Source organism: Sander vitreus, chromosome 16 (assembly GCF_031162955.1).
Source record: "Sander vitreus isolate 19-12246 chromosome 16, sanVit1, whole genome shotgun sequence".
NCBI lineage: Eukaryota > Metazoa > Chordata > Actinopteri > Perciformes > Percidae > Sander > Sander vitreus.
Window position 1 is genome coordinate 7,875,017 of NC_135870.1, and position 72,089 is coordinate 7,947,105.

At 40.9% G+C, this 72,089-nt stretch overlaps 1 protein-coding gene across 2 annotated transcripts; it reads left to right on the plus strand.

The window, feature by feature from the left end:
* Positions 1-2,917: 2,917 nt before the first annotated feature.
* olfm1b (olfactomedin 1b) lies at positions 2,918-21,647 on the plus strand. Of its 2 annotated transcripts, none has more exons than XM_078272089.1 (6): positions 2,918-3,390; positions 9,351-9,500; positions 10,287-10,442; positions 13,108-13,327; positions 16,856-16,962; positions 19,470-21,647. In XM_078272089.1, the coding sequence occupies exons 1-6, from the start codon at positions 3,325-3,327 to the stop codon at positions 20,142-20,144; spliced, it is 1,374 nt and encodes a 457-aa protein (XP_078128215.1). In that variant the 5' UTR covers positions 2,918-3,324; the 3' UTR covers positions 20,145-21,647. The 2 variants fall into 2 exon arrangements, with proteins under 2 accessions (XP_078128215.1, XP_078128213.1); XM_078272087.1 differs by lacking the exon at positions 2,918-3,390 and adding an exon at positions 7,415-7,975.
* Positions 21,648-72,089: the final 50,442 nt, after the last annotated feature.

Consider the following 72,089-nt stretch of genomic DNA (forward strand, 5'->3'; position numbering starts at 1 on the left):
TGAATCTTAATAAAATTGAGAACACATTTTGGGAAGTTTATCAATTTTTCTGTGAAACTTGGATAACCATGCCAGAACACAGCTTTTTAGTTAATTCTGCAAGCACAAAAATAAGCAAAGAAAGTGTGAGAGTGCATGTGGTTAGGTAAGGGTGTTCAATCAGTCTCAGTCACCTCACAAATCCAATGCAACTTGACAGAGCATTAATGCAGCACATGCATTTTACTCAGAGTGACTTCCCCTCCAATGCACCTGCAAAAAAAGGCATTTTACATACATCTGCATGCAAACAAGACAATCAAGCAATTTGTATTCAGAGCTCAACGGTTAGAAAATAAATCTTGAGGAGAAATATCCATACGAGCGTCAACATTAAATCAGCATCCCTGTTCAGCTTTGCTCAGTTTGAACAGCTTTTTCACTGAATTCTTCCAAATCACAGTGGTGCTGCTTCATCATATCCTATTTCCGGTGTTGATCACTTGTTCACCACTGTCCTCATCAAAATCCTCTGTGTGCTGGCATGAGAAGACTAGGAAGTGAGGAGACCCATTATCTTGTCCTTACTTCACACGTACATGCACAGAATACTAAAACCTGTCACCATATTGGATTTGTATTTTTTGCAAAAACTGCAAGGCAAAAATATGGGAGGACACGCAAATTAGGAGATGGGTGTCTTCTCTCACACGCAGTAAACACCCAAAGACAGACACACACGCACAGTCCCTCTCCTGTTCCTGCAGTCCTTCTTTGCAATACCAAAACAGCTTATCAGACACGATCAAAGGTTCTGCTTTGCTTCATGGTGGTATCCACTGTGGTTTCATGCTACAGAGGCAAACTTTAATATCGGCCAAAGTGCCAGTGAGAGGTGTCTCCTGCTGTCCAGTGTGTGGGCTGTGTACCACCACGCAGGGAAGGGCTCCTGCCGACAAACAAATGTTCCTCTTTATGTCGGTAGCATTCCACTTTCATTACTCACAGATCTCCTTCCCCTATCCCATAATCAAATCCTCACTGAGTGAGCTGAAACAACTGCTACTTGCACTTCTACTAGCACTGCTTGTAGCAAGCGAACACACATGCATTTGTGCACGTACACACATGCCTGATGGAAAGCATCATGTGAGTTGCAAACACAATCAGAGGTACAAGAAGCAGGTGCTGTGCACTTTATCTGAAAATCATTATCCAACTCTTAGACCCTAAACCTCTTCTCAGTTTGACCTTGTATCGTTCCGTTCAGGTGCAGAGACCGGCCAAAACTGCTAACAGACAAATGAGAGTCCACATTGAAGAATACAGATATGAACTTGCCCTGGTTCCATTACCAAGGTGATGTATGCATCTTAGTGCCACCAAAAGAGCATGAATGAGAGTCTATCTACAGGCCACTGAGCTATTAGTGTATAATGTGGTTCAGGCAGTCGCAGGCAGGCAGAAGCAGAGCTGCTTCAGAGCCACTTTGCAACCCAATTAAGAGCCTATTGTTGACATTCACAGTGGTACGGTACTGCCCTCACAAAGTGCCGAAGTATCAGAGTAGTTTTCAACATGGCTCCAGGCCTAAAGCATACTGATAATCTGACACAGACCGACTAGATCTATGAAGGGACCAGAAATAAAGTCATTTTTGTTAACCATAACACTTTGAATTTAAGGCCCCCACATGTGTTTTCTCTTCTTCTGGTTGATGAGACCTTTGCCCATGGTGGAAGGTGAGCTATTATGGGAATTACATGAGGTCACCGGACTCCAATGAGAGGGATAAAGATGCAATTCGTCCCGCCCCTTACAAATGCAACACAGTTAACAGGAGGGTCAGGGAGATGTCAATCAATTCTGTACATGCCCACACCAATGACCCACACAGTCCTGAAGAAGACTAATCGGGCCAAAATAATTGAAATCCTCATCCTAAGAACTTTAAACCCTGTGCCTAAAGTAACACATTCAAGTACCAGAACCTTTTGAGTATTTTGCTACTTTACTTTATACTTCTACTTCTCTACATTTTAGATAGGAATACTTTTAACTCCATAATAATTGTTTGGCGGATATAGTTACTAGTTACTTTGAAGATACATTTTACATTCAAAACATATGATTAACTACTTAAATATGATGCAATGTTATACACTGATGTCTCCAACAGTATAGTTCAAATTTGCTTCAACTGAACCATGCTTAATGCTTACATAGTGCATCAGTAATAATAATCAATAATCCCACATCCAAGAATAATATAACAGGGGTATTCTGTCGCTACTATTACTACTAACACTACTTTTACTTTTGATACTTTAAGTACATTTTGTTGTTAATACTTGTGTCACAAAATTGTACTTTTACTTAAGTAGGAGCAGAACACGTTTTGTGCTTCTACTTATGTAAAATTATGAATGCATGACTTTTAACTGTAATGTAGTGTTTCAATAGAGTTACTGCTACTTTGAAGATCTCAATACCACAACTAGCCCACCGCTTTTAGCACTTTGTCAAACTAATACAAGCACTAAAAATAACAACATTGGACAAGGGGAAATGTATTTATTTTTTTAATTGGAAAAATCATTTTGGAGTGGAATAGGCTACTCTTTCATTTTTGTCCTGAAATGTCAGCCTCCACTGGCATGCATGTAGGCCTACAATAGTCAGTTAGACAGATTAACGGTTGTTTCCGTTTCCTTCACTCAGCTGTTGAAAATAAATATCAAATCCAAACCAGTGGAGATGTTAATTGGGCAACCAAGTTTTGTTTTATGATAGAACTAAGAGCAAATCATCTTGGGGGGAAAAAAAATCCCTCCTGCCCGCTTGCAAATTTAAATCTCCCTCTCTTGGCGAATCAACTTCCGTTTTCAGCACCATGTACAGCGCCGTCACTCTCATTTTTTTTCATCGACAGCTTTTATACGGCAGCTTGAGGCGGGGAGGTAAACTTTTGGCAATATCGGAGTAAAGCTTTATAGCAGTGTGTATACGGCAGTGTTTGCGCGTCTTCAACCCAATGTTCATCACAGTCCGTCGCAGCGAGAAATAAGTGCGACCACGGAGAGCGAAGGGGAGAGGCACCGAAGATAGGCTCCCGATATGAAATGAATATGCACGGAGACGATTCCGTGAAACAGATCTCTCGCTTTCTGCCACTGGGTTGCTGAGGGATAAAATAATACGAAGGAGGGGGGGAAAAAAGAAAGGAGAATCGAGCGACTTGCAGCGCAAAAGAGAGCCGGGGAGGAAAGGACTGCTGTGCGGGTGGACGCGAAGGGAGTCGATCTGCATGTGAGACCGCTGGTCCACACACACCGGAGGCAAGAGATGCAGCCTGCGAGCAAGCTCCTGACTCTGATTCTCCTCATCTTCATGGGCACAGAACTCACCCAAGTAGGTTTTTAACGCCATTTTCCACATCCTGTAGGTATCAAAAGCTAATAAACCAGCGGTTAATTGGCTTCAGATTCATAGAGAGATTACCCGGTTACCTCGCATTAAGGAGCCCCCGTGAATTAGCCCTCTACCCTCGTTTAAAGAGATTAACGGGTGGGATTACATGATGTGAATACATTGTACTTGACGGGCGCGGATAGATCCAGCAGAGCCCTAATTCCACACCGGGATGACAAAGCGGCTAGATAAAGGGGGAATTATTGCATGATCTGTCAATTTTCCTCATTAGCAAATGGTCAGATTAACCAACTGCCAACAGCCTATTCTGATACAATATGTTGCCTGTAGCTGTCTCGTAAAAGGCCATTGTTGAATTGTGGGCTGCTGCTCTTAAATCAGGTCTCCACAATCAAATGCAGTGTCTCAAAGAAGGTGTTTTGAGCATGCTCAATGACCACAGTGTGACTTAGTGTTGCCTATGTAGGGGGGGGGGGAGAACATTTAGTCCAGCAATGTAAAGCCACCCAGTACAGCAGTAGTAAACTAAATGTAATGGTCAATAAAATGCATCTCTGGAACTAGTAACGACTTCCTGATATCTAAAAGGGCATTTGCAGCAATACATATAATAGTTACTGTTGCGTTAAACTATAGCCTTTATAAATTCTCACAGACAGTATCATGGTGGGGGGAGAGAGTGAGGGAGTGTGTGCGTGTGATTTATTTATTACCAGGCACTACCACCACTGGATTGTAGAATTTGATGAGTTAATTGCCCTTGCTTGAACAGAGAGTCATATTTTATGGGCTTCACTCTTGTGTGAAACCAATTGTCATTAGTAATTGGAGACAACAAAAACAAAAAATCCTATGTGCCACAGAGGTACTATCAATAAATGAATCTCTGTTCCCAGTGTATCTGTAATATACTCTACTCCAAGTGACAAACTCAATACAATATGCTGGAAGTATATTGCTGTAAACCCTACTATGAGAACAATATTGATGTGATATTGCCTTGACACAAATATGCCAGCAATTGCTTAGAGCAAATTTTATGAGAAACGTCAGTGTGCAGTGAGCGGAACATTTTTCACTCAGAGCAACAGCATTCATGTGGAATTACAAACTGGTCATTACTGGTTGTGATTTTATCTCCCTACGTTGAAGCATCAAATGTAGGCCTGTAATCTGAACTGGACATAGAGTGCAGCGGCAGAGTGCAAAGAAAATGCTGACACAATGGAACAATGGGGCTATTTGCTCTGATTGATGGAAGCCATCAGTCAGAGGAGGGAGGAAAAGCGAGCGTGTTTCACTTTGGGTTTTCATGACAGTCGGGTTTGGGTCCTGTACGGTGCGGTGCGGGTCAGAGGCCCATGTTACAGTGACAGTGTTTCTTTGATGGTCTGAGAGTGTGTGTCATCTGTTTGAAGGTAAGTCGATACAAGTCCACAGCCTCGCCTCTCCGCTCCCTTCCATGAGAACAGAAACACAGGGGACACTGACAGGCTCTATTTATACAGCCCCTGCTATTGAAACTTACATTTCACTGTAGGAAGGCCAGGCCTCTCCACATCTCATCTCCGTTTGAAGATATAAAAAGTGAGAGGTGTATCCAGAGAGAGAAAGATGGAGAGCTTTTTATTGCCAGATTACTCATGAGAAGAAACAACAACAAAAAAGAGCCATCCGGGGAGTATGGCCCCGACCTTTGATGCTGAACAATGACGCTCTCTTAATGACCACATTAACCAGTGTGGGGGCAGCCGCGGATCTTTTCTTAACATCTGGCCGAGGAAGCAATGAGGCACCTGATTAGTAGCACGCTCCCCTTTTTAATTCCGCCCTCGTTTGTTCACCTCCAGCCCCTCCGCTGAAGGATGTGGCTTCTGCTTAGTGTTCACACAGAGAAGAATAGTAAGCAGCCAGAGCGGCATCTGTTCCTCACCTAGTGGCTCCCCCATGGCTTCAGGCCCACATCCTAAAGCATCTCACAGACACCTGACAACACAGATGGCGTTACTATAGCCACCACTCTGACACCATGCAACCCACATACCATAGCTCATCATGCAAGGGATTGCTGTAAGCACATTAAAAAGATAAGCTAAAAACAACCAAATATACTTTGCCAACTCGTCCACATCTCAAGCTGAAAGTATAAGGGATCCAGCAAGGGAACATTTTGAAATGGTTTAGGATTTTTAATGTATGAAACCAGACGAATCAGTCAGTTTTTATGTGAGAAACTAAGACGTGGTTGAGCTGAACTGAAATACGCGTGCTGTGATTGGCAGCTTGGGCTGAAGCTATTCATTATTCAGTATGGTTGGTGGAGCGACAGAGCAAGTGGCAAGTGGCCGGTATTGTAAGGTGAAAATAACTTTGAAGGCACACCACAAGCTACAATCTCTTAAAGCTACCATATAATTTGATCAACAGCCCTCTTACACAATCTTATTTATGCAGGGCAACTATATCAGACTGCATAAACAATCATTGTGCGAGTGTTGCTTTTATTATGTTTGCACATTTGAGATCTTGTATACAGAATTCTAAATCAGTCCTTCTGCACCAAGTGTTGTATTGCATGCTTAAGAGTGGTTTTAATTGACAAATCTCTCTATAAATCACTCAATGAATAGTATGATTGATTGATTTTTCTTTCATTGAGTCAAGTGTCTTTTATCAGTGGACCTGTGGTCTTCCTCCTGAGGCTGGGTCATTTGTCTCAACTCCATTAAAAACCAATTGGATCCACACCTGTGAAGCTTAGAAAAATAACTGTACCGTTTTGAAAGCTATGTCAATAGAGGCTGCTGCGTTGCACTGAACTGCACCATATTACACAGGACTAGACTGGACTCTGGACAGCAGTGCACAGCGGTGAGCTGACCCCCGCCGATGCTTTTCACAGTAATCTGTGGAGCCAGGACTATCGTGAGCTCTCACCTCAAAAGGTCATATGGAAGTGAGATAGATAAGAGAGACAAGAGAGAGAGGGGGGCGGGGGAGGGGGGGGTGTGTGGAGTGCAGAGTTTCCCTCCATCTTTCAGTTTACCAGAGAAATGCATTATGAAGCTGACAGAAATAGCTGTGGACACAGAGTCACTCTGGGGACGTCATGTATGATGCAGTGCTGCAATTTTAGGCCATCATCTGGAGCATTAGCCTTCGGGCATGTTGATGACAAATGAATTATTTGTCATTTCTCAGAGTTATCATTCTAAAGAAAAATATGCAACATGCAACATTTAACTGCATTTTCAAACGCTCACACACACTGTCTTGAGTCTAAAAACCATGCATTAAGTGCGTAAACATGACATTTACGTCATCTAAAGTCAATAGAAATCGACAAGTTGGCCTATCTTTTAAAAAAAAAAAAAAAAAAAGTTTTGTTTGGATTGTTTAAATGTTTGCATAATTGTCTTGCATGCTTCCTCGCATTTTATAAGCGCTTCCCTTTTGATTTCAGCAACGCCAAAATCTGCTACACGATGGCGCCAGAGTCACACAAATTAAAATCTTCCCCCTCTGTTTGAGCTCCAAGCACCCAGTAACCTAACCCATCAATAAAACATACCCTGAGTCCTCACACCCTCTCTCATTGAAATGCGACATTCTGCACAAGAGTTTCGTGTGCATTTTGACATGTGGTCTGTGCAGGCACACATTACATCGATTGATTTAGTTTGAATGAGCTTTACCATGCATGATGCTCGTTTCTATGATAGACAGCCTTCTGTCCTTTTGGCGGGGCAGTGGAGAAAGAAATGTCACTGTCCGCCATAAAAAAAAAAAAATCCCTCCAAATTAGTGTCGGCCGACCGCAGCCTCACTGCTCATTGCCATTCCCTCTGGGGACAGTCAGTGTCGGGCAGCTATAGGCGAATCACGCGCATTGCCAGTTATTACCATGAACGGACCCCAACCTGGCTGACATCATTGCGTCTGGCGATATAGATAGATCCGTAGTACCTCCTCTTTTCTCCTCTCATCCATTTGGAGCAGCCTGTGTGTAGTCAGTGGCACTTAATCACAGAGCGCACCGAGGCAGGAGGCGGACCGTCGGGCGTGAACGAAATAGTAACGGTGAACCGGAGAGGCAGCAGTGTGCGGGACAACGCAGACACAGGAGCTATCCAGAGGACGTTTCGGGTTTTCCCTCCTGTATCTTCCACTAGGAAGCAAGTAGTGCAGTTTTATCTCCGTGCCGACTCTTCCGTTTAGGTCGTCTCACCGCGTCCGACTTGTGCTATGTTGGAGATGTCCAAAAAAAGACCAGCCGAGCCGGAGTCCCGGGTAAAACAGCAAGCCGCACTGGGCAACATGACTCACCTCCCTTGTTTCTCACCGGAGTCTGTAGAATGAAGACGGCTTACAAAAATAAAAAATAAAAATAAAAAAGTCCAAGCAGCGCGCAAAGATGTCGGTGCCTTTGCTGAAGATCGGCGTCGTGCTCAGCACCATGGCGATGATTACCAACTGGATGTCGCAGACCCTCCCCTCACTGGTGGGGCTCAATACTACTAAGCTCACGGCGGCACAGGGAGGGTACCCAGACCGGAGTACAGGAGTAAGTGCGCAAGTTTTGCATATTTCCTGCGGCTGGTTGGGTTTTTTTTTTTTTTTGCTGAATGAATGTTGCAATTAAATTCCAATTCAAAGACTTGCATGTGCGCTTTGGTTCATAATTAAGAGGATACATTCTGTCAACGTGATGCACTTTCAAGGCGCATGAAAAAGTAAGAAAGACCTGGAGAGGCATCGTAGATGTCTTCCTCCTCCGTTTGATGTTGCTCCAGATGTCACTGGGCTGCTGTCCCTTTCCATACGAGTAGCCTGCTCTAAGTGGAAAGTTATCGGTCGCTTCATTCTTTTTTTCTCTGGTTTTGATTTAAATGATAGATCCATGGTGGAGAGAATTAGGCGAGTAACATTACAAATTCCAGGGGTCCTCGTTCTTCCTTTCATAGTCTGTGTGAATGAGAGAGGCGTTCAAAGCCAAGGTACTGTTAGAGAGGCAAGATAAAGCGTTTCTTTGTTTCTCTGGCAGGCTCCTGGCAGATACCGAGCTGTCTCTGTGCCAGGATAATAATGTGAGCGCTCTGTCAAGTGGAGGTTTTGCACTGGAATTTAGAACTATATGTTGAAGGCAAATACATAGATACATAGTGAGAAAAGAAGAAAAAAAGTCGTGAAGTGATATTTACTCAGTTATCCTATATGTGATATGTTTGTTTCATGGTTTTAAGAAGATTGAAGCATTTTTACATGACTTATGAGATGTGATTTGATTTAATCTGCTAATTTTTGATATCAAGGCAGGTGCTTGATAGGGATTGTCTTTGTCTTGTCAGCACATCCTTTGGTAGAAAGCAGTGCAGCTGACTGTCAGCCGCTGGGGTTGCTCCTTTTGGATTCTGTGAAGTCACTCCTTCTCACTAATTGACTCAATCAGCAGATCTGTCCAGTGATTTTTCGTTATCGCTGATGCAGTGATGAATATCTTTTTCAAAGTCACTCACTCTGTCTTATCTGATCAGCAGGTTACTCTCTCTCGGAAAGAACTCTTTCTGACGTCACACTTTACACTCAGAGCTTCCACACACCCAGTTCAGCCGTCTTGATTGGCTGCATTTTCTCTTTGTGTGGCTTTAGAATATACTGTATGATGGTGCAAAACGGGTGGAGCCTGGTGGTTTGTGGTGTCCAGATGGTGATGAATACAATGCAGCTTTAGCATCACACAGGCAGAATACACTTAATGGGCAAATAGCAGCAAAGTGACCTTTGTAATTTCATAGACACGCACGAGGATGTGTTTTCGTGGTACCCTTTAGCCTTTTTCTGTTTTAGTCTGAGCTTTTTTTCCTGTTTCTGCTTCCATCTGCTCCAGCATCACCATTCAATTGCCTTTCTTCTCTATGTATCCACTCTTTTGTCCTCAGGTGTTGCCAGCGAACCCAGAGGAATCGTGGCAGGTGTACAGTTCAGCCCAGGATAGTGAGGGGAGGTGTGTCTGCACTGTGGTGGCGCCCCAGCAGTCCATGTGTTCACGGGATGCCCGCACCAAACAACTGAGGCAGCTGTTAGAGAAGGTAATTATCGCTTAACTCCTTAACTTATGACCATAGCAATCAAAGTCATACAATACCCAGAGTGACCACCTTTACTTATTTCACCGACAGTACTTCACACACAAAGACATGTGACACACAACGACACAGACACAGACACACACACACACACACACACACACACACACACACACACACACACACACACACACACACACTCTCTTACCCATGTTTGTGGTCTGCCTTTTGGACAAGAATAGGAATCATGCTCTAATGAGCTCCCTGGAAACCCAACAGGCAACATGGGAGGCAGCTATACACTCGCTCTCTGAGAGGTTGTACTGCACACATCCACTTGTAATGATGCAACCCGGCTCAATACTGACTGGAAGCTAAGGCTAACCCATTTACACAAAAGGAACATTTAAGCAGATCTTTTCTATCCATAAATTAAGTGAATCCCCACATATCTATGTAGAGTAGCTAATCCACACAAAAATACAGACATCAACAGATTTCCCCTGAATTAGTAGAAGATGTGCCAAGTTTCTGGAGTCTATGGACCATAGACCATTGGAGAAACCAAATGTCTCAACAGTATAGATTCTACACCCTCACCATGTGTCTGAGGCCCCTGACTAGTTGGCCTGATGTCAGAATTTGTGAGTCAAGAAAGCCAAGCCAAAACAACATATTGACAGTCTGTTGCGTTGTTTTTCTGCATCTCATGCTCATTGCTCAAATTAGACTGTAAGATATAGAGATAGATTTCATGACTCAATCCAATGTCTCCATATGGCACCTCAGGTCCAGAACATGACCCAGTCCATCCAGGTCCTGGACCAGCGAACCCAGAGAGACCTGCAGTATGTGGAGAAGATGGAGGTCCAGCTCCGTGGCCTGGAGACCAAGTTCAGGCAGGTGGAGGAGAACCACAAGCAGAACATCGCCAAGCAATACAAGGTACGGAGCCAGATCTCCAGCCATTGACCCAACCGCCATTCTGTCGTAGCTGCTCAGTAGCTCATTATACGCAGCCTTACCCATTTTGTGTTTGTGTGTTTCTCACTGTGGAGATGTTGGAGTATTGACTAAACCACCATACTCGCATAACAAGAAATCCATAATGCATGCATAATCAAAGAAGTTCAGTAATTAGATACAAAAACTGAGCTGCATGAATTCATATCCTTATTTAACACCAACTTACTTTATAAATCCATGTGCTGTAATCCTAAATCATCTTGGAAATAAGGAGATTAGAAAATGTTATGTTTATCGCACTGAGCAGATAATGGGGAAATGTTGTACCACCAAGATATCTGCACATGGGACACACATCCTTAATCTAATCGGATTAAACAGTAGACACTAAATCCTTTTGCTTCTTAAAGAATTTAGTGTCAAATCAAAATGGAATAAAGCTATTTAGAATAACTATTTTGCAGGTAGGGTGGGGTATCATTTGAAGTATTTCAAAACTAGTGCTGATATGCCTCAGTTTCTCTACCGATACACAATTTATACTTCCTTTAAAATCTTTTTTTTTCATTATCGATATGCAGATTATTGTTGTATAGTTCACTGATTAACTGTTTGGCCTATAAAATAGTGAAAAGCCCAAAGTGACGTCAGCAAATGACTTGGTTTATCCGACCAACAATCCAAGACAGAGAAAAGAAGTAAATCTCCACAAATAAGATAGCCTGACAAGCCAGACCCACATCAAGATGTTGGGTCTGGGAACTCACCACTGGCAGGGCTCAATCCGAGGGGCGGGATAAACGGTTGTCTTTCAAATTCCCTCTGCACTCAATAGGATAGCGCTACAACCAACCAGAGCAACGCTAGTTGATAGATTAAACATTTGCCGTATCCGGTCGGCAAAACTCCGAACAGATCTTCCTTTTTTAAGAATGTGCTTCAGTGCTTAACTCCAAGTCTTCCAGAGTCGCGGCTAAAGCCGATCCGAAAGACCGCTGTTCGCCAGCAGCAGCAGCCATCTTCTTTGTTTTCAAGTAGCAGGGAATTCACGCAGAACCGTCGCAACTCTGCCGTCCTTATGTTAAGCCCGCCCACCGACTCTATACACAATGTGATTGGCCTGACCAGAATTTGTTTTTTCCAGCTCGAAAGCCAACGGAGAGTTGTTAGACTGACCCTGGCTGCAAATTACATTTGCTGCCGCTAGGGTGCGTCTAGATTTCTAGGCCACAAATAAGCAGCTGAAGTTGAGGAATTTTGGCCATTTTTCTTGAGAAATTACTCAAACGATCATCCAATGTTCAAAATAGTTGACAATTATTTGGCTCCCGATTGACTAATTGCATAATCGACCTAATCATTTCAGCTCGCCATTCAACAAAATAAGTTAAGTCAAGTGCTAAATGTTGTCTTAACACAAGCAGCCATACAAGAACTTTCAAAGTCAAAGAATGACTAAATAAGATTATGAATTTCACATAGAAACACATTTCGGGGAGTACCAAAAAAGCATTGAAGTTTGATACCCCTCCCTATTTGCAGTTACTCACACAAATGGATTGTTTCAGTTTACATGTATTCTTACGTTTAGCACGCTTCAGTGTTTGCGTCATCTTACCTGCACCAATACATTTGTGTGATCCTGTCACCGATGCATGCTCAAAAACTTCATTCAACCAACCAACGCCACATTCAGTGCATGTGTGCAATCTTCTGTAACATGTCTAAGTGCATAAGTGTGTGTGTGCGTTTGTTTGTGTGTCTTGTCAGCTAGGTTAGCAAGCTCTAGCCCCTGTCAACAGTTTGTCATTTTCTTGCTTGCAGGGCTAACTTTAAGACATGTAAAGAGAGCCACAGAGAAGAAGAGGCAGGTCAATTCCAGATTCCCCTGAACTGGGCCACAGTACTGAGAGAATTTGGGCGTCAAAGAATTAATTTACCTTTAGCACCATTAAGACTAAGAAACCCCACCCTTCTCCCAAACCAACCCACTACTGATCTCTTCCTGCATGTTACTGCTGTCAAAGTTTTCCATTTAAAAGCTTTTTTAATCGTAAATACATTTATTATTATTATTATTATTATTATTATTATTATTATTATTATTATTATTATTATCATTAATTGCTGTTTTTAATTTTATTTTATTTTGGCTTTTGTCTATGCATATTTGGTTACTCAACAAATCTATACGTAAAACTATAGACGTAAAATTCGAGACACTTTGTTGTGTGTGACATGTATAAGCATGTAACCCTTAATACGATGTTGCATTTTAAACGATGATGACCAATAAAGAGCTTTCCCAATTGTTGTCGGTGTACCGAGGGCTTGCTTATTAACGGCTGGTCACTGCCGGGGACGGAGCCACCTGCTCTGCCCGTCCAGCGGGCGGAGAATATTTTCCGGGTTTGTTTGCTCAGACACACACCTGCACAGACAAAACACGGCTGTTCACACACAAACACTGAACACAGACACAAACAGGGGGGTCATCATCATGTCAGTGAAGAGGCAGGTTAGAGTGAGAGTAGTCAGGTTCAGACAGGTGTTTTTTTTTCTTTCTTTTCTTTCCTTTTTCTTTTATGGACAGTCTCCTTTTGTCGCGCATGACACTCAACCGAGCTTATTCTAATCCTTTCAGGCCATAAAAGCGAAAATGGAGGATATTAGACCGTTGATACCAGTGTTGGAGGAGTACAAAGCCGATGCCAAATTGGTATTGCAGTTTAAGGAGGAGGTCCAGAATCTGACGTCAGTTCTAAGCGAACTTCAGGAGGAGATGGGGGCCTATGACTACGAGGAGCTCCACAACAGAGTGTCAAATCTTGAGGAGAGACTCCGAGCATGCATGCAAAAATTAGGTAGGCACAGAAAGTTGTTGGCACACACTTTGCTTCAAACGTGCATGCACAAACACTCCCACTGACATGAAGTATGTTGTGAGTGGCCAGAAAGAGAACCTCAGGCATATTCACACGATTCACAACATCACAGGAACATTATGTGTGGCTGAGACACTCTTAACACTCAAATGCATATCACACAATCTTATTCTTATAACACAATCGCCATTTACACTTTATGGTTGTATTCTGTACATGCTCGCCCTCTAACTTACTTTGCTATTGGTATACTGTTACATTTTCAAAGTAAACCATTAGTGGAGTCCATGAGATGGCTACACATGTAATCATAGAACTGAAGTTGCATCCACGTAACTTCTGTACTTTTTAATGCAAATAAACCATTGGACGGTTGTCAGAAAATCAACAACAATTCTAAGTCATTAATAACTCAATCAGCCATATATTTTCTGGGTTCCATCCCTTTAAATTGAGGATGTGCTGCTTTTCTGTTTTATGTAATTGGAAATTGAATATTTTGGGATTTTTGACTGTTAATCGGACAAAACAAACAATTTGAAGACGCCACTCTGAGTTCTGAAAAATTGTCACAGACGTGTTTCACTATTTAATGATATTTTATAGAATAAATGAATAAATTGAAAGATTAATTGATGGCAGTCCTACAAGGCCAACCTTTAAACTTTGTATTTTTTTGGACACTTACACAAATGTCGTTGTAATACACTACAGCAAAATTTGCAAACCCGCATGAATCTATGTTAGCGTCCCACAAAACTGGCTTCATTTGATGAAATAGATGGGGGATGTTTAAAAACATGATTAGGCATGAGGTGTTTTGCATGGTTTCACAGGTACACACACACACACACACACACACACACACACACACACACACACACTAATGGTTATCATACAGAGGAAGAGAGCTGCAGACAGCAAGTTCCCATCACAGTCTTATCTTTGCTTTTAGCCCCTGTCTCATTCTCTTCACACCTCTGTCACAGCCCACAGTGCTAATAGATGCGCACCCACACAACAGTGACTAAGATATATTACAAGAGCAGAGACACTTACACATCGCACATCACGGGTATATTGTGTCCCTGTTTCAAATTATTCACAGTGCAAACTGACAGAGAGAAATTGGGAAAAACTTTTGGTTACAAAGCCGACTGTTCGTTTTGGACAGTAGTCGAGACACAGTGATTGTATTTAAATTGAGGATTTAGAGTACACAAAGCAGACACCCAATCTCAGCTCCCCAGTTACTTTCTCTTTATCTATGCACAGTTCATTTTTCTTTTCTTTTTTTTACATCTGCTGTCACTACCTACCAAACTGGAGAAGAAGTCTTGTCCTTGTTTCCGCTTTCAGTTCAATAAACATGCCGCTGCTCACATTTGTGGTCAGCCTGCCAAAGATAGGAGAGCAAAGAACTACGGGAGTTACGTTGTGTGTGTGTGTGTGTGTGTGTGTGTGTGTGTGTGTGTGTGTGTGTGTGTGTGTGTGTGTGTATATGTGTGTGTGTGTGTGTGTGTGTGTGTGTGTGTGTGTGTGTGTGTGTGTGTGTGTGATCAGATGAGATAAAGGCGAGGTCACCCAGCGAGGGACTGGCTCAGGCAGAACAGAGGGTGGCTATTCCTTTTATCTTCACATGATTGCAGAGGCACTCATGCATAGTGCACACAAACACACTCCACTACACTCCCGTTATTAAGATTAAACCTGTGAAGGTCACTATTAGCATCAAAAAAGCATGACAAATTAGCATCAGCAGATCAACAACGTGTGTGTGTGTGTGTGTGTGTCGGGGGGGGGAGATAAAGTGAAGGCGAGCAGGGAAAGTGAAAGAGTAACTAGGGTCCCTGCAGAGCTGTCCTTCAAATTGTTTTGTGCCGGAGAGACTAACAGACCGGCGGCTGCTGGGACACAATGGCCATCGATCAAGGGGCCATGCCAGCTTGCTGGGCAATAATCAAATAAATAAATCACCCTGTGTCGTGCCCCAGCAACGTGGTGGCACAGTGAGCTTCAGGCAGATCCAGTCCCTTCACACCGAAACACTGATGAATGGAGCCGGAAAGTCATACCGGCACATAAACCCCTCTGCCACCTGTCCTGCATCCGTTTTTCTCACCTTCCATTTTCTCCGTCGAGAATAAATTTACTGATAACTTTGGTGAGTACAATGTTATCATAACTGTTACACCCAGAACTACAAAACTAACGCCCACATTGAAATAAACCAAAATGATCCTTTAAAAACAAATATTCCTATCTAAATCCTGGGTAAAGGCTGATGCGGTTTCTGTTATATCGGCTGTAGTTACCATCAGTTTTTCAACTGCTCTGCTTCGGCCCTGGCAAATTCAGGTCAAAAGGGGATTAGACCCTGTGTGCATCTCCAGAATGCAGATCCATCAGTGGGCTCTCCTGCAGCCTGCAACAGTAGTGTGATCTAAAGATAGAGGGCGTGATTAGAGAAAAGAAATAAATAAATCAATGCCCAATGTATTACTGCAGTCTCTAATCCCACTGAGGGTTACATAAAGGACTCAACCCCCACTAGAAATAGTAGATGCTGCTCAAGTGACCATGTGTTTGTCTCCCAGCCCGCAGCTGAGGTGTGATGCCCACACATACTCGAAGCGCGACATATGTCGCAGACACACAAACAAATATGCAACATTTTCATTATGTAAGAGGAAGAAATTTGACCAGATGAGACGATGGAGTGTGACAGATAACTGAATGAGACTAGCCGAGGAAATGTAAATCAAATGTGTATTGTGTGACTTTAAAGAGAAATGACATTTCACAGCAATTAAGAGCAAGAGGGATGATACAAAGAAAGAGGGATGATGAGTGTTATAGTGAGGGGTTAATGGATGCAACACCTCACCGAGAAGGATGTTAATGAAACCTAAAATGAGCCATCGTCACAGTCCCACTCTTTAAATTAGCATGTCAGAACGACTCATTACATCCATACATACATAAAATTAACTCGTCAAAATCTTCTAATTGACTTTTGTCTTGAAATACCGCCTATTTCTGAATGAGTGGATGTGCTGCAGTGGTGTTGTGATGGGTTGTTATTTGGAAAAACCATGTCTAATTTCTTCATTAGAAAGGGTACATTAGTCAGGGAGGGACACATTAAGAAATTTACATTAACACCTCTTTCAACACTAATTAACACTACAGCAGCTTATGAGCAGCACACTGCAGCAGAATACACACTCCCTTTCCTATTCCCTCTTTCTCTCACTTTCTCACACATCCACACAGAGATAGTAAAACAGGCATTAGCACATGTGAACTGAGTAACAAGCACCTCGTGTGAAGTATATCATGCATAGAGAGAGAGGCAACAAGCCATCGACATCCCTCAATCTTCAGGCAAACCCATTTGGATTTAAAGTAAATGAAAGTGAATCCCTCGTAATAGATTTTTAATTAGTCTAAATACCCGAATGGGTGTTGCTCTAGATGTTCCCGTCTCACTGCTTTCCTTTGCAGCATGTGGCAAGCTGACGGGCATCAGTGATCCCATCACCATCAAGACGTCTGGATCCAGGTTCGGTTCCTGGATGACCGACCCTCTGGCTCCTGAAGGAGATACACGGGTATGTACCGCTGCATACAGTCACACAATGGATGGGAGTCATCTGACTTGTCAGTACCATAAGCTGTTATGGAATCAGCTTAAATCATAATTTTACCAATTTGAGTCCAAGCTTGAGGTTTGGTTTCTTTTTGCTAAATAAAAAAAAAAAATGTTTTATATAAAATCATCAAACAGGTTTTGAAATGAAATCGTTTTGGGGTACTGAACCTTTGGTATCCTATCCGCACTACTTGTGGAAAATGTAAAAACCAAACCAAACCAAAATGTAAAGCCAGTCCTAGTCTTAAAGCTATGAAATTCCCCTCAGCTGTACGGAACATTTTACTGTCTTTCAGCTCATACTTTTGGCTCTACAGCCCACACCCTACCCTGCATCAAAGAACAGACAAAGTTAGCGACTGGCTGATAAACATTTAGAGACTAAAGAGACAGATATTTCCTTAAGGAGTTAGTGGAGATCAGACCTGAGCTGCAGGTAGAAGGAGAGTGAATGTTACTTTAATCAGGCGGCCAGAAGCATTATTCCAAATGAATGCTTAATTTTGCTCCATGTTTGCTAGCTGATAAATAGGAAACTGTTTGCTTACATGTTATAAATAAATATCCGCTTTGTAAAGTGATATATATATATATATATATATATATATATATATATATATATATATATATATATCTATATATATATATATATATATATATATATAGATATATATATATATATCTATATATATATATATCCATCCATCCATCTTCATCCGCTTATCCGGGGTCGGGTCGCGAGGGTAGCAGGTATAGTATATATGTCGATGTTATATGATCCTCTAGGTTTTACAATGCTGTAATTTCTAGATCAGATTTAACATTGTTTGTGATTTCTGATTCATTATACGTAAGTGTTTTTACAAAACAGCATTCAGACTTTTTTTTTAACTTTCAAAATTTGAATTTATCTTATCTTATCTGAGCCTGCAGGTGCATGCTCAAATGAAAACAGAAATGTTTAGTTTTTTTCAGCCTAGCACGTTCAGTGATGTTTAACATACTTTGATCATAGTTAAAATCATTTGTGAGATACAAATTGTCACGTAATAATTGCAATACATAAACCTAGTTTTTCCTCTGTCCTTGCCACACATAAAACACAAACAAAAAAAAAACATACAATTGCATTGCAACAATTTTGATCGATTAATTATTATTAATTATAATTTTGTAAGCAAAGATTCACTGGTTTTACCTTCTTCAATGCCTTGGTCGAACAACACAAGCAAGTTGAGAAATTTGAGATGGGGAAATTGATAATAATGATCCTAATACAATCCCACTGGCTGTAAACATGTAATGCTGATGTACCTGCAACACAAACAGTTTGCCAGACCTTAAGGTAAGAGTTGGCCTTGATCATAGGTCAAGGTCAACTCTCGCTGTGAAATGTATTTAACGGTCTGTGTTAATTGGTTACTGTCCTTTTATCAGCTGACTGCATCTGATTTCCCTCTGACTGTGCGGAGTGGGGCTTCTGTTGGCTCAATAAATGGGTTTGCTTTCATTAGTAAAAAACATTAAAAATTAAAGGCCAGGGATACATCTATGTGGTATGAACAGGAAGTTTGCCAGCGGACAAGGAGCTGGCAATGAATACAGTTTATTTGTCGGCTACATGCTCTTTGTGCACCCGCTTTATGAGACACATTTATAAGAGACATAACTCTCATTACCACATGGGAGGAAAGGGGATACAGAAGAAGAACCTGCAGCAAACAGTACAGTAGCTGTGTAAATCTGCAGTTTGCTTCCTTAAGGGTAATTGTCATGACAACACAGGCTGTATAATGTATATTTTAAAAAAAAAAAAATCCTCAGCAGCAAGGGTTACTGCTGACGGAACGTTTTTGTGTGGAAACTAATACATTTTGAACAGAACACAAAAGGTGTGCTGTGTTATCAAAGCGTAGAGAAAGAAGAATGATTGTAATTGATGGGAGCAGACAGTTCTGCTCCATTTCTTTTTATCTCGAGGTTTCCATACCTTGGCTTTTTTTTTCTTCTGTGCCCTTGGAGACCTGCTTCTTTAGTATGAATCATTTTAAAGTCAATTACAGCAACTCATGGAAGCAGGTAGGGGAAGGGCTTCAGGTGTCTCAGTCCCTCGGAGACTCAGGAAGTGTTTGAGCCTCTAGCAGCTCCGGAGTAAGAGCTCTCTGCCCACCACCGCAGGGGCCAACAGGAAGCAGGGTCGAAGCAGCTGAGACAGGCCTTTTCATCTGGAATGATGGGCATTATCCCTGCGGGGCCCAGCTCATGCTACCCTGCAGCTGTCATGATGACTTGTTTGTATTCAGAAGCTGCTGGACCTCAGCTTTGTCTGCTCCTTGAGGAAGTCTCAGCGCTAACATAATTGGGATGCTTGTTGAGGGTGTGATTTGATTTATTCTGTGTGTGATCTGCATAAAAGACTGTTTGATGCAAATACATTTTTTTTCTCCTCCTTGTCATGATGTTTAGGTCTGGTACATGGATGGTTACCACAACAACCGCTTTGTGCGGGAGTACAAGTCGATGCAGGACTTCATGACGTCAGACAACTTCACGTCCCACCGGCTGCCCCACCCGTGGTCAGGAACAGGTCAGGTGGTCTACAACGGCTCCATCTACTTCAACAAGTTCCAGAGCCACGTCATCATCAAGTTCGACTTCCGCACCTCTTCCATCAGCAAGTCCCGGCAGCTCGACTACGCCGGCTTCAACAATGCGTATCACTACGCCTGGGGCGGCCACTCCGACATCGACCTGATGGTGGACGAGGGAGGCCTGTGGGCCGTCTATGCCACCAACCAGAACGCCGGCAACATTGTCCTCAGCAAGCTGAACCCCAACACGCTGCAGATCATCAAGAGCTGGACCACCAACCACCCCAAAAGGAGTGCCGGCGAGTCTTTTATGATCTGCGGCACGCTCTACGTCACAAACGGCTACTCAGGAGGCACTAAGGTGTACTACGCCTACTCCACCAACTCCTCTACTTACGAGTACATCGACATTGCCTTCCAGAATAAGTACTCGCATATCTCCATGCTGGACTACAACCCGCGTGACCGAGCCCTCTATGCCTGGAACAATGGCCACCAGGTCCTCTACAATGTCACATTGTTCCACGTTATCCGCTCAGAAGAGCTGTAACCACGGAAAATGGATTACATACATAAATACATATTGTCTGTGTAGAGATCTCCCTATATAGCCTACAAGAATATATCTGCGAAAGAAAAAAAAGACTCTATGGCAAGATCATTCTATTTATAATATGAAATAACTTTTACTGAGAGACTGCATCAGCAGTGAATGCAACTTGGATTGAATGTGCATATACATGACACTGAAAACTAAATCGAAAATTGAAGGGTTTCATTCCAAAATGTGATATATTTGTAACAGAAAAGAAATGCTTTATCAGTTAATATCACAATATCACAGGTGATTGTTAATAAAACAGAACTGTTTTGTAAATAAAAGGTCTTAATATAACTAATAGTTACCCATATTAGACTTTATTTTAATAGTTGCCATCATTTTGTTGGAGGTATTTTATTTTGGAATGAAACTCTTTCATTGTTTGCAGCATAGAAAATGATTGTAAAAGTAGACTAATATATCAGATAAAAAAAAAAAAAAAAATACAAAAAATAACAGATGCCAAAAATAAAAAAAGAACTCATCACGCCTTTTTTATATCATGGCTATATCGTGTGGCTCCATTTCTTCTGTAGAAATCCTCCCGGCTGAACTTTTCTTTTGGTCAATGGGGGTCCTGAAATGAAGACTGTTGGTAATAAACTGCTGGATCCCCAGGCCCCATGGACAGACAGAAAAGTGGGGGGTCAGTCTAGTCAGAAGACTTGATAGCCTAATGGGTGCGGTCAGTCATATCGTTTTTATCAAGTACAGTAGCAAATCAAAAGTCTGTAGAGAAACAACAATAACGACATCCACTAAAAGACCTGAAGGCACTGACTGTTGACAGCGCTGTTGTTTGAGATGATTTTCCTGTTAGTGACTTTGTGTGAAAAAGGCTTTCTTTGCATGAGTGTTTTCTATCACTCCTGGCTGCTTTTCTGAATGTCTTTTGCTGTATACTATATAAAAAAAGGAGGGAGGGATGGGGAACAAGGTAGAATACCTTTGGGATTTGAGGATATGCAAAGATTTTTTTTTCCTGCCACCCTTTCTAATTAGTTTTTTTTTCTTTTTCTTCTTTTTCTTTTTCTTTGCAATCATTTTCTTTCTCAAATGTTCTTGTATCACTGTAACTGTTGGCACCGGTTTTGCCTCTGTGTATTTGTTTATTTGGACTGCGTGGGATGAATCTATCTAGCACACATCTCTCCGAAGGAAGAGAAAGAAAAAAAAACCCAGAATGTATCGAGTATTGTATCCTGGGAACCTGGTCCTCCGATCTTCAGTTCATATCATGCGACTGTAGTAGGGAGTTTTGTTTCTTTTTTTTATAGAGGATAATCCTGTCCTATGTCATGTTCCTCCTCCCCCGCTAGTGAAGAATAATGCTGTATAAATGTATACCCTTGCAGAGGACAAAAGCTTTTCACTCTTTTTGTGCTTTGCTGGACGTGTTGTATCTGAGATGAGATAGTTAATGATTCGTGTCAATAAAACAGAGAAATCTGACGCTTGGATTGTTGCCTTCAAAAGCTACAAGCCGCCATGTTACGGTACACTTAGTGCATGGAGATTATTTTTTATATCTAAACTAATGCTCTTAATTCTTGCCTTTTGGGTTCTCCTTCATTACGAATGAGAGGTCACTTTGTTCGTTTGTTGACTTGTGGGAAAAGATTAAGCATTTACAGACAGAAAGTCTTAAGGCAGCTACACACCGGGCCGATAATCGGCTGTTGAACAGTCTGGCGAGGTCGGTGACTCGAGTCTGTTAGGTGTGTTCCGTGCAGTCGTCCGTCCGAGGGGCTGTCGGCCTTCATTTTCTCGTGGAGACTGATCAGTCCAACTGCCTTTTCTGCCAACGGTCGGCCGTCTGGTTGGTGTGTAACTGCCTTTAAAGCGAGGCTACGTAGCATTTCCAAAGAAGAAATAACACATTCTTCCTTTTACTAATCAGAAGTTGAATTCATACTACATACTTTAGGCCCTGGGTCTACCAGACGTAGTGGTTAAGGGAAAAACTCAGGAGCAGCACAGCTCATTTCACGCAATTGAGGAAATAATTTACGCAGGCAGTACAGTTTAACCACGGTGTGTTATCATGTCGTGCTGTCCCAACTCTCTGAAATTCCTGTCTTCTGAAGGTTTATTTAAACTCATGCTGGAGGCGTTAAGTTTAGCTGAACCATCAATGTAACCAAAGATATTGCAGGCGCCTAAAACACAGATGCTTAAGCCTAGTTCAGCCTATCTCTCTCTCTGGGAAGTATGCAAAAGTGTCCGGTCATGAAACAAAACATTTCCTTATCATGCAGCTGCCTAGATTCCCTGAATCTATGGAGGCACAAAGTTGAAGTACTCCTCTGCCTGGAGAGGTTATGAGTTTATGTTGGACAATGACTTGAATGAGACTGTCTAGACCAGTGGCTCTCAACCTGGGGTTCGGGGACCCCTCAGGGGGGCGGCAAAGATCACAGGGGGTGCGCAAGTCTTTATCTGGTTTGAGGTTGAGGTAAAAAAAAAATATTTGCACATGTTGAACAAATTATGTAATACACTAGAATATATAATGTATACAAAAGTCTGTATAAAAACGATATATTTTTGTTCTCGCTTAAAATTGTAGGCAGGCTACTTAGTAGGCCAAACCTCCAGGACCTCTTAACCTGTGGCCCTTGCTGTCATCAGGTCAGCTGCTAGCTGCTATCATCCTCGTTTTTCCTGCCGCCACAGAATCACTATTTTATGAATGAAACGTAGAGGAGAAACGTAAAAGCGCTGATAACCCCTCTGTATCAAAAAAGAAAGTAAGGCTCTATCTCGGCGCCAAGGAAAAAAAGGTTGGGAACCACTGGTCTAGACTTACATAGCATGAGTTTGTAAGCTGGAAATTCCACCACAGTTTTGAAAGTCCTTCCCTCCCTTTACAATATGCCACACTGCCAAATGGTGACTTTTCATGGTTGCCAAAAAAACATTTCCCACCAATATTCTCCCTTGAGAAGACAAGCAGCAAAGCCACTCTCTGGACACACATACCCTCCGTTCCCCAGTTTTTGTTTGAAATAAAATTTTGAGAAGTATCTGTTCTGTAGTTTATACTGCCGTTCAGAGGTGGAGAAATCAGAGTTTTTATTCTGGCAGGATTTAGGTGCCATTTTGGCCTAGTAAGAGTGCACCTGTTGGTCTATTCTGTTGCCCCAGCGACCTGGGTCAGTCCTGTAGGGGTCTGACATGTCTCTTACCGGCGTGTTTCCTCTTGTTATCGGCACCACTCCTTCTCTTTCCTTTACCTCGCACACAGTCCAAGGGGTCGAGGTCTCCTCCAGCTGCCTTCTCCACTTCTCCTCCCCCATCCTCCACAGCAGCAGACGTAGTAGGCGGTTTATTTCACTAGGCAGCACGGAGACTTGGTGATCTGCTTGTCGCTGCTGATCGAAAATGCTGCTTGTAGGCTTAGTAGAAATGTCTAAACTTTATTCTGTTTAATTCTTTTTTGTTTCTACAGCTAAATTGAATGGCTAGCCCACTATCCTGAAAGCCCGCTCACCATGCTACAGCTACCTGATTTGTGCTTTGAAGAATTACAAAACGCAGATGTATTTTTGTTTCTACGCTTACAGCCTGCGGCATTGTGGGACCAAGCTGGACCGGACCCTGGCCTGATATTGTTCATGGTGGCGGTGCAAATTTATAATATTATAACCTCGTCTCGTGAGGCCCTGGTACTCGGTCGGAGGCCCGTGGATTAGGGCACCATTGCTCGGGGGTTTTCTGCTACAGCCTTATTTGGTCTAGTATGACCAGTAGCTTATAGTGGCTAATTCATTAGAAGTTACACAGGCTCTCTTTAAGGTTTTATAAATACATAAATCATCTGAGCTTGTAAAGTTGTGAAGCTATTACGGTTTTACAGTATTATTTTTTATTTGCTTCTATCACCTAAATAATCACTAGATAACAAATACCTTTAGATGATTTGGTTGTATTAGGTTATTGGTTGCTAAACAATTTGAAATCTCAAGGATTTTATCTGTCATCATCTAACAACTGAAAAAAAACAACTATTTGTGTTTGTGTTTGTGATGTCTTCTTTTTAAGGCAAAACTGTCCACTTTTTGCTCACTTAACAATTTATCTTCGTCTTTGTTCTTTTGTCTGTTTCACTTACCCCCACCACCGCCCTTTTTTCCCCCTCCAGCCAGTCTCTTTCCCGCTCTTTGTTGCTCCCACTCCCTCACTGCCTCTTAGTCCTCTGATGTTTCAATCGATGAATAAATGATTGTTTCTATTTTCACTCCGAGTGCTTGGCCAACACAAGCTGCTTTCCTCCCCAGAAAGAGTTCGAGATAGGATTTGGGAGACAGATAGACACACAGAGAGAAACATGTTTGGCGGAAGGTCTCGCAGCGTATGACACAATGAGCTGTCAGTCAGGAGCTGAATATATTTGCATCTTTAAGCTGTGATTGGCGCATCAAGAGACATCACAGCACTCCCTATAGTCCCAGTATTCCCACCCCCAACACACACATACACCTGAGAACCTGACAGATTATTTCATCATTTTAAACGCTGGTTCTCTCTTTTCGTTTCTGCATCACTGTCTTGTTTACTCCAGACCTAAAATAGGTGCACTAGGCTAATTATCTTGTGCATTCTTGCCCTCTAAATGCCTCGACTACTGCTGCAGCACTTCTAGGAGTAAAGGACGGACACAGTGAGAGGTTTCACCTTGCTGTAGGGTGCATCATTGCCCCAAGGACAAAACCACTTATCAGTGATAAAAGCTTAGTGTGTATGTGCCAACAGTAGTGTTGCTAAAGTGTTGCATAGCACTGCAATTTGCACTTTATATTGCTGCAAAAATTGTGATGGCATGTCACAATTGTAGACTTTTTCTGACACCATATTACATACTGTACCTTTGAAACTTGTCTATATCAACGACGTTTAATTTACGGGATTGCTCCGGTGCTGCCTGAGGTTCTGCCGGATGTCCGTCACCTTACGCTTTCTTTGTGGGCATTCTAAATTCCGGTCGATTTATTAAGACTATAGTCAATTGCTCCTCAGATCTCCGCAGGGTAAATCAAGACAGCTAGCTAGACTATCTGAGTTTTCTCTTGCACAACTAAAACAACTTTCGAACATACACATGTTCCATTAAAACAAGTTCCTTCCCTAAAGCTGACACAATCTGCTAATTGATATTCAACTTAAAGCTATAGTGCCTACTTTCTATCTCCCCCATGAGGAATTCTAAGTAATGACAACCACACTGTCAGCGCATCCACATGACGCAAGCCTTCGGTGATCGTGGACCACCCCCAGTCCTCCTCCACGCAGTTGTTTGTAGCCAAGGAGGACACAGAGGATTAAACAAACATGATGGCTCAGAAGAGGTAATTATTTTCTGTTTTCTGCGTGAGAGAGTTTTGTTGAGATGATACACTTAATTAGCTTTGTATCAATGCATTTGGCAATGGCTTGAATGTAACGGACGTTCATTAATATAAAATAGTTGCACACTATTGCTTTAACATAATTCATTTGTGCTGCTGCCTTTGTGTGTGTGTGTGTGTGTGTGTGTGTGTAGTTTTGAGGGGGGGATTATTTCTTTCAGCATAATCCTTGTTGCTACTCAGATTTCTTAAAATCTCTGAGCACAGCCTTTTTTGCTAAATCTAATTTTGTCTGACAGAATGAATGCCCACAAAAGTACCTTTTGATTTAACACCTCTGACCATCTGAAAGAATACTGACCACTATGAGCTTCACCTTTTATGCATGCACGTAGGCACACACATGGATGCAAATACCTGCATGTTTTTTGCCAGATCAGATTAAATAAAGATTTAATTAATGAGAGTTCACACTTTGAACCAGCTGTCTTTGACCTAAATGGTTTATTCAGAGATCCAGCTGTAATTACTACAGATCACATCCTGCATTTATATGTTGGTACCAAGCACTTGACTTGAAAGGTCAGACAATCCGCAAATTGCTAAATTGTAATGATACTCTTGCAATATTACAACTGTAGTGGTAATCTGTCCACAAAAAATGCCACTACAGGGATTTTGAAGCCATTTCCAACTCTTGCTGTTGCAAAAAATGAGGTCCTCCATCGTCGTGTGATTAATTCTTTATTGTATAAATGTATTTAAAAACACATACAAAAGACTGACTTGAAAGATTAAAAACGAACAGACGAGATCTAAAAACCATCACTATGACACAGCTGAGGTTGAAAAACTGTGTGCCTTCCTAGACTAGATTCCCTTACTGGCTCCCCTGTGATTCCCTTACTACCCTGGCTGGTTAGCACATACACACAGGTGCGCAGGTGATGTAACGAACAAACCATTCAAACAAACCTACCACCCACACACACTATACACTATACACACATCCAAATTGGCAACAACTATCCCTTGCTTTCTGTTATTTTGAACCAGAAGTTGCAGACACACTTGGCTTGGTTCCCCCCTTATGTTCTGCAATCCACAAAATAGTTAAGATTTCATATAAGATTTAAAAACGTAATGAATCCTTTACAGTCAAGATAACCAATGCGGTAATACCATTTCCACGGCCTAGGACCCACCCAGCACTCAAGCAATTACTGTGAGCCCTTTGAAATTTAATGCAAGGTGACACATACTGACAGTTTCTCAAACACACTCCTTTTACTGTTTTATTACACATTTTCCATTCAGATTCATCACATTAGCAGTGGAACAAAACTGAAATAAAGCCTAGGTCTCAAGTTTTCATTGTAGCTGGGAGCAATCTCCGAACTAAATCTATTACAAGCCCGGTGTGGTTTGGAATAACAGCCAATAATAGATCAATAGAACCATAAAGAATAGGACTGAGGGAGAAAAACAACAACAATAAAGACAATTCATTTTAATTATGGTGCAATAAAAAGAACTCAGATGTCCCGTGTGTGATTCTCAATGCACTGGTTTCATTTACAATTGTGTCCTTGTCAGCAATTCAACACCTGCTCTGTAACAAAATGTATTCTTGATTAATTTTCACAAAGGTGTGTGCATGCAAACACATACTAACCCATGCAAACACATACTATACAACTGTGTGAACCACATATAGACATATTTTTATTAATATGTATATTTTAATATTTACACCTGCATTTACTGTCTTCTCTCCCACTTGGGGGAAACAAGCTGAAAACACAACACTGATATTTTATCATCTAAGCTAATACGGCCAACTTGTTAGCAAACAGTTACTTATTTGCACATCCAGCAGACGCACAGCTAAATAAATATTCATTTGTAGTAATGTTCCAGGCCATGTGACAAATGTAAATTAAATTTTCACTCTCCTTTCCCATTTTCAGGAGCTCCACCAACTCCTAAGGGAAATATTTGGCTCTTTAGCGTCTAAATGCTTCAATGTTACAGTAAGTAGTTGCTAACTTAGTCTGCCGGCTGTTTGATGCTGTGCAGGTAGAGTAACGTGTTTGTTTAGAGCTTTATTGCTGAAAACAGCTTCATGCTGCAACTGGAAATTACCTATGAGAGCCATGAAACTGAACCACAACAGTAAAGTTGTGGTTCAAACCAAAACACTTGGCTGAAAAACACTACAACACTCCATGGAGCTAAAGGTGACTGCAGACTCAAGTGATAACTTGTGAGTTCATTACTACTAGTGACCCCTTACAAGTAGTTTGATCCATTGTTAATGTAGCACCCTGCTAAATTTGTTTACATATTGTTCTTTTATGTATTTCTGTTAACAAAAATATATGGGCTGGTTCAATTATCCCTGGTATATAATAACGTTTGCATAAACATAGAGAAATACATAGTTTGGTAAGATTCTGAAATGTCCTCTGTTATAAGTAGCCCATGAACCTCTCAGGTGCTTTTTCTTCTGTATTGGGTGTGGCCAGGTGTCAATTTTGTTACTAGCCAATCAGTGCCAATCAGAGAGGAGTCTTGTAACCTACCGTTCTTTTGAGGGGGGCGGGACTTAACGGAACGGGAATAGATTGAAAGCGAGAGAAGCGGAAAACCGTCCGAGTAACACTAAGAGTAACGCTAAGACCTGGTTATAAGCAAGGGGGTAAGCTTCGCTTCCGAGCTCGAATCTCCTATGGCGCCATTTTGATGCTACAAAGCGATCACCCGATCTTAGCATTCCATTGACTGCCATTCATTTTGACGTCACTTTGACAGCGAATAACTTTACATCTGAAGCATTTAAAGACTTTATTTGTCCATTGTTTATTTCTAAAGAAACACGACAATGTATGAAAGGCTCCATTACCTTGTACCTCATGTTATGGCTCCGTAGCAGACGTTTTTGTAAAAAATAGGCTAACGATTGTGTCATAACCACGTGACTTACTGTCGCATAGCAGAGGAATTACCGTATAGTACAGGAGAAGCTCGCAGGCAGTTTGGACTTACATTAGCTTTTAAGTTTAATTACTAATGTTAACTAGCATTTTATCCATCCATCCATCTTCATCCGCTTATCCGGGGTCGGGTCGCGGGGGTAGCAGCTCCAGCAGGGGACCCCAAACTTTTTCCACATTAAGCCACATTAACCAGCTCCGACTGGGGGATCCCGAGGCGTTCCCAGGCCAGGTTAGAGATATAATCCCTCCACCTAGTCCTGGGTCTCCCCCGAGGCCTCCTCCCAGCTGGACGTGCCTGGAACACCTCCCTAGGGAGGCGCCCAGGGGGCATCCTTACCAGATGCCCGAACCACCTCAACTGGCTCCTTTCGACGCAAAGGAGCAGCGGCTCTAGTCCGAGCTCCTCACGGATAACTGAGCTTCTCACCCTATCTCTAAGGGAGACGCCAGCTACCCTCCTGAGGAAACCCATTTCGGCCGCTTGTACCCTGGATCTTGTTCTTTCGGTCATGACTAGCATTTTAGTTAGCAATAATTAGCCTGTGTCCATGTTATCTCCTTACATATACCTACGCTCTCCGTCTCTGCAAGATTGGGAATGATTGAGATTTCTCTTGGCACAGCTACCAGAAGACTTACAACTTTCAAACACGTTGCTCACGTCACATTTACGTTGTCTCTCTCAGTTGGAGGCTGCTCAGTAACGCTCAGCGCTCACCGGAAAAGTGATTCTAATATCCTTCACTGGTCTCCGTCCAGAGCAACGGGATCTGTTGGTCCATTCTTATATACAGTCTATGGTTATAAGTTAAGTACATTGGTTAAATTACTGTTCATTAACGTTAAGACCGGGGGCGTGGTAAAACCAGTGTGTAACCCTACTGAAACGTGAGAGGAAACTGTGTTTCGGAACTGTTTCAATCGTTAATGGTGATTCTACTCAAGTGGCGTTAACGCCATAGCCACGTGTGGACTGTTGCTACCTACCATCACCCTCGCGAGCTGGGCAAAGAGACCCACTTTGCCACCAAGTTTCTGAGTGAGTATGGACATTGAAAACTAATGATATGGACATTTATACTTAAGCTTTAGTAAGCTCATTAGTGTTTGTGAATTTCTGGATAGTGTAACGTTAAGTCGGATGGCAGAAGAGCCTGTGTTTTGCACCTAAACAGAGACTCAGGACAGGTTTCTTCATCGTACAGCTTCCCGCTGGACAGAGGGTTTGAAAAGACTGCTAACAAAAGCTTTCTGAGTTACCGAGGAACAGTGAGTACAGACAATATTCTCCTTGAGGATTTCAAATGCGCGCCAATGTTGTGGTACCACAAACTTGAGTATTAAAAACCCCAAGCGGGTTTTTGTTTTATTTCTTTTGGGTCAAAAGGACATTTTCAACAGTTAAAGATGCAGTAGGTAAAACTTATAAAACTAACTTTCTGTCATATTTGCTGAAACTGACCCTATGTTCCAGTAGAACTACATTAAGTGTGTGATTTGCAAAAATCCACCGCTCCCTGTTCAGATTCACCAATCAGGGCCAAGGGGGGGGGGGGCTAACTGCGTGTCAATCACTGCTCAGGCACACACATTAATTCTCCCTCGTGGGGGACGGGCCTTAGGAGACCGTTTAACACCTTTAAATTGCCTGATTCTGGAATAAACATTTTCTTGTATGACATTCATATTCATATCAATGTGGTTTAATGTGTATTCGGGTGTGATAGTGATGTGATTTTTTTTTTTTTATGTGTTAAATAAGAGTTTTTTTAAGATTTTATTTATAAAAGTTTATTATTTATTATTTATAAGAGTTATCTCGAGACACTTTACAGATAGAGTAGGTCTAGACCACACTCTATAATTTACAAAGCCCCAACAATTCCAGTAATTCCTCCAAGAGCAAGCATTAGCAGTGGCTAATGCGACAGTGGAGAGGAAAAACTCCCTTTTAGGAAAAAACCTCGGCAGACCCAGGCTCTTGGTAGGCGGTGTCTGACAATGCCGGTTGGGGATGTGATGAACAGTGGCAATAATAGTCACAAGATAATGGAACAGTGACTACAAAGGTTGTACAGGATGTAGCATGGCGCAGCAGAGCATGGGTGGACGTAGCAGGACGCAGCCGGACACTGCAGGGCATCGCAAAGCATAGAACCACAGTGACAGCTGCAACCAAGATCTTGGTGCCACCCTAATCCAAGGGAATATTCTAGGCGAAAAAAGAAACATAACGACTCCGGGGAGTAAACTCCCCAGAGCTAGGTTAGTAACAAGCATTTCTGGGACAAGGATGCACACAAATGGAAACAAATGGAAAGAGAGAGGAGAGAGCAGCTCAGTGTGTCACAGGAAGGAAAGAACTTCCCCGGCAGTCTAGAACTATAACAGCATAACTAAGAGAGACAGGTTAAGGAGAGGAGACTGGTCAGGCTAGAACTCTCCCCAACCGGCTTAGTTATAGTGGCTAAGAATGAATGCAGGGCTCAACGCTAACTTTTTAAAGTGGTTGCCGGCTTGGCAACCAGGCATCAGCTTTTGGTTGCCATACTGATAATACGGTTGCCATGTTTTAAACTGCCAGTTTGGAGCAATTAATTTCTTATGTAACTATGCCACACATTTCAATAATGAAACGGTGAGATAATGGCTTGCAATATAATTTCCCATCCCTCTCAAATAGGGTTGCAACGGATCACAAAACTCATGGATCGGATCGCTGTTTTGAGTCACGGATCGGATAGACTTTCGGATCAGTACAAAAAAGGGGGGAATTTAAATTATAAAAAATGTGAAAACAATAACTTTTAACAATAATTACTTCTTTCACTAGTAAACTGCTGTTAACAGACAAACAAATGAGAAAAGGGTATTTTACAATAACTTTGCACCACGAGGTTTACCAGTTTACCAGTAAACGCAACATTTAGTCCCGTCTGTTTTGTTTTTCCGACAACAGCAGTAACTATAGTGCTAGTTTGTGTCTTTTAGCACATAGCTTTAGTGGCAGACGGTTGTACGTGCCACTATTGGAATCCTCTACAGTGAAATACAGTCACACTTTTACACCGTTTAACTGTCAGCATTTTAACAGTGTTTAATCCAGTTACTACTGTAGCTAATGGTAGGCTAACGTTACCTGCTGTGTAATGTATTATTAGTGTTTACTAGCGTGACATGCAGCGATGCTTCTCTTACCTTTTAACATCTGTTTTGGAGCTTTAGAGAGCAGCGCAGACATTTAGGTGGCCCTGTAATGAGGCACCGAAATCCGCTGCTATTCCGTCCAGTAGATTCTGCACCGGTGCCATATTAGCATCAGATTTTAACATGCGCCGTTAACGTGAATAGAAAATTGCGTTGCCTGTATCTTTTCACGGCAAACACGTGTGTGTGGAAAGCGGTTGCACAGCAGCTGAAATGTTGTGTTGCGCACGAAAATAGCTAGTGTTTAAACTTTTAACCAAATAAAATATTAACTTCTTTTGAAATAAGATTTTCCAGTTTTCTAAGTTTTGATTTGTTTTAATATATTAAAAAAAACACATATTGAACAGGTGGTTGACAAAGGGGGCAACCAGAGGCCACAAAACGGTTGCCAATTGACTAAATCTGGTTACCAAGGGCAACCGTTACTGTCGACCCCTATAATGCATGGGAATTTTATGCTCACAATAACAGTGTAGCTATATAATAAGCTAACTAGGTCTCTCTGCACCCTAGTCAGAGTCACATGCCCAAATTTGTTTGCTACTGTAAACCAGGGTATTTCCTGCATAAAGAAAGTTTTGGCGCCCCCCAAAAAGGTTTTAGCCAGCGGCAAAGGAAAATCACAAGCGCCAAAACGCCAACAGCCAGCCTCCCTATCATCCACAGCCACTATATTTTTAGCGGCTGGCGCTAATTGAACAGAGAGACTCTGCTGAGCCCCGTTCACGTAACCGTAAATCGATTCGTATTCGAATCGCGATTCAAGCTCTACCGATTCAAAATCGATTCATATTTTTAAAAAAAAGTTTTATTGTATGTCTACTGCAATCACATGATAGATAGATAGATAGATAGATAGATAGATAGATAGATAGATAGATAGATAGATAGATAGATAGATAGATAGATACTTTATTGATCCCCAAGGTGAAATTCAAGGTCCAGTAGCTTACAGACATCACACACAACATACACATACATCATAACAGGATGTTAAAATAACAAATAACAAACAAATCCACATGAATAATATGGACAATAAAAGATACTGAATAAACTAAATAAAACATGAATGTACAGGGAGTGTGTGGAGGGATGTACAGTTGTATTCAGAATAATAGCAGTGTCTTTAAAAAAGTGAATAATGATCAAAATCCTTAGAATATCTTTTAATTCCACAATATCAATGCATTGGGAACACTGCACATTCAATTCCAAATCAAAACATGACCAAAATTGATCAAGTTTGTGTTATACCTTTATAGAAAGTGAAGAAAAAGGAATATTAGGCTGTTCTTTACAAACTCAAACATTTACTGTATAAACTGAAAAGTGTCTGAAGGGTTTGCTTTACTTTGAATCACTGCGCTAATATTTAGTTGGATAACCATTATTTCTGAGAACTGCTTCACATCTGTGTTGCATGGAGTCGAACAACTTCTGGCACCTGTGAACAGGTATTCCAGCCCAGGACGATTGAACTACATTCCACAATTCCTCTGCATTACTGGGTTTTGCCTCAGAAACAGCATTTTTGATGTCACCCCACAAGTTTTCTATGGGATTGAAGTCTGGGGATTGGGCTGGCCACTCCATAACGTCAATCTTTGCTCGCTTACTGGTGTGTTTTGGGTCATTGTCTTGTTGAAAGACCCATTTCAAAGGCATTTCGTCTTCAGCACAGTATGAGAAACATCCCCATAACATGATTTTTGCACCACCATGCTTTATTGTCTTCACAGTGTACTGTGGCTTGAATTCAGTGCATGGGGTTCGTCGGACAAACTGTCTGCGGCCCCTAGACCCAAAAAGAACAATTTTCAGTACACTGAATGTTGCCCCATTTCTCTTTTGGCCAGTCAATGTGTCCTTTGGCAAATTTCAACCTATTCAGTACATGTCTTTTTTTCAGCAATGGGACTTCTAGCTGATAGCTTTGCTTCACGTAGCCTTCTTCTGATTGTAACAGTACTCACAGGTAACTTTAAGTCTTCTTTGATTTTCCTGGAGCTGATTATTGGTTGAGCCTTTGCCATTTTGGCCATTCTTCGATCCATTCGAATGGTAGTTGACCGTTTTTTTCCTAAGTCGTTTAGGCTTTGGATGCCATTTCAAGGCATTTGAAATCATTTTGGCTGAGCAGCCTATAATTTTCTGCACTTCTTTATATGTTTTCCCCTCTCCAATCAACTTTTTAATCAAAGTCTGCTGTTCCTCAGAGCAATGTCTGGAATGACCCATTTTGCTGAGTATTTCAGTGTGAAATGCACTATAACCAGCATGCACAACATGCACAACACTAATTGAACACAACACTGCTATTATTTTTAACATGTCCCTTTCAATTACAGATTCAATTACACAGAATGAGCAGCATGCATGTCATGACTGTTGGGTCTGTTGGTTTTCTATGACTCTACAACACTTACTAGTAAATTATTTGCCATGTAGAAATATCACTTCTACCAAAAAATTTGATTTATGAGGTTAGTAATGTTGGACTGCTATTATTTTGAACACAACTGTGTGTACATACATAAATGGGAAAAGTAACTACATTTATATACTGTGAATCGTTTTTTTAATGGAGAATCGTTTTTTAATCGAAAATCGATATTGAATTGAATCGTGAGCCTAAAAATCGGAATCAAATCGTGACATTTTCCAATTTATTAATTGATAGAATGTAGGCTATCTCAAAATAAATAACATTTTGTATCCATAACACTATTGTGTTATTGTAACAATGATCTACAACAGTATAACAGCAGTTACCTTATGTAAGTCACTCCTACATTTTTCAATTTAAGAGCAAAAAGGACTCTGAACAAAGTTACCATAAAGCTTTGTTCATATTAAGTAAACAAACTGGACTTTGGGGTCAAAAGCCCCCTTACTGCATTATATCTTTAGATTTTTAATTGTTACCTACCATCAGAATTTGAGTTAGAGTTTTCCTTGACATAAATAAAGATATTTTTTACCATAAATCGGTGCTTACAAATGTATCATAATGCAGAAAATTAAGTCTTTGGCGCACAAAATTTCCTGGGGGAGGAACCCCAGACCCCCTGCTTAATATGTCCCCCCAAAGGCCCATTCTGAGTCAGGAAAAACCCTGCTGTAGACACATCCTACTTTTACAGTTTAGTACCCCTCAGCAATTCATCTCCCATGCAACGGATCTATCAGATTTAAAGGGGCACATGATAATCTGTAACCAATTAGAATTAGAGTAAGTGACATTAATATACTTAAAAATGTATTATAGCAGCTTTAATCAGGACCTCAATCTTTCCTGGGCTGCTTTAAATTTCTCTTACATGGCCATTAAAATGCTGATTTTTCTATACTAAGCTGCCCGGAGTTGTTACAGTGAATATTTTGCAGATATGTAGGCCTACGGTATAATTATTTTCTAATTATGTTTATAGATCAATTTAATCTGTGCAGCGTTATATTTCTTACAAAACAGATTAGCTAATGCAAATAAGTTGTAGATGAATGTATTTTTTCAGGAAGCAAGGTTGACAATCCTTACCTAGGTCAAGTTCTTTGAAGTATAACAGTTCATAAAGAAGAACTAGCAAAGTCTGTAATTTCTGACCTGTTAAAATTACACTTTTCACATTTTGTTGCAGCGTTATGCTAAAATCTATTTCAATTTATTTTTCCCTCATCAATCTACACTCAATTAAAAAAGAAAAAAACTGAAATATCACATTGACGAGTATGCAGACCCTTTGACACATTTAAAATTTAGCTCCGATGCATCCCATTTCTCTTGATAATTCTTTAGATGCTTCTACACCTTGAATAGGTCCGACCTCAAGACTGGGCTGAAGGTTTATCTTCCGACAGGGCAATGACCCTGAAAACCCAGCCAAGACGATGTAGGAGTGGCTTAGGGACAACTCTGTAAATGTCCTGGAGTGGCCCAGCCAGAGCTTGGACTTGAACCCAATCGAACACACTGACTAGACCTGAAAATGGCTGTCCACCGATTGTCTCCATCCAATCTGATCCAGGTGTGCAAAGACCAAGAAGACTCAAGGTTCTAATTGCTGCCTTGAACTATGTGCTGAGTTGAGGGTCTGTCAATGTGATATTTAAGTCTTTCAGTTTCTTTTTAATAAAGTTGCACAACATTTTGAAATTCAGTTTTGCCTTGCCATTATGATGGGTGTGGGGGGAAATTAAACAAATTTAGCATATGGATGTAACATAAAATGTGAAAAAGGTGAAGGGGTCTGAATACTTTGTGAATGCTCTGTATGCTCAGCACTTGAACAGAAACTACTCCTACAAATCCTTTATTTATTTATTTTTTTTAGATCGGACTCTTCTAGAACTACCCTGGGAATCCAGAGTTCTCGCAAAAGCACAATTTGAATTTGCTCTGCGAGTCACTCTGGCATTGAGTAATGATGCTCATTAACTATGCCCTTGTAGCCGAGGTGCACCAATCACATCGGTGTATCTGATATAGGCGGGCCAGAGGCAAGCTAAACAGATGACGACAGTTCCACGGCTGCCCGTACACTGTGTTGGGCGTGAGTATACCCGCACCTTGAGGGCTCACTGAGAACTAATGAGCAAATCACCATTTCTATACCCCAGTCAAAAGGCTTTGGGCAATGTGTTTGTGTATTTATGGGTGCATAATATCTGTGTGTCTATGCGAATGTCGTCTTATGCTCAAGTACTCTGGTATGTAACTACCCATAACAGTGCCCCATCACGCATTCACTTGCTTTCACACTTAAGTGGCCACATGTAGCAATGACCGTTGTGCTGCACACAGCATTTCAATATGGGTGGTCTTTTGCCAAGGGTCAAGCCTTATGTGTGTTTGTGTGTTCATGTGTACTTGCTGCACATATATGTGTATTTGTGTGTGGTTGTGTATTACTAACAAGCTGTGGTGACAAAATGTGTGCCATCTGTGCACACGGGAGATTTCACACTCTTGTTCATGTTTGCGTTGTGCCAGTATTCTCATCGGGGACACTGGCCAATCATCACAGGGAAGCAAAGAGCAACAAGCTCCAGCCTGTTAGCCAGTCACATGTTCACCACACTGATTTTTAATAATATATGTTCTCCACATGGGGAAAACGTGTTAGTGCCTAATACTTGTTTGTGTTAGATTTTATTGAAGTCCATGGGACATTTTATATTTCAAGCCTGAAAAAGTTCTATTGGTTAAACAGTGGGTGTTTTTTCAGCTTAGGAAATCAAGAAAAGTGTATAAACATCTTACGTAAGTAGATGAGGTGTCATTCAGATGCTTTTTTAACAAAATCTGTGACAGTGACTGAAATTTTTAGATTAAGATCTTCAATGACTTTTAAGTTAGTATTTGGTGAGGCATTTTTAGTCCACGCTTCCAGGTGATTTAAGGACAAGCTGAGAACAATGAATTATTCAGTATCGGCTGCTCACCTGGAATGAAACCAAGGGGACAAAATCAAAATGATGTGGATGATTGAAATTAAAGAGCGATACTGACAAAGAACAATCTCACTTCCTAACTTGTTTCAAACTATCAGAGACTCGCATATTTTCAAAATCACCACCTGCCACTTACAAGGGACTTCAAATGGAGCCACAGATTCCTGCACCTGTGGAGAGACTCATTACAGCAGTGCAGGTTTTTGTGTCTTCCCTGATTTGTGACTGTCTGGTGACTCCACCGTAAGATGCCAAATCACGATTACTTTAATACCGTAAGGGCCTGCTCACATAGAAAGCCTAGCTATTGTCGAATATCTTCAATTTAGAAACTAATTTGGTGCTTCATCCATTTTACTTGGCTGCTGTTCTGCAGGAGTCCTGTCATTGCTGCCTGATTACTCCATTTCACCTGACACCACAAGTCTCGACAGAAGCAGTTGGAACAGCATTTGATGTAACTGGATCAATATCTCCAGGCAATTTGCTCCCTTTGCACCATCAACGCATAATTATATGCCTAACCTCTCCACCTCAATCACATGTACAGTGTCTGACTTGCACTCTGAAGGTTGCATCACACGCATAAACACCACGTGCCACTCTTTCCCATGTCTCGTGGAATTGTAATGGTGTTGCTTGTGTCTGTCGCTGACTCCCCGCTACATTTTTATCTCTTGCTGTCTCTGCCTCACTCATCAAGAATGCAAATTGGGAGTGACAGAGCAATCGTGAATTCCATCACAGAGAGACAGCTTGGCCAAGATCTGTGGGAGAAGAGTGTTGGTGATTGAACTCTTTGGTAGTTTTGTTTGCATGTTTGATGATGAATGTCATCTATTAATCTCTATAAACTCAGGGGTATAAATCTCGGATTAGCCTCAAAATCATTGCAAACGTCAATCCTTATTCTAACATTATGATACAAAATGCACAGTAAATCATCCCTAAATTAGACATCCAGACCAGTGCAGGTTATCTACTGATGCCTGAACATCAATCATCACTGACTACGTTTACATGCACATAATATTCCGGTTTTGCCCTTGTTCTGAAATAGATGATATTCCGACTAAGCTGTTTACATGGCTAATGAAAGTGAATATTCCTCTAATATTCCCGTTTATATGTAGCCGTGCAAAATACGTTTTTTCTTTAAGGTTACCAGTGGTGGTGGACTTGTTCAACCCGCTTCTTGAAAAGGTTGCCGTAGCGATGTGAGCGTATATTCAAAAACCTGTTGATATCCAAGTCTTTGATAATGTTTAGAAGTAACTGTTTCTCCTTATCGGGTCTGCAGCCTTGCAAATTGTTGGCTGGTTGATTTGTGTACAGCAACCATAGCAACTCACAGAGCTGACCATAAGCCGAGACTGAGACTGATGGAGACGCATATTCCGAATGCGCTGTATACATGTCCAAAGAATGCCTATAATACCGGAAAATCCCACGTTTTAATCGGAAAATGCTTAATTTGGAAAAAGGCCTTATTTGGAATATCCAACCGGAATATGCTGTTCACATGACCTCTATTGAATTCGGAATATTGTCATATTCGGAATAATAGTGGAATGTTGGTGTGTATGTAAATGTCGTCACTGACTGATGGCTAATCCTAAACCAATTTCATAATTCCAGTCTAAATCCCACTGATCCCTGTATGTACGTCTGTGCAAACGCACATGCATAAATTGGGGCACCCACATGTACATATGCGTGTTGCGTTTAGAGATACTGTGATTTTTACAGTTTCAAAACCCTGCAACATCCACACACTGCTCAATGCAGCCCCATGCAGCTTACCCACCCCCATCTCTCTGCCCACAGGTGCACTGAGGCAGAGAGCAGAATGGAGCAGAGCGGTGACAGTGACATCCATCGCATGCAATGAATAATCAATGAACACCATCTGGTGCATACAACAGGGGAGCACAGCTCCAATCGCTTACTCCACGATGGCTCGCTCTCCCTCTGTCCAACACACTGTCTCTCACTCTTTCATCGTTTCTCTCACCTTCCCTTTCCCACTTTTCCCACACATATATTACCACTACACAGCAACTGTCTCGCATTCTCTCATCGTCTCTCCGTCTTTTTCTCCATCTATGTCGCTATGCCCCGTTCTGCCCCATCACCACTCCCCATGCTCCTCAAGTGGCCTCTGTGACAGGCTAGTCATGGTATCCCTCATTCTAATTCAGTGGTACAATTCCTAGGCAGCTAATAAGGTGACCTGTTGCCCTTTAAAGGACATCCGCCTTTATGATTTATAGTAACTGAAGAGCTTATTAGAGTGGTCTAAAAGTACTGTAAAAGCATTTCAATATATATAATATATATATATATATATATAATCTAAAGGACAAGCGGTTTAGGAAAACTATTTCTTACTGAGAATTTACAAAGGTCTGACTACAAGAGTTATCTTTTTAGCCTTTATCCCCCTTTTCTTCATTGTATGGCTTCAGAAATTAAGCAATAATACCGGTACTACTAGCCTTTAGTGACCTGGTAGACTTGCATTTTACATTTGCATCAAATTATCTCTAACTTCAGACTTATGTGTAGCTGCTGTATCCAGAGTAACTGTATGAGCAGGTCTATAACTCCTTTCTGGCTTGGCACTCTATTTAGCCCCCTGTATTTCATCCAGAACTGCTGTCTTGACTTGCTGTCAGCTTCCCTAAACGCTCCAAAGTCCCCCATCACTTCCATTTTCTCTCTGTGGAAGCCTCTATCAAAACTATCAAAAAATTCCTTAGACCTCAAAATCTGGCACATACAGCCCATATCGTCAAGCTTACTAATGTCTAAAGAATTTTACGGTTTATAAATGGCACAATGTGCTGTCATAACAATAAAACAACATGGGAATCATTTGTTTAAGCCGAAACGGAAAATTAAAAGGACTTTCTCTAGATGAGCATATTCAAATTTAAAAACAATTAAATGGCTGCTTCATGAGGTCCAAAGTCTTGTTATACCAAATAACAGACAATGTCCAATTGATTATTTATTTGCAAACAAATTATGGCTCATACTTACAGTGTGCAAAACACTTGTTGTAGAGCGTGTTTTTTTGCAGTAAAGAGGGCTTTGCATTGCAGAAAATACTCAGTTCTCTAGGGTGTGAAAAGACTGTCACCGCCATGGTCCAGGAAATATAGCATCGGATGTCATTTTGGTAAATTTCATTAAGTTTAAAGGACAATTCCGGCGCAAAATGAACCTAGGGGTTAATAACATATGTGTACCAAATGTTCTCTGGCATATGTTTTCATGCTAATCGAATACGTCTCTAGCTTTTAACAAGCTACCGCAAAACTGGTGGTTACCTGCTAACGCTAGCTTTCGGGGTACTTGGTAAATCACTATTTTCTACCAATGACAAGGCTCAAAATAGCACCACACTTAAATGGTAGCATAACGAGGGTCCCTAAATGCAAACCGAAGCATTGAGAACTTTCTAAGTGTACAGACAGTTTATTAAAAAATAGAGATTATAAAGACAGTAGCATTCGTGTTTACATTCGGCCGCCATCTTGGAAAACAGTCATGAGCAGTCGAACCACGAACGCCGTGCAACCAGTGACCAGTAACATAGCTCAAACACAGCGTGTGCGTGTTTTAATCTTTATTTTTGTAAAATAGAAACCTATAAACATGTCTGCTTATTTGGTAAGTGATCCAGCCTCCCCGTCAGCTGTAGCTATGGACACTCAAGATTTCATCTAAGTTCTTATTTTGTAGCACAAGGTGTTCTACAAGAGCCATTTAAATTTGTTAAGGCTCTTGTTTGTTCAAGAAAGGCTACAACGCTGGAGATAAGAAAAGGGGAATTAGGGTTGGCTAGAGATATCAGACCAGTTGGAATGACCAGTCTACCAAATTGAAAGATGTGTAATATGTGGGAAGGCAAGCAAACGTTCCTTTAGCCCCAGGGCTGAAGGAACAACTCTGCCAGCTTCCGGAGAGTGCACTGAGGATTGTATGAAATCTCATCAAGTCAGCATGCACATAAAATGCTTTCATTTCATCCTGGTACAGAACAGGTGTGAAGTTAATTTGCATTATAAAAAAGCTGTTTTTGGCTTGTTAATGAAGAGAGGGGAGATTTGGGGTGGAAAACTGCAGCGCAAATTAGATCTGTCATGTTTGATGTAAATGCTGTAGAACTTGCAGTGCTTCGCCTTGGCAGGGCTCCAGACTAACTTTTTTCACTAGGAGCACAGTGGCCCCCAACTGAAAATGTTAGGGACGCAACCAGAAAATGTAGGGGCACACACCGTAAATCAACATGCTAACCAAATATTCACATTTCTACTAATTTCCACTGTATTACTAATAAATACTTTGATAATAGATGCAGAAATTACAATGTGCTGTTTCAAATTCAGTGTCACTTTTGAAGATGCAACATAGAAGGTTAACCGACAGCACCATATATATATATACATACCAGCTGTAGTCTACAATTACAATGAATTCAACTTAAAATTAAACATGCATTGTTTAGGCTACTACTGAACCAATATTGGTACCGATACCTGAAATTCGGTTCCGTTTTTTTGGTACTTTCCCTCTATAATTACAAAACAATTATTTCAGTTGTAAAAATCAAACCTATTTATCCTATGTACTTAGAACATTGTTATTTTATTAATTAAACAAAATCCTCCTCCTCCCAAACCCATCCCTACAACCTATTAAATTGAATAATTATTCATTTCTTACTCACTATAACTTTTATTCTTGTATTTGTATATTCCTTTTTAGCCTGTTTTGTTTTCATGACCGTTTTTAATTGCTCTTTAATGTTTCATGTAAAGCACTTTGAATTGCCTTGTTGCTGAAAGGTGCTGTAGAAATAAAGTTGCCTTGCCTTGCAACCTCAGCCTGTCAGTCAGTCCCCAGGGCACAGAAACCACTGTTGTGCCTGCTCGTCTCAGAGGAAGTGTAATGTCAACAGCACCGTGACCGCTTTCGGCTCGCCATTAATATCATATCACAGTGCGTGTGTGTGCGAGTGTGTGTTTGTGTCAGAGCTCCGCTCTCTGTCAATTTTCAGAGAGGACAGATAAGCTTGAGCTTACGCGTTCTCAGGTACCGAAATTTCATCGTTTAACATGTAAAAAAGGGGGCAAATTTACTGGTCGCACACTCTCAAATTTTGGTCACAAAATGCGTCGCAGTCTGGAGCCCTGCTTGGCGTTATTTAGTCACTTATTGAGAGCAGTAGGCTAGATGGAGCCGGTTACCTCCAGGATCTGGGCTAAGCTAGGCTAGTGGGGGCGTCAGAGTTACGACAACCCCTCCCCTCCTTAAAAATTAAATTGCCTTTCTCTATATATCCTAATATTTTACACTCCAATGATCCCTCTCTGCATAATGTTCCACCCCAAATCCTTCACCAGTAAAAACATCAGATACAGGAAGCCAAATGCTATCAACATGTAATTGTTTGCTCTAGGTGTATTCCATTATTCAATGTGTCCTCGTTTTCTTCACTGCCTCCTTCTTTCTTTCGTGACCCAGGCACTGACTAAGCACTAAGCATCTTGCTGAAAACAAAAAACGTTATCTCCCTTGTAGCAGGATTACAGTAGACGCTGTGTTGTACCCAAATACAAGCTGCTATGCTCAAATCTGTGTAAAGGTGACACATGAATGAAAAGCTTTTTTTTCTCACAGTAATTGAGCAGGGTTGGCATAGGCACTAAGATTATAGGCTAAACAATATGGCTAAAATGCAGACCTATACAGAAGCTTAAGTTAGGTGCTCCTACTCCTATAAGTATAAGATTTAGAAGACAGTAATGTAGAAATATTTATTTACTATTGTCTTTGTTGCAGCTCAGTTGGCTACAGCTCTTTAAGTTTGGCCTGTAAACTCGGTCTGTTACTGATACAGAGTCAGATGATGATGACAGAAGGAAGCAATTATTCAATCTTTGTACAAATGTTATGAGATAGGAAAAAGATTGCCAGCAACGGTCACAATGCAATAGCTGGATTATGCAATAATCATAAATTCTGTGACGACAAAGTTCCCTTAATATGATGGGCTGGCCAACATAGATCAAAGGAGATCACTTTTGCTGTAACCAAATTCATTGTCACAAACTTTTTGAATGCTAGTTAACACAATTCATTACCTGTATTTTTGCACTGACGTTCTATTGTGATTCAACCATTTACATATTTTTTGTTTATTTTTGGGGCATTTTTAGGCCTTTATTGACAGGACAGCTGAAGAAATGAAAGAAGAGAGAGAGGGGGAATGACATGCAGCAAAGGGCCGCAGGTCTGAGTCGAACCCAGGCCCGCTGTGTTGAGGAGTAAACCTCTATATATGGGCGCCCGCTCTACCAACTGAACAATCCGGGCGCCCCGATTTACATATTTTGACTTAACCCTCTTAGCCCTAAAGTATTTTTGACAACCTCTGGTCCGTCTGGTTTTATTTTCTAAAAATACTTGTAAAACATCAATCCTGTTGTCCAGTCCCCTCCTTTTCATCCTTTACATCCTGCCACTCACTGTTTGCGTATATCATACGCAAACATAGGTCTTCACTTCCACTGCTACATACGCCGATGATGTCCAGATCTACATTTCTACCAAATCCATCACCACAGCTACATCCTCCACCCTGACCAACTGCCTCAGCAATATTCAAACCTGGATGCAAACCAACTTTCTCCAACTCAACTACAATAAATCCAACTTGATGCTCATCGGCCCAAAATCCCTCACAAAGAACACCCATAACTTCGGTCTCACTGTCAACAACTCCACCCAGTCTCCATCCCCACACATCTGTAACCTGGGAGTCATCTTTGACAGCAACCTTACTTTTCAAAACTACATCAACCAAATAACTAGAACTGCCTTCTTTCACCTCAAAAACATTGCCTGTCTCCGCCCATCTCTCACCTTCTCTGCTGCCGAAACTTTGATTCACACCTTCATCACTTCCAGAATTGACTACTGCAACAGCATCCTCTATGGTTCACCTGCAGAAGCCTTAAATAAACTCCAATACATCCAAAACTCTGCTGCCCGTCTTCTCACCCACACCCGTTCCTGTGATCACATCACTCCCGTCCTTCAGAACCTCCACTGGCTCCCTGTTTCCCAAAGCGTCCAGTTTAAAGTCCTCCTCCTCACCCACTAAGCCCTCCATAACCAGGCTCCTTCCTACCTCACAGACCTGCTCAACCGCCACAATCCTCCCCGTAACCTCTGCTCCTCTGACACAAACCTCCTCTCCCCACCACTCAGGACCAAGCCTGGGGTGACAGAGCTTTCACCATTGCAGCTCCCTCCCTCTGGAACTCCCTACCCATACACATACGTGACTGTACTGACCTGGACACATTCAAAACACTAATCAAAACACACCTCTTCAGATTTGCTTTCCACATACAATGGTCTTACATTTCTCACCTCATAGTTACTGGTTTTATTGTTTTTAATTGTTTTTAATATGCTTGTTTTATGTGTTGGTTGTATTGCTTATCTGTTTTTAATGTGCTATATGTGCTGGTTTCACTGTAAAGTATCTTTGAGTACCATGTCAAGCGCTATATAAATAAAATCTATTATTGTTATTATTTTTGTACAAAGTGGAATGTGGAGACATTGATACAGTATGCTACCACTGAAGATGTTGCACCGATAGATATAGTAGGTACTGCAGTGGGAGGCATAAAGCAACTACTGTGCTTGAAGTCCTAAATACAGGTGGCCTGTGGTGTAGTGTGCTCACTGCTATAAAGAAAACAAAAAAGAAAATGTAGCCTTGGGGGCAAATCAATAACACTAGAGGAAACAAAATCACAAAGTGAGTTGTAGTGGTGATGATAAAATCGAATGATCTAACACTTTTTATTCAATGATTTAAACAACTGTGGACTCTCATAAGTGTGTTGTATAGGGCATGTTAATATTTCTAATACAAATTACATTAAGGATTCAGCTGTACAGGCGTCTCAAATTCAAAGAAACACTGGAAAGGCAGAGAATCACAAGTGAGCGTGGAGAGCTACAAACTGATGAGGGAAAATTGAGTAAACCCTCAGAGGATTTGCACAGGAAATGAGCTGACGGGATGTACTATAACTGACGTTTGGCTGCTTTTTGATTAGTTCCCACTTTTCATAAATGCTATAGTGCAAATTTAATTCTAGAAGAGCGATGGCTTTCGGTTTTCATGAACACCAGCACATGGGTGTTATTTGGTACGCTTTTAGCACTGTATTTTCCCATTTTCATCCTAACACCTATAATCAGTGATATGCATTTGCCCTTCTCTTGTGCTCTGTGGGGAACTGGGGAGTCCTATCTCAAAGAAAAGTGAATTAATTTGCCACATAGCTTGGAGCCAAGGTCTCTAAAACCTCCAACGACCCCAGACAGGAAATTGGCAGCACCTTTTATGGCCTCATCTAGAACAGGCTTTACACCGATGGCAATATACTGAAAACATTCTCAAAACAATGTTGTAATGCAGACATCGCAGTTAATTGAAACAGGTTTCTTCCACAAGTGAAGATAATGTAGATCACATCCAAATGTATCTGCAAAACCAGTAAGTACTCTGCAGTATGAAGTAGTTTTAAAAACACAGGTGCTGCTCAGTGACTTTGTTGGCTCCAGATATACATGTATTATTCTTGTACCATTTGCATCTTAGCACCATTCGAAGCCTAACAAAGCAGAATGAGCACGAAAGGCATTTTTTTCTTTGCCACAATCAGGCTTATGCAAAGTATAACAATGATAATTTCCTCTTTTTGCCTCATTTCTCACCTTTATTTCATCCTCTTTTATCAGCAACGTGGAAATCCTGGAATCATTTCATCTCCCCAATAATGGACTCCAGCACTGCTAATATGCAAATTCCTAACAAAGAGCTGTGGATAATCTAAATTGCCCATTTATTATAAGATTTCTTACCTGATATGGAGCGAATAGTGTTCCAATTGTGAAACGGAGCAGCAGCTAAGCAAAAAGTTCCTGTTTCATTTTCCAACCAGCTGTGCCCTGCTTATTGAACAAAAGAAAAGTGTTTTGAGTTTCTACATGCAATTAACAAATTTTTTTAATGACTCCCTAGTCTTATACTCTGTGGAGTCATAGCACTGTCAGCTGCAGCATCAGGGTATGGATTTCTGAGTCAGGGACTTGGATCGGCATAATGATATATACACAACGCAGCTGACAAACAGAAAGTGATGGCAAGACAAGGTCATGTTTTCTGTCCAGAAATAGTACGGCTCTGTTTCTTTACAGAGAGAAAAAGGAGTCTTGGACATGGTTTGTTATACTGACCATGTCCAAGACTCCTTTTCCTTTTCTAAACTGTAGATGTTTGAGTTGCATTGTGGGTGGTGTACTAGGTACCAAAGATTTTGACAAAGAAGAAGAATCTGAATGTCCATTGTGAGTCCGACAATGTTACTGGAGTGCAATGATAAATCAGTGGAGTACGGTTTAAACAGGAATGCCTCTGACAAATGACTTGTTTGTTTTTTCGGAAAGAGGCTGCAAAGCAGACGTTGTTGGCTCCTTTCTTCATGTCAAGTCAGTGTTAAATCCAGAGAATCCTTTTATAAAGTAGCGAAATAGAAATGCATAGACCTTATGATCATGTTTATACAAGGTGGGACAAACACTGATGTTCACGTCAGCTCGCAAATGTGCAAATATACATGTAAAATGAAGTGAAAAGTACAGAAAATAAATATGCTTTCACCTTCTGACATCCAAGGAGGATTATCCATCTTCTTTGTTATCACACTGGCTCCCTCCCACTACTTTTCTGTCTTCATCTCCTCCCCTCTGAGCTCTCACCATATCTTCTAATTAATCAGGTCATACATTTTATCCCAGAATCATGAATTTCTTTCTTTCCTCTCTTGCAACAAAACATGCTCTTTATTTATTTTTTTTACACACCAAACGCAGAATCTACTTTAACACCATGCCTGCATCAAAAGTCAAATTTCATGGGGGATTACAAACTAAGGTCAAAACACCCAATCTCATTTGTTTGTTCTGTTTAATTTCCAGGGAGGCACATTTCTTCCCCACATCAGCTGGGAAATAGGAGAGAAGCAGCAAGATAGAAAGAGGAGGTGGGGGTTGGGGATCTGATCAAAAGCATGGCGTCTTATACAGCACATGAAGCTGTTTCATCATCGCTTGATCCTCTTCTGACACCTCATATGATGGTGTGGTTGGTTCTTGTGTGTGTGTGTGTGTGTGTGTGTGTGTGTGTGTGTGTGTGTGTGTGTGTGTGTGTGTGTGAGTGTGGGCGCGCACACAGTATAGTGACTGATGGATGGTTGAGATGAATATGCTGAGCCTATACAAATATCAATTTTCTCAATCTTTAGTACCTGGGTTTCTGAGAGGCATTTCTTTCCCATGGCAGTGTGATGATGTGTTTCATACAACTGGAATTGTCCAGATTTCGACTAGAAGACGACACTATGTTACAATTAAGTAAAAGTTTCAAGATTGTCATGGAATTAAACCCCATTGTGATACAGTTTGATATAAAGTATATTATTTGTTAGTAGCAAAGCCCACCATTCCTACGTGGGAATGAAATTGCCTTCACACGCATAAACATTTTGAAAGAAAACAATATACTGTATATAAATGGAATTTGTTCGACAGTGAGGATAGCACTGACCACTATCGTCTATAAAACGAGACACCCGTCATTCAGTTTGAAGCATTGCAAGGCGTAATGGAGGAAGAAGGGACAGCCGCAGTGAGCTGTTAGATGAAGATCTGCAGGCTATACAACTCCTTTCACTGTGCCCTGCTGTTGGCAGGCTCGAGCCATGTGCTGCATAAAATCAGATCACGATTGCTCACAGAATGATGGGAAAGGCCAATTATTGCTTGACGTCTTTATTTAAACACCAGTATTTTATTTGGCTGCACTGTAAACCGATACACTACTGCCAAAAGTAGCTGACAAAGTAGGTGTTTGAGGTGTGTTTTGCTGCCCCAAATTTGATTGGTCAAAATTGCAAGTTGCAACAAATTCACGGTGATTGGTTGAATTTGCGTGAATTGGTGCGATCGCGACATCCTGGAGGGACTGAATAGGACTACAGTAACAGACATATGTGCAGAATCAAGACCGTCAAGACGGCCCAGTGTTTGGTGGTCGGGGTCATTTCCTACACCTTGTTCACTTACATAGCCTACAAATCAGCCACGGGATCAATTACACATCACATGAGTTTGCCCCTGGGGAGATGGATCCTTGCGTCCCGCCTCCTGTGCGCTATGGATGTCTGAGCCTCAGCAACTACAGACTCAAGACACTATTGCATTTTTCCGTGCCAATCTTTTTGTTGCACAGTGAGTAGATATTTCATCCATGGGAAATACAGAGGATGACTGAAAGTATCTTCTAGGTGGATTTTTCATTCATTTCCCATCCTCATGTTTAACAGAGGTTAAGAAGCCTGTGAATTAAACAGTAGTGTGAAAGATGTGAAACATCCACATAAATGATAAAACTTTTATGGAGTATCAGCGGATATAATTGACAATGTCACAGACGTATGCCAGTAACTGTAGTGGAAACTTTATTTTTTAATATTTGGTGAGTTTTCGGCACTTTTCACTTTTCACAAGTTACAGAGCCATTCTCACGTCAGGTTCATTTGAATCAATTTACACCGTGTGCGTGTCTGCTTGTTATGAACAATGTTTTTTTTTTTAGTACTTTAAACGTTTTTATAATCAAATGCAACATACTATCTCTTTCTCCCCCTCCAGATATATATATATATGCCCCTGGATATATATGCATCAATTTAGACCAAAATAGTTGATATAAAACATGTTTGCCTTCATGAGGAATGGTAAATCCCTTAGCTTTTTCCTTTACAATAAAGCCAGATATACACTTTAAATGGCATCAAAACAAGATAAAATATATATATATATATATATATATATATATATATATATATATATATATATATATATATGTATATATATATACATATATATACATATATATATACATATATATCTTATCTTGTATATATATATATATATACACATATATATTTTATCTTGTTTTGATGCCATTTAAAGTGTATATCTGGCTTTATTGTAAAGGAAAAAGCTAAGGGATTTACCATTCTTCATGAAGGCAAACATGTTTTATATCAGCTATTTTGGGCTAAATTGATGCATTGATCATCATCTTGACTAGTATTCGTCAGCAGTACAAAAATCTGAATATTTTTTTATTGTTTAAAACATCTGTATAAAAGAAATCTCTAATTAAGGTAGTAGTTAAATCATAAACATAATACAATCTAATATGTTGATGCACCCCTTAACCAAGTTTTCAAAATGCGGGAGGGTTGATTACCTGTTCAATGGGACATAAATCGATTCTGTTTATTGCAGGAGGGTATGTGTTATTTCATTCCACATATACAAAACATTACTCTTTACACAATTATAGAAGTAGGACCTTTAAACTAGAGCAGGGAAAAGCCTTTTACATGTATTGCGTTAACTACTTCTCTTGCTTAAACCATGAAGCTTTTGCAGCAGCTAGGCTTTTATCTACTAAATGATAGGATCATATACCACTTTCACTGCCTTCCACTGGCTTCCTGTTGAGGTTTAATGACTTTTAGATTAATAAATAGCTATGGCCCAGCTTATATTACAGAGCTTTTAGCAGAGCTGGTCATTATGTATGGAGACATACATCTGACAAAGTCAACATTACACACGATGATTGGAAAAATTCCATTTTAAAATGTAAATAAGGCATTGTGTTTAGCTTGAAAGCTAAAAGTATGTTCAAGTGTCACAACTGTCACCAGCAATTCTATTTGCATGCATGTGCTAAAGCCCAAATTCAAAAAAAGAGGTACTGTAGCAATTTAGTATTATACTTCCATAGTTGGTGGACTTGCAATAGACAGTTTTAAAAGGTAATGTTGTCCAAATCGCAGCAGAGGACAAGATATCCTGACTTTTGTTTTCAAGAGTCAAGTTCAAAAATCCATGGTTTCCTACCTTTCCCATGATGCAACTCAACAGAATATTTAATTCATCCTAAAGGGGGGACATGAATGTGTGTACACAAATTTCATGTTAATCGATCCAGTATTTGTTGAGACATTTCACTCAAAACCACAAATGTGAACCGGGTGGTGACCCTACAGGAAAAGTCAGGAGAACACCAAAGTCATTAGGATTAATTTTCTGGGGATCATGAATGGCTTTGCAAAAAGTATTTACAATCCATCTGATAATTGTTGAGATATTTCAGTCTGGACTGACATTACTTAAAGCTAATATGATCCAAAGGGCAAGAATGTATTCAAAACAAACAGTGGAGGTTGCAAGAAAAGCATTTGCATAAGACACAAATTGTAGAGTGCTTTTTGATTAACCCAGATGAATGATGTAATCATAAGAGTCATTTTCTCAGACTCTGATGATGTCAGGACCGTTTTCTCAGTGTATAGGAAGATCCGTCCAGAGCCGCTGGCAAGAAAATGCTAAGTAACAGAATTTTAATTGTGCCAATATTTCAAATCAAATGTGGCGCTCACCGCTTCATCAGGATGGAATGATGAGCATCTCAATCTCTAATACCGGTGAATAATTTACTACCAACATTTGAAAGTCTATTTTCAGAATAACAAGAAGGAAGGGGGAAAGAATCAGAAATTCTTCTCCCAGTTATTGAATAATTTACAGACATTCGCAGTGTACTCATTAAGGCTCTACAGTAGACAGACAATTGGGGGTGGGGGGGGAGTGCTGCTGTCAAATGGAGAGGGTGAGAAGGGGAAGGGTAAGCTATTTGGTAAGACCGAAGCAGAGAGAGCATGGGGGATGTTAAATACATGAGAAGAAAGGGTAGGAGAACAGAAATACTGGCATATCAAGGGAGATGCAAGGGAAAAAAATAGTTTCTGTCATTGTCATGATTAAAAGATTTTGGGGAGTTGAAGGGAAGGGGAGCTGACTCTTCCCACAGCCGCACTTTCTTTTGTCTTCTTTGAACTCGGGATGTGTCGACAGGCAAAGGGAGTTTGGTTAAACCCGACTGATCGCAGCTATGAGGTGCCGCTTGGTCTTTGAATTAGCCGGTCCCAGAACACAGTCGGAGGGGAAGGAAGGAGAGAGAAGACAGAAGAAGACAGTACGAGGGAGGTGGGGAGGGAGTGGAGGCACGAGGGATTGGAAGGTGGGTGAGGGAAATGGTGGAGAACAGAAGGGTGGAGTCACAGACAGACAGGTGCGTGAGGAGAAGTGGAGCTGTCGTGGGGCTGTGTGGGTGAGAAAAGCTTTTAAGATCACGATGCGCTATCACACAGCACTATTCCACTATTTAACAGCTGAGACAAGGCATAGGGGATTGGCAGGCTGTAACACAGAAATATTGTGTTTCTTTTCAGCTCTTCTGTAACACCGTACGTCGTTAGCCGAGTCCCCCCCCCTTATTATCTTTCTTTTAGTCCAGTAGCTTTGTGTTCATACTCTGTTCCACAGCTCAGCGTATACACTGTAAAATGTGGAGCGCCCAGATCATGACAAACCACCATGTATCTCCCTTTCCCTGTGTGTATCCCTGAATATTTCATAAATGGCACGCAGCAGATGTTGTTGTAAAAGGCATCAATATTTGATGCACTTTCTGTCTCCCTTTCTGATATTTTGTATTCGTGTGACATTGGCGTCGGCATTCACGTTGGCCTAACAGTCACTGTGGTTGTGTCTATTATAAAGCATTAGGTTTGAGCTGTGTTCTGCACGCTGGTTAATGGAGAAAACAAGTCACAACATTGTGCGAGCGATAGCGGATGATCAGTTTGCAGGTGGCTAATTAGCAAGGCTTGCTCACAGATCTCTCATTCCAGCGTGTCATAATTGTCAATGAGTTCCTTTAACTACACCCTAACAGTCTTGATTCATTTCATCAGAAATTACAGTGGAGGTTGTAAGGAAAGTATTTGCATAATACATAAATTGTAGAGCTCATTTTGAGTCACCCTGATGAATGGATTCAAGTTGGCAAAGCTCTGGCTATGAATGAACATGAGGTACGATTGAAACATATTTCCAAATGTCAAACTATTCAGATTTTCTCAGCCGGTCTGGGAATGATGATGTGTAAAACTATATTTGTCAACACTTCACATATGCCCTGGAATGCTATTATACCACACACTGCTTGTTTTGGATTAATACAGATTAGGAAAGGGGGGAGAATCCCAATATAATCTGGATTACTAGTAGCCTCAACCCCTCTGGCCATGGCAATTCCCTGGAAAGAGTCAAAAGCCTGTGTGCAATGGCATTTTCTTTGACCCATTTTCAGCAGTGTGGTGGTACTGCAGGATGAAATATGGAATATGAATGAGTGCCTCTTCCCCTAAGAGCTTCCATTAGAGATCACTTAAGGGGCCCTGGTCCATTATTGTGAGGTTGCAGGGGGTGTGAAGTTGCTTTCTTTGAAGTCAGAAGTGGTGGTGAAGTACATGCATTAGCTGGAGTATGTCATATCTTTATCATTATGAAGAATATGTATCTAAAAATGGGAAAGGTTTACAATAACTATCATTTACTAATTACATTTGTGTATGTTACTTGGAATTGGATACCATGAGAGTGGGACATAGAAAGACAGATACAATACAGACCGATAGAAAGATTGGGTAATATAATATACTGAATAATACTGAAGATGATTGCAATATGTTCTGTGAAAATTGACTGTAGCTCTGCTGTACTGATATGTGCATATTTGCTCGGAACACATTCTCTGGCCCCTTTCCCCTTTCCCCCACACACATGAGTTGATCTGGCAGCCATTTCTCATGGGAGAAGCTGTTACATAGCATCTAAGAGGTTATTAGGCTACTGTGTCTGGGGGAGGATGAGCTGAAACTGCAAAGACGACCAGAAGGCAGCCGCAAAATGGCCTCTTTTGACAGGGTGCTGTTCCTCTTAGAGTACAGCAAATCTGGCTTCAGGTGTGTGTGTGTGTGTGTGTGTGTGTGTGTGTGTGTGTGTGTGTGTGTGTGTGTGTGAGAGATTTGCCTTGGGGGGAAAAAAGGAATTTCTGCTCTGTATTTGATTTCCATGCATCATTACATTTTCTTGTTGGTGGGGATCAGCTTAATCCCTCCTCCTGGTGCACATTTCATTCTGTCCCAGTGATTCAAAAACATTCATTTTCTCTATATCTGACAATATATGGTACAAGCTATGTCTAAGAACATGTTACAGAATTTGTCTCCATCTCTTCAAAGTCAGCAGCACAATTTAAGAGAAAGCAATAGATAAACTAAGGACATTTTGCATGGGTTTCATAGTGATTCAGTAGTCGTGTTTCCAGCAACGTATATTTATGCTCATTTTGAAGTGTCGCATTAGAAAATGTTGATTGGCAAAATTTTAAGAAAAACATCCTCAAATTCACTAAAAAGTTTTTACTCTCGCTTGAGGTGGTTTTTGCCTTTTTCGAAAAAGAGTTAATGCGCAAAATGGGAGATGGAAACAGCTTTGCTGAATAAGTTGTGACTTAGCGAACATGTAGCTCACATGACTATGGTCCCGGTATCCATCGGATAGGGGAAGGATCGGGAAATGGTCCCATCCAGTGCGGCGTACACTTGTGGCACAAGGTGCGTAGTGGAGTTGCAGTGTGCTATAGCCTGCTCCTCAGCCACGTCAGGTAAACTGAATAGGCTTTATGCCGAGCGTCACGTGACCAAACCGGAAAACAGGTCTCCTGACTTCCGGTTTGCTTCCGCTTGTCGGAAAAGCCGGTAGCAGAGGTAGGAACTGCCTAGCTAACCTAGCTAGCCCTTTTTACTGTTGGCGTTTTATTTGATTTTAACATCTGAATGTTAGTGAGAAGAAGAAAATGTCAAAGCCAGTAAAGTACCAGAAGCGGGATAATCCCAACAGTGATTTCTGCTGCGTACCTCAATGCGCAATGTCAGGGAAGTTCAACTCCACCGTGAGTTTCCACCACTTCCCAAAGGAAGAAACTGTAAGAAAAATATGGATACGTAATGTGAGACGTGAGAATTTAGTAATTAAGAGGACCACGACAGTCTGTAGTAGACATTTCGTCTCCACGGATGTCATTCAAGGTGGACGACGACGCTTGAAAGAGGGGGCTGTATCCGAGTTGTTCGCCTGGAACGATTACTCTCTGCCGGCAGTCAGACCAAGTGTCTGGGAGAGAACACAACGACCAGAGGATGAATCAACTGAAGAGGAAGAGATGGATGTTGAACTGTTGCTTCAGTGCCATGATTACGATGCAAAACCAGAACCATCAGCTTTGGATATAGCATGTGAAAAAATAGAGGCCCAGCAGCAGGTGATGGAGGGGCTGCAAAAGAGGCTGGCAGAAGTTACACTGAAGCAGTTGTTTGGCTTGGAAAGGTTTTTAGCATCGGATGACGACATCAGATTCTATACCACCATTGTCATACTTAGCTTGCATACCTCTGTGGTTATGACTTTCTTGCAGACCTAGATTGTGTTCAAATCCATTCATTTATGAATGTATATGTACACGCACAGTAGTGGGCAGAGTATTCAGATCCTTTAATTCAGTAAAAGCACTAATACCACACTGTGAAAATATTCCACTACCTGCATTCAAAACCTTACTTATGTAAAAGTATGTAAGTATTATCAGAAAAATGTACTTAAAGTATGAAAAGTGAAAATACTCATAGTGCAGTAAAATGATCCCTGTCAGTGTTTTACTATTATATAGGATGTTTATGGATTAATATTACTGCTGCACTAGTGTGTATGTTGCATTTTACTGCTGTAGATGTTTAAGGTTGAGCTCATTTTAACTTCTTTGTATACTGTTGGCTAGTTTAATTTATAAGATCATTATAGCCTGTTTGTAGCATCTCTGTCCTGTGAAAACCACATACAACAGACTTGTTCCCCCTGCTCCCCACCCCCCATCAGAGCCGATGCCTTGCAATGATTGATGAACTGTTCCTGTTCTTGGTGTACCTGTCGCTGGGTCTGAAGGAGAAAGATCTGGGTGATCGTTTCAGCATTCATCAGTCCACCGTCAGCAGGATAATCAAAACCTGGGTAAATTTTTTGTACATCTTATTGGCTGCTGTTCGGATATGGATGTCTCCTGAGACAATTAGCGCCACGATGCCGAGTGTTGAGATGTTTTCACAGTATAAATCCCATACTACCCTGAAAGGAATGATTGGTGTGTCACCACATGGTGCTGTTACTTTTATTTCCTCACTGTATTCCGGCTCTATCAGTGACAAAGAATTGTTCAGGCAATCTGGCATTGTCCCTCTTTTGGATAAAGATATGGCTGTAATGGCAGACAAGGGATTCAGAATTGACGACCTAGTGCCTTGCAAAGTTTACAGACCACCTTTTCTGAGTAAAAAGTCACAGCTGTCTCATGGCGAAGTGCTGGGCGCTCAGGACATTGCACGGTTAAGGATACATGTGGAGAGGACAATTAGGCGCATCAAAGAGAACAAACTGTTTGACACTATTATCCCTCTGACCATTTGGGGCAGTATCAACCAGCTTTATGCAGTAGCCTGCCTACTAACAAACTATCAAAACAAGCCACTGGTCAAGGCTTGGGCCAAATAACTGTGTTAACCTCACTGAGCCAGTCTCTCTAGATACTTGTACACTGAATGGTCAATATTCTTGTCTCAGATCTGCTCGCTAAACTGCCAACGGACCTCCCTCAATTCTGTTCCATTTGTCTCTCTTTATGATAAACAATAACACTATATAACAATTTCAACAAGAACTGGATTCTCTGATGTAGATTTGACATATGTATTCCATGATACATGTTTATGTAGCAATACAAGTTATATGTTTGACTTTGAGTGGTTTAATTTGTCAAAGTGCCAACTGTTCATTAATTGTCCCCCTCTCTATCTCTTGTAGTAAAATGTATGAAATCAAACCATGCATACAGTAAAATATTGTATATGAAATCTGAAAACATCTTTTATACAGTCACCATGAGACAAATTGTATATGGAATGATTTAATTATTTTTGTCACTTACAAATAAATCTGAAAAAAAATCTTTTTTTTCTCCTTCCTCTGTGTTTATTATTAAAATACACTGCACCTATTTATATAACAATTATGGTGTAACTTTTTGATGCAAATATTGCTTATTTGGCGATAAAGAGTTTGACTGACCTAAAGAACATCCTTCCAACAGTGAAATTGCCTGTAAGAGCCCCTCGAAAATGGCTATGGTCTCATTTCTAGATGTGAATGACAAACGTGAACTGTGAAAAAAGTCACCTTGCTTGAAAAATCTGAACCATATTTTACTGTCAACTAATAGACAACATTAAGTAAATGGCACCTGTGTGTGGTGTAATTACTTTAAACACTTGTGAGGCATATGCTGTGGCTAATATGTAGTTCTGTATGGCCCCCCTGTATGTTATGAAGACCCAAATAATTTAAAATTAAACAAAGCATGACATAATTAATTACACAAATAACAGGTGAATACGTTATGTAATATAACAATACAATAGTGAAATAAGCCAATACATTTTCCAAATTCAGCTGAAAGGCATGAAATGTTATTTACTCCTGCTTCTCACAATAACAAAAGTTTATTGCAGGTAATTTCATTTTTCTTTATACAAAGGCCCCCACCTGACTTATCCTGCATCGATCAGTAAGATCTTTTGGAGACAGACAAGTACTTCTGCATGTACACTTTAAAGTAAAACTGGTCCACCCTCTCTCTGATGACTGCTTTTACCTCCGGGTCAACCTGGATACGCTGCACCAGCATGTTTTCCTGAGCACAAATCACAAAGTCACACCATTGCAGGCCAGTGATCAACAGTTGACCCTGCACCTGCCAGTAGTAAGAGTGTCTTTCACGGAGAGCCAAAGTGCCATCCTGCATTTGAAAGTATTTACAGTCCACATAGTTCTTCACATTAGGGCACTTTATCTCAACCAGTCCAAACGGTGACTGTGCAAATGGATCAAAAATCAAGCCATCTGGCGAGGCACTTAGCCAAGGGGCATCTGGGTGGCTGACGAGGCCACAGGGTGTGTAGTTGACATTTTTCATCCGGCAGTACTCCCTTGCCACCTCAAACTCCATGTCTGCACCTCTTCTCATTTCTGCAGTCTGCCTTGTTCCTTTGATGATTCTTTCTGCAAGAGACTCTGCAGCGCTCACTCCCCTCACAAAACACACCTCTCTAAAACGTGAGGAGGTGATCCTAGGCCTGCGGAGCTGATGCCACTCCTGGTCTGCTGCCTGCTCTCTTGTCGCTGCCTCAATCTCATAGGCCATGTCCAGTGTGACATTCAAGCTTTTAAGGTGGAAGTGCTCCTCCTCAGTGCACACATGCACACAGTCTGTCGGGGCAAGCCTGTACTTCCCAATAGGCAGCGGTGGGTAAGGTGGAGGATCCTGGTGCATCTTGACTGACTTTGTGGGCAATACAGGCTGCTGGTATGAGAGCACACTCCCCCTTTGTGCTAAGCCAAAAGCTGTCTCAAAAAGGGTCTTCTCGTCACTGATGCCCATAGTTGCTGCTAGAGGTTTCTCTGTGTGTGTGTGTGTGTGTGTATGTAGACATATGTAGACTGTATGATGCAGTAATTGCATTAGCAGCTCACTACCTCACCTGACTCCTCCTTCCGTGAGCCGGTTGAGTCTTGGTCTGGTGATGACTGTTTTGTTTATTGGCCCAGGTTTCATTCCCTGACAAAAAAAAGGACAAACAACATACAATCTTAACAATAGGAGACAATAAAAAAAAAGGAAGGAACCCACCCCCCCACAAAAAACTAACTAATCTGGCAAAGTATGTGCCATATTACAACTGCATTGACAGATTATTCTAATACATATGTATACTTAAATATCACTAATGCCAGGAGTATTAGGCCTAGGAATTGTGTCTAAACACTTACAGTTGTTCTGGGCTTGTGCCATTGCTGCTCTGTCTCAGGTGGCACAACCTGCACATTCAACTCTGAATAGTGTGCAGTTTGAAACAGCAAAGCAACTGTGTGGTTACACATTGCAGTGCCAGCTACACATGAGCACCGATTTGATGTGAGGATGACAGGGTCCGAATCCCGAAGCACTATCTGTACAAAAGTATATGGAGAGAAATTTTTACAAACATTGACACAGATTAAGAGTGTGGTTGAACTTTAATGTATCATATTTGAGCAGTGGTTCAAACAGATGCCACTGATTTGAGTAACAGTCTAGTTAGGTTGCTGGGGCAAGTTTGGCAATGGCATTAAGACAACAAACACAATAACAGAATTTGTTCATGCTGTAATAGAGGTATTTTTATAGGACGTATTATGAATAACATGGAATGATGGCACTCAAGAATCAAGGATGTCCAATCAGAGTCACCTATACCCCAGTAACCTCACTATACACATCTTTTAAGTAGACAAACAACAACATTGAACTTGGAACAACTGTGCATGCATTTACCAAGCGTCTCAAGACTAAAGCAGCTCCTGCAAGTCTGTCCATGGTGATTAGACAGTCAAGGGGACCCGGTCATGATCACTGATTAGTCCACTCTTACTTACTCCTACCCTGAGAGGCTTGATAAATACTGTCCCTGAACTGGAACAGATTGAGAACCCGAACAGAACACCCAACCCATCCCTAACGTTACTCTCAGGCTGTGTGGCATCTAGTTTTTCCTCATATATCTGTGACTAGCTGCCCTGATGCTGACAGCACCAGTCAGTCTGTCTTTGTTTGATACTGGTGAAAAATAAAGTGACAACGTGATTATGTAGGTCTATAGCTAGCAATCATAAATTTGCAGAGCTTGACATTTTTTTCTATCAGCTCAGATTAGTAGGTTAATGTTATCGTTAGCTTAGCTACCATAGTGACATACTGCATTATTCCTGTTCGGGAATGCTAACATGAGCTATCGCTAACAGATACAAACCTTCATAGTCAAATATGTATGAGGAGGCGTATAGCTTAAACCCCTTGTCCATTTTGGTGGCAGGAGTTTTAGATGGCAACCTGCATATGCGATGGACATCAGTTATGCTAATTTTGGGTAATTCCTGAAGGCATCTAGAGTAAAACAGCGCCATATTCAACGAAGCGCGGTACAGCGGACCTGAACCGGATGTGATGACACCTGTTTTGCAGAATGCGGAAGTACGTTGTGCATAACCAGTGTTGGGGAGTAACGGAATACATGTACCGGCATTACGTATTCAGAATACAAATTATGAGTAACTGTATTCTGTTACAGTTACAATGTGAATAGTTGGTATTTAGAATACAGTTACATTGTTGAAATCAATGGATTACATGACGATACTTCTCTGTTTCACGGGTTTATTCACTCTCGCAACTCCATGCATTTCCCAGAAGCCCCAATATGAAAACGAAAACATTTGCTATTTGCGTGATAACTGATAGAGGTAGAGATGGAGCCGGAACAGGCACAACAGAGCCAGGGCAGAAATGTGTTTCTATCTTGGAAATTCAAACAGCATTTCACATTAAAGAAAGAGAAGAGAGAACGAAATATAACTGTGCACTGCAGTGCAACTTCTGCTTGCCAGCAAACAACTTCCTTTCAGCGTCCAAATTACTCCACCTCCAACCTGAAGAAGCATCTTAAAGTAAGTTATTGTTAGCCAAGGGTAGTCGTCTGCTGTAGTTTTACTGGTCACCTTGCTATTTTATAGTTGACGTGCGACTTTACATTCTCCTACATGCTGATTTACTAGCCCCAGAGCCGTTGAAAGACTAGCCCCGTTTGACATGTTATCTAACGTTAGCTGAAATTAGCTCATGGTAGCTTAGACTGCTGTTAGATTTTTGTAGTATGCAGTTCGGGACTACAAATATAAAAATCTATCTGCTTGTTTAGGTACACATTCAGCCAGTTGGAACAGAAGAACACACCAGAATAGGCCTGTTTAGTAAGCTGTATGTGATGGCCGCATTCCTACTTATAAAATGCAATTCAATGTGGAAGTAATCCAAGCATTCAGAATATGTTACTCAGATTGAGTAACGTTACAAATTACATTTTTGGGCATGTATTCTGTACTCTGTAACGGAATACGTTTTGAAAGTATCCTTCCCAACACTGCGCTTAACCCCTATTGGTTCAACAGCTTGAATCGTATGGCCCTGCACACCGCGTATACACAGCGGTGAACGGTTGTCTCGCTGACACCAAATGTCTCTGCTCAACTCTGTATTCTGCACAGGTGGCCAACTTGTACAATATCACCTCTCTTCATTTCGCCAAAGAACTTAGCTTCTAAACTCTTTGATTTAGTAAGCTGGTTTGCAATCTACAACCATGCGTAACGTCAACTTGTGACGAAACTACGCTTTGGGTAGTCTAGTTTATTTGCTCTAAACCAGGTAAGGAAACGCTTCTAATTCACATTTTCTTTTTCTCGTCTTTTTTGCGACATTTTAAAAGTTTGCTTAAAATTCGCTTGACAATTAGATGGAAACATGACTAGCGTTAGTATTGTGGCCTTAAAAGGGGATGGATCTGGGTTTGAATGTCAATACTAAGATAAATGTCAAACAATAATACATAAAACTGAAAAACAAACAGTACAGTACAGTACAGGGAAGCAAAAGTCATCTTTTGTCTGCGTTAAACATTGCTGTGCTAACAGGTGTAATTCATTGCTATGGACTTGACAAAGGAAAATTACTGTGCATACAAACAGCACTCATTAAACTTTGCTCTGTGGTAATATATTCAAAAGTAAACATGTCTGTCCTGTATGAGCATAAGCTAGATCAAAACTCAAATCAACCACAAAATAAACAATGTACAGTGAACATGAAACTGATAAAGTTCCACCCCGATACTCCCTCAGCCCTTGTTTCATCATCCTCCCCTCCTGTTGCAGATATCCTTGATCTGTAACAAAGCTCACTACAGCAGGAGAGTGGCACCCTCTGCTATCATAGCCCTTAGCAAACTGCCTCAATAACTCTGAACTATTTTTATATAATTGGTTTATATGTCTCTAGTGCCAATATGTCTGTACATTTCTATAATATCTCACAAATCTGGCTAACTTTTCAAGTTTCTGTTCTTTTCCCTTTCTTGTTAAGAGGTGGTAGCCTGTACGGGACTACTATGGGTTTTTCTTGCTGAGAAATCAAAACCACTCAGTGGTTCTCATGTCTGTCCCTGTACACTAAAGATGAAGAGCTGGGAGATGGTTAGCTTGGCTTATCGTTTCTTGACTATAGCTGCATTTCATTAGTGTTTCAACATGCCCTCCTACCCTCACTTTCAGCCCACACTATACGGATCGACCACCAGTTGTAGGCTTAGCGCTACTGCTGTGTTTTATCATCCATCTTTTTTCCATTAATCATGGCATTGTATCCCCCCCCCCTTTATGTTTAAGTCAGTTTCTGTTTTTTTTATTTCTTTATTTTTTACCTTTATTTATCCAGGTAAGTCGATTGAGAACAATTTCTCATTTGCAATGATGACCTGTCACATTCACACAGTTACACATTCATACCTGGAAGCTGCCCAGTACAACCACAGTCTGATCTGCTGGCCACTGAGCAGCTCCACTGGAGCGGTTGGGGTTAAGGGCTTTGCTCAAGGGCACCTCAGTGGTGGTAATGAGGGAGGGACAAGCGCCTATTGTACAGTAGGCCTAACTTGTATGAAAGGCGCTATCCAAATGTTATAAGTATTATTACTTTATTACTGCTTTTTACACATAAATACCTGCAGACTCATTTCAATGAGGCTTGGTAATCAGCTGCATGAGTTTCTGATTTAGAAAGTTTGTGATCTGTATCATGACTAATATTAATGCTTAGGATCTCACTAAAACAGAATTTCTTCTATGCATTTACAGATAATGTAGGGAATTAAGAAATTACACATACGATATCTGGTAAATAAAAAGTATAAAGTCAATATTAAAGTGCCCATATTATGAAAAAATCACTTTTTCTGGGATTTGGGGTTTATTTTGTGTCTGGTGCTTCCACACGCATACAAACTTGAAAAAAAAACATCCATGCTGTTTTGAGTGAGATACAGGTTTCTGAATGTATCCTGCCTTCAGTCTCCGGGTGAGCTGTTCAAAATCTGCAGGGTTTTCTACATCACTAGCCGAAACGAGGGGGCTAAACCATGCTAGCGGTTAGCCTCCTCGTTCTCAATGGCAAAACACTGCTACAACACACACAAGTTCGCCATAATCTACAAAAGAACTACTTACATGTCCCTATTCTGCAGGTATTCCACGCAAAGTTGGAAGTGTGCCCTCGTTTAGAAGAAGTCTCCCAGCTAATCCTGCCTTGTACTGACTGCAGTTAGAGAAACAGCTAGCTAGCAATAGCGAGCCTTACCCAGCTACTGCGCATGTGCGAATCCCAACAAAGATGGTACAAAAGTAGGATGTCTCACTCTGTAGCTAAAACAGAAACCTGAACACAGGGTGAAAAGAGGAGCTGCAGCAATGTGCAGTACAACAAAAATATGGTGTTTTTTGATAATTAGACCATGTAAACCTATTCTGGTACAACCTCAAAATACAATTATGAACCTGAAAATGAGCATAATATGGCCACTTTAACTGACAGTAGTTATATTAGCCTTCATGTTTCAGTAAACTATCAAGCTAACGAGGAAACAAAAAAATCGTAATGTATTTATTCAATTTACAACAACTTCTCCTTTGGTGGTCAGCAACAGGAGTTTTAGCGGTTGTACATGACTGCCACCTAACCATGCATGTATTTTCTTGCACCAAAGGCATAACTGCAATGCACTGTGGGTGAAGAGTTTACTCACTCCCTCAGACCTCCGAGGGTCGATCTCACCAAGTTCACTTCAGTTTTTCAGACAATTGGAAGGACTCTTAGGATGGTAGCAGGGGATTCTTATAGTCAGTTTTTGTATGGATTAAACAAACATGTTAATTAGTGATTTTTAGAGGTGCTGGTGGATTTTTTCCCACTTCAGACAGAGCTAGGCTAACTATTTTCCCATGCTTCCAGTCTTCATGCTAAGCTAAGGTAAACTACCTGCTGGCTTCACATTTAGCGTACAAATATGAGAGTGGTATTGATCTTCTCATCTAACTCTCGGCAAGAAAGCGAATATATGGATTTCCTGAAATGTCAAACTATTCCTTTAACTTTCATTTGGTCAAACTCATCTTTGCACACTAAGAACACTTTGTTACTAAGAAACTCAAGTGTCTTAGTTGAGGCCAAAGTAGAAAGAAATCATTAAAAATTAAATGACAAACTTCAAAGGCTTTGAACAACCCTTCATCATAGTCATTAAGTCATTCTTGCATATTTAACATTTGAACTTTCTAACCTTTAAAGAGACATGAGGGGCTATCTCACTGCTTTATGCATAATGCTCAGTAAATCAGAGCCATTTGCAATTATTGCATGTATAAGGCCAAGCACCAGTACTAGCAATGTATGGATGTTGTTTATAATGCATATAATAGTGTTCTCTTCTTATCTCCAAATAGCAGTTTCATTCGCCTCCATTCTCTCTACTCTAACATGCCAGCTAGATTTCAATAAGAGCTTTCATATAAGATTAGATCCTACATCAGAGCCTGTGTACTGATGTCGGAATTAGGATGACAGATATAAGAAGTTACTCCATTATAGTTAGATGAAGGATGTTGTCCATTTCCACTTTATGTTTATACCCTAGTTATTTTCAAATCGACAAATACTGAACACAACATTTGACAGAATAACATTTCAAAAACTAAATTCCAATTTTAATAGCCTGGAGATAATTACTTTCAGCAATATTTATGGTAATGAACTTGTGGTTATGTATAATTCACTGCCATTTAGTTTTTTAACAGAGGTCCAGGGTTGTCCTGTGAGTGACTGTTGGACGTAAAGTAATTGCTTTTAAAAGAGAACAAAAAAACTAATGATTGTAGCTAAACAGATTTATTATTCATCACAAGGCTGTTATTTGTACATATCCAAATATGGAATTTCTCTTCAGAGGTGGCTCCAGTATTGATGCTATACAATATGTTCTATTGACCATAGGTCCTCACATTTATTAATATTTGAAGTCAATATACTGTCTGCTCTATGATACAGCAGCAAGTTTGCTGCTGTACGGAAAGATGCAGTTGTTGACCATTAATCCTAATGTCCAAACAACCTGGTGAAGCAGACTGAAATCAGTAAGTGAGATGATTTTGCTCAGGCAATATGACCTTACTCTTGAAAAGTTCAAGACTCTCACTATTTCTATCTAAACTTTTAGTAGCTGCAGTTTGAAATGCTTGGCTGAATTGATAAACTAGAGTCTTCCGACATGCTAGAGGCTCTGTGAGGCTGTACTTTTGTGCAGCGGTCTTTTTTTAGTTACAATGACAATGCTAACATGCTGATGTTGAGCAGGTATTCTGTTTACCATGCTAGCATTTGCTAATAAGCAATAATACTGCCGAGGCTGATGGGAATGTCATTGGCTTTGCGGTTATTTGGTCATAAACCAAAGAATTGGACTAATTAAAATGTCAATATTTGGTTGGGATTAAAGTTATTACAATGAATGAATGTCTAACAAATTTCATGGCAATCCATCAAATAGATCTTTTCTAAAAACAAATGTCAACCCCATGCATAGCTAGAGGAAAAGTAAGGGGATCACCAAAGTCAGTAGAATTCATCATCTAGGAACCATGAATGTGTGTACAAGATTTAAAGGCAATCCATATGATAGCTGTTGAGACATCACTAAAAACCACAAATGTGAACCTCATGTTTGTGCTAGAGAAAAAAGTCGGCAGAGTCAATAGGATTCCTCCTCTGGGGACCAATGGATTTTCGTACAAAAATTCGATCAAATAAACCATCATATAGCCTAGGAGGTGAGATATTTCAGGATGTGGTCGACTGACCAACAGACTATCAGTGACTACGTTTACATGCACATCATTTTCCGTTTTTTGCCCTTATTTCCGAAAAAAAAAGAGACAAAAGATATTCCGACTAAGCTGTTCACATGGCTAATGAAAGTGAATATTCCTCTTATATTCCTGTTTACATGTGAAAAATAAGATTCTTTCAAAGTTTACCAGCGGTGGTGGACTTGTTGGACAGTGCGAACACAGCGTCCCTCTTTCATTCCTTCAGCCAACTTCTTGAAAAGGTCGGCTTAGCGATGTGTGCGCTACCCAAAAACCTGTTGATATCCGAGTCTTTGATAATGTTTAAAAGTAGCTGTGTTTCTCCTTCTTATCGGGTCTGCAGCCTTGCAAACTATCGGCTGGTTGGTTTGTGTACAGCAACCATAGCAATGCACAGAGCTGACCATAAGCGGTAAACAGGCAAGAGGCCGTAAACTGCGGTAAAAACCCTGATTAAGACGTATATTCCAAATGCGCTGTACACATGTCCAAAGAAGGCCTCTAAAACACGAATAATACCGGAATATCCCACGTCTTAATCGGAAAATGCTATATTCGGAAAAAGGCCTTATTCGGAATATACAACCGAAATATGCTGTTATATCCTGTATCAAATTCGGAATATTGTCATATTCGGAATAATAGTGGAATATTGGTGTGCATGTAAACATACTCACTGTCATTCCTCAGGCTGTGCCACCTAGCATGGCTAAAAACACTGTATACAGTAGCTGTAGTTCATTGACTAGTTTTGACAAGATACAGATAATCTTGAATCAGTTTCCATTATGTAAGCAAATGTCTCTTGCTAACCTGTGAAGACAAAAACCTGCCATACTAAAGGAAACTATGAAAACCATGTTACAAACAGGGATATTTGAGGGCACAAAACTGCCCAAGCAACGGAACATTACCTCATGTTTAATTGCTATAATCACAATATATTGAAGAAATAAGCTTTTTTAAGGGGTAGCTGACAGCTGGAAAGCTTTTAATTGAGACCACTCACAGTTTAAAGTGTGTTTCTTATCGTATCACTAAACGTACATTACAAATTAACTAACAGCCTGAGGACAAATCTGTGTCTCACCTCCTGAAGGCTCGGCATAATTGGAACAAAGACAATGCTGAATTGATTCCAGTAGTGTCTTGGTTTCGTAACCTTTCATCCGTTAGAGACCATTTTCTCCATCAATACAAATTCAGTCAATTTGTTTCTCTACACAGGATACAGGATTACAGTAGTGTAAATAAAAAAACACATTAAAAAACTTTCTGTTTCAAGAATGTGAGTCATATAATACAAACACATCTGCCTGCACTGTTCAAGTACGCTTCCCCCTCAAGTGTCTATGACCCTGTTAATATTTCAGCTCTTTACAATGTCCAGAGGAGTGAAATAGTGTGAAACCACAGTTTACTCTGCGACTTGTGCATTCAACAGAACATACTATATTTAATGAGTACTGCAGCATTATGTTGAACTGCAGTAAAAGCAGCACTCAGTCTACCCTTCTTTTAAAAGGTTAGGCTGCTGTCTGTCTGCCCGCACTCATTAACAAACGATCCTTGACCCATGGTCTACCCCAACATGTTTTTGTTATCCTTGCCATTACTCATCCTGCTCTTATTTCTTTTTACCCTCACTCTTCCTCTTCATCTTTTAGCAAGGCTAACCTTTGCATTAATTTTCAATATAAGAGAGCTCATATTTATTATTAGTGTTTTAATGGCTCAAAAAGAAGTTTGTAGTCTTAAGCGGTGATTTTGCATTAAATGGCAGTGCTATTGAGATAGATATTTCATTAAGATATTTCATTAATGAGGAGTGTGTCAATGTTACAATGTCTTGCTTAGTGTTTTGTAGCGTTCTGAATAAAAAGCAGAAGCTTTGGCTTTACGTATTAATGGTTTGGTATTTGGTTTTATTGGCACATTCTCCTTGGTAGGTACATACTGGTAGCTCAGTATATGGTACAAAGTAAAAGTTAAGTTTTTACCCTTGCTTTTATTACTGGTATAATCCTCTCTGTGACTCTCATCTGTCCTTTTAACAGATTAAGACGGATTTAAAGGTACCACGTGGAGTTTTCATTGTCAACAAAGAGTTTTCATTGTCAACATTTAGTTTCCCCTGAAGGTGTAGGCTAATAAAACGTTTCTAAAGCCATTTTCTGAATATTTTAAAAGCTACATTGTTTACACTTCCTCTTTTTTTTTATTGGTGTACTGCAACCTTTTACAGCACATTACGATCTGCTTCCTGCAGAAATGGGTTTTACATCACAAGCATGGGGGTGTGCAGCCTTGTGCACATAACAGTAAAGCACACTACAAACAGTAAATGCACCACCTAATCAAAACATCGCTCCACAGAACAACTACAGGTCAAAAACTCCATACGGTGCCTTTAACAGACTAAGAATATTGAAAAAGGTTGTGAAAGCTAATATGGGCCAATACATCAGAAGGACAGCACTTGAGTATCTTTCTTGACTGGATGTTGTTTGTGCAGTTCAATTAAACTGAATGCCTACCAGGTAGAAAATAGCAATTCAAAGCTGGAGAGGATTTGTTTAGAGGTGACATAATGGGTTCTCCTCTCCTCTCAGACGTATAGATACAGCCTATATGAATGAAATCAAATTTGTCATGTGGTTAAAACAAAGACTTCTGCTTCTATTTGTATCAAGCCAAGCAGATGCTTTGTAGGATGCTCAGCTGAGCAGGAAGGCTCCGTCAGCAGGGTTCTCATGGTGCTCCTCTCAGCTTCCTTGCCTTTCGTCTCTCCTGCCTACCAGACTGACACCTAAAGTGGCATTAATTGGCATGGGCTCTGACAGCTATCCAGTGTGCCTGCAAAACTTTTAATAACGCGCCTCACACCCAGCTGCATCTAGACTATCTTCCCTGTTAAGGGAAACCTGCAAAAAAAAAAAAAAAACACAATATACTCAATCTGTGCATGCTCACTGGCAGTATGTTCCCTCTTGCTTTTCCTTTTTTTTTTCGCTCTTTCAATCTCCCTCTTGCACAAATTCAGACACGCCAGTCTACACTGACACACACTCACTAATGTAATGTTGCCCATCGAAGCACAGATGGGTGCTGTCTGGCAGAGATGACGCATAGACCTAATCATTTATTTCTCTAACTTCTGGACGGAGTATGAATTATGCATGTATAAAGGGGCCTTACATAAAGCATATTACTCTTATTTTAGTGCATCCAACACAACCTGTATTACCTCCTTTTCTTTTGTGGTATGGCTCATAAAGCCTAATTCGTCTTCAGTTTCCTTTTAAAGCCTTAATCCATATTTTAAGGTTTCTTTCTTGAAAAGATTTGCGTACAGTTAAAGATAATACCTCATTTATCTTCTAGAATATTGCATTTAAAAGACTTTGCTCTGCAAATGCAGATTGCATTCATCATTAATCATATGCAGGCTGCATGTGCACACAGGCACAATTACACACAAAAAAGGATGCACAGACTCAAGCACACAAATGCATACGGTACATTCTCAAGCACATACAAGTGAAAACACAGAGAAGGCAAATACAGTATAAAGAGAGACAGGCTTGGCCTAATTATTTCTTGTCAGTTTCCTTTTCTAATACTCCCGTCGCCTTTAATCTAGCTTTCATGCTCCCACATTCTCAATATCACCCTCAAAGTGTTAGCACTCTGCAGCACTCTGCCTGTGTCAGTCACTTAAGCCCCTTACAGCTGCTCACACTTTCTTTCCTACGTCTGACACAGACAGTGAAGCAGAAAGCAAAGTTTTTGTCTAAAGATTGAATCCAGCCAGCAAGAGGCTATGTCATCTCAAACTTTTCTTATTCCCATCTTCCCCGTGGACAACAGCAACAGATCTGTTTGGTATATACTGTATAGCATTTTCCCCATTGGGACTTTCTATTTACTTACAGTTTGCTCTGCTGTATATGAGGGTACATATCATTTCAGCTCATGAGATAGAGACGGGTCCATGAGAGGCAGACACAAATAGCCACTGCGGGGAAAATAGAACAGAAAGAAAGCAATAACACAAGATGGGGGGGAGAGGATGATGGAAGAGAAACAAGAGGTCTTCAATCCACCACAGGTGCTTAAATTACCTCCTTCCTCTCACAGCTGGCCTTGGTTCAATCCGCACAAATAAGAGTAGCTGGAAATTGTGAGGTAGCACACCATTCCTCTCTTTCTCTCTCTCTCTCTCTTTCTCTCTCTCTGTCTGGTCTGTACAGTGAGCCTGCTCTGTGGCATTACCACCATAAAGTCCCTGGGAGGTAGAGAGCTGTCTCAGCAGGGTCACCTTTACTTGTGGCCGCTTTGTATCAGCTGGTGGTAAACAAGCCATGCTACTGTATGTGAAGAGCCCAGCTAGCAATTAGGGGTTGGTAATGGTGGAAGAAATGTTCAGGTCTTTTAGTATTGGTACACTATGGGTTTGATTTCTGCTCATTAAATAACAAATAGGGGTGTACTGTATTTTCTTCAAACAGAGATTGCAATGTATCGGTGATTGCTCTCATGTTGTGGTTTGTTAAATCCCATGTTTTGAGATACCATCATTAATGTGCATCATACTCATATTGTGCACTGCAGTGCTGTATTGTATTATCAATGCTGTATTCATAAATGCCCATTATGTAAACAGATAATAGATATGCCATATGTGCATATACTCCCACATCATCATGTACACACCCACTCTGTCCAATTCGGCATCACCGTGAGGAGGAAGAGGAGACTAACAGAAGTCTTGTTTCTGTCTCAGCCCAACTCAAATTCTAGCATCTCTGTGTCTTTCTAAATCTGTCGCCTCCGTGCCACAAACACTATCTCTTTTTCCATCTCCTTCAGCAAGGACGAGAAATATTGATCTGAGGACTTGGAATTTAATTCAAAACTTCTTCAGATAAATCTGCTGCTGAACCTGCATGATTTATTCTCAGTCTGACTGGGCTGTTATCATCCAGTTCTGACCAGTTACACTGAATGTTCATAGAGTTTGTAGTTAAAGCTACATTTCAAAAATTTAGAATCAACAGCTTGTGTGTGTGTGTGTGTGTGTGTGTGTGTGTGTGTGTGTGTGTGTGTGTGTGTGTGTGTGTGTGTGTGTGTGTGTGTGTGTGTCGACACAGATACCTTCATCCTCATGACCAACTGTGAAGCTCACAACCTTGGGTTTAGATCAAACACTTTCTGGATGCAGACTGTGGGAACAAGGCTGCAGCCCCCCAGGCTCACAAACCCACCAAAACAACATGCACACATGTCTGCAAACACACATACATGACGTGGGGATGTTGTGCAGAAAGACACACGTCTGCAACATTGCACAACACTCTTTCTCTGAAGAAAGTGAACTTTATATCTAAAAAGATCAGTCTAGGATATTGACCGAGTGTCGGTCAATACTAACAGTTCTATTCGGCTGAGCGAGCACACAAACATGCATGCACATATTTATACACACATACACACACAAGCACATATTGCGTGTTTTTATGTATTTGGGAATGACTTAATGCTGGTGATCTAAGGCCATGTTTTCACTGTCTGCAACCAGCATGCGTTTGATCTGACTCCAAGGTTCCAGCTGGCTTTGAGGATGGAGGGCTCCCTCTTCTTGGCCAACATTTAAAGCCACATGTTCTGTAATTAACATGAAGCACCTTCTACATCACATCACCCAAAATGTGGGGGGAAATAAAATATATGAAACCAGGACTGGCATAAACGTAAGCATCATTATTTGAGTTGGTCTTGCAAGCAAAACAACTATGTTAACAACTGTGACCCGAATGGTAAACCTTCTGGATATAATAGAAGCGTGGTTTGTTACTGTGGCTGTGGTTATTTTGCTTCGTCCCTGTGTACAGTGTAATTATGGCAGGATCAGGATTGCATTTTTGTGCTCGAGATGGAACATAATGTGTTTATCTGAGATCGATTGTGAGGCGAGGTTTAATATGCAGTCCCTAGAGTGGGGAGTGCAGTAACGGCACTGGAGGGGAATGAAAATACAGATTTTTTTTATTTTTTTTTTGGGGGAGAAACGGAGAGGGACAAGAAGAGGGGAGGGGGAAGAGGTGGGTGAAAATGCTGAGACCTAAAGAAAGAGGGGGGATGGATTTGGAGGTGTAAAGTGTTAAGGAACGCTGTGGGATTAATAGCTAATAGTGGCTATTAAAGTGATGAGGAAGATATATACTGTGCAAATATCCCTCACCACTTTATATTCATTCATATTTCTTCTTCTTGATGTGCCTTGTGGCTCAATTTGCACTGTTGCCTTTAAACAAAAGCAATCGGGGTATGATTATTGCATTAAGTGGGATTATGTTTTTGATAAATTAAAAACCCTAACTTCAAAGCTGCGAGATGTGGACTATGTTGGTAAGATCACTGACATCTCTAATATGGGAGAAGCAGCGCGAACTAGCCGTGCTAAAGGCGCCAAGCACCAGGCAGTTGTGGCTGCGCGTGAAGGCTCGAGCATGACCATCACTAGCTTCTTCTCTCCTCCATCGACATTGACCAACGTTACGCCAATTGCAGGTTCTTCCATCACGAGTCAGACTCAAGACACAAGACAAGGGACTATCTCCAATGTTACTAGACAAGACGTGTTAAAAGTCGCAAACTCCCACTATTCTTTTAAATCGTGTGAGGATGTCAGCAAACTTTTCAGCGTCATGTTTCCTGACAGCCAAATTTGGGTGTGGGGAACGTAAATGTGCCTACCTAAATTGTCATTAATTTTATTGTTAAACCTCTGAGGGTAAACTTTAACACAGATTTTTATTCTTATTGTATAATGTCGACTGACA

Excerpts from the sequence above, each read along its gene's own strand:
- olfm1b (XM_078272087.1), top strand. The coding sequence starts at position 7,826 with ATGTCGGTGCCTTTGCTGAAGATCGGCGTCGTGCTCAGCACCATGGCG. Across the intron at positions 7,976-9,350 it reads ACCCAGACCGGAGTACAGGA|GTGTTGCCAGCGAACCCAGA; the intron begins GTAAGTGCGCAA and ends TTTTGTCCTCAG. Across the intron at positions 13,328-16,855 it reads AGCATGCATGCAAAAATTAG|CATGTGGCAAGCTGACGGGC; the intron begins GTAGGCACAGAA and ends TTTCCTTTGCAG.